The sequence below is a fragment of the Lathyrus oleraceus genome, chromosome 3 (assembly GCF_024323335.1).
Source record: "Lathyrus oleraceus cultivar Zhongwan6 chromosome 3, CAAS_Psat_ZW6_1.0, whole genome shotgun sequence".
Lineage (NCBI taxonomy): Eukaryota > Viridiplantae > Streptophyta > Magnoliopsida > Fabales > Fabaceae > Lathyrus > Lathyrus oleraceus.
In genome coordinates this window covers 335,879,584-335,951,672 of record NC_066581.1, presented here as the reverse complement: position 1 = coordinate 335,951,672, position 72,089 = coordinate 335,879,584, and positions in this window count along the sequence as shown.

The following is a 72,089-nucleotide window of genomic DNA, read 5'->3' as shown; positions in this document are numbered from 1 at the left end:
GTTCTGTATAATCTTCCATGCGAGTATGTTATCTATGTTATGACGGTAATGGATAATATGTCTCATGCGCTCTTTAGTCGAAGTCTTTCTTCTTCCCCAGTCAAGTAAGATTCATATTTCCTTATGGAATCGAATGCCCATCCTTTAAGTCGAGTTTTCTTTTTCAGCCCTCCTTTTGGATGATGAGTGTCTTGGATATGTTTCCCAATTCACGCCTGGTTGGTCACCTATTATATGCCCAGTAACCGGTATCCCTGGTGTTTCCTTCCTTCTGCTCCCTATTATGACTTTTATCCCCTGTGGAGTCAGAACTTCCTGAGTTGAGATGTGCCTTTTGGGTTCTCCTCAGATGTTTTGGATGATTGATATCTCTCACCCTTATATCGGTCTTAGATATTTTTTCTCCCTGAGCGTGTTGTTCTCTCACCCAGTAACTGGTGTTTTGATAACATGTCTCTCTTTGAGTTTATTACCCATTAACCGGTAATATCTCGTGGTTTCTTCCTCAACTGAGCCCTTTGTGGACCTCCCCGTCTGAGTCCGGATTTTTATCCGATGTATCCTTTGAGGATAGTTTCGTTATATTGGCATTTTCCCCAATACATGCATTTTTTGTGTCAGCTCGAGTCTTTCCATTGATTTATTTTCATGGAATCCCTTCGGGTCTCCCAGCAAGTTTTGAAGTCGTGACCTGCTCACGCATTTTTACCCTATTTTCCCCAGAGTCTATGTCTCCTTAGTGAGTGTGTTACTCCTACGGATTTTCACTTTCCCCTGATTTCTTTTCCTTCGTGGCAATTATTCACCATGAAGATTTTATTTTGCATGCATACATTTGCATCATGAGGTCTCTTAGGGACCAAAATTCGTCTCTTTGTTATTATTTAAGCCCACTCTACCTCGTCGAGACGAAGATTTTAATCTTCCTATCTCCGGCTAGAATTACCTTAAATAGGGGCATCTGTATGACCCTAATTTTGACCCTAATATCCCTCATGGCATCATATTATTTGCTCATTGCATTGCCTCAAGGATCATAGCATGTGTGGCTCCTTTACCCTAGGGGTTGGGACTTGTGTGAGTGGTTTGAGACCATCAAGCATGCTTGAATTGTATATTATTGCTTTTCGTATTTTTGTTTACTAACCAAAAGCACAAAAATATGTCACTGACTTTTTTGTTTTGAAGCTCAAGTGATCATGTGCTCCACAATGCTCCTAGGAGGCTCCTAAGCTCAATGAAGTGGCTAGATGAAGATGAGAAAAGGCATGACAATGGTCCACCAAGCTCCTAATCATCATATATGTTTCCCAAGTATCTCAATTTTCCAACTTGATCAAGATAACCCAAAGGGCTTGAGGATTGTTTCCCAAGGAAACCCTAATTCAGTTGTGCATTGACTGTGCCTTGCTCATGAAGCAACCTCAACCTATGATCAAATTCAATCAAGGTAATTTCTTTCATTCATCATTTTATGCATATATGAGCTTATTTGAGTATCCTCAATCATTCATTCATCAAGATTTGAAGTTTGTCTTTGAGAAGTTGACCAGTCAACTCATCTGACTAAATTGAGGATCACTGAGACACAACTTCTGATGTGTTTGTCAAATGAAGATGACCCCAAGAGAAAAAATGTTCTTACGAACCATATGAACAACTTTCATGTTCATCAAAAATACATTTTAAACTTTTAAGGTCATCATTCATTTCAAAACATTATAGGTCATTTTGACTGAAACCCTAATTTTGGGTCAACTTCCCAAGGACCTAACTTCCTTATTTTTTATGATTTTGAGGTGAGACCAAATGAATTGGAAAGCTTACAATGTCTACTTAAAATTTTATGTTGTACAAAATTTCATAATCTTAAAATAAACACATGTGATAATACAAGACATTATAGGTCACTTTGGACCAAAGCCATTGAATTTGAAAAATGTCCAACTTCAAGTGCCCATAACTTTCTCATTAAAAATCCAAATGATGAAAAATTTAAGTCTAAATTGATCATCTTAAAAATATATACAACTTTGATGTTGGAGGTTTTTCCATTTGAGGCTTGCATCATTGAAACAGAAGGGCTTGAAGTTGTTTGCTTTTGGCAAAAAAATTCAAAGGGAACCTAGACATGTTTTGTACCCTAAACTTCACAGCCAGTTTTCATAAATTTCCAAACTCCAAATGAATTGTTTCCCAACATGACTTTTGTTCCTTATTCCAATAGATTCCCAACCATTACTCCCATGACCATTTTTGGATTTTCCATGTGGGAGTTTCAAAGAGCTCATTGTTTAGGTTCAATTTTGCAATTCACCTCATAACTTCATGTGCAAGCCAATGCAGCTCCAATTACACGTCCAATTCACTTGCATTTGATCTCAGCATGCATTTCCATTCACTTTTGGGCCTCACATGCGCCTGTACAGGCCCATGCATGGAGGATCCAAAATTCATGCACACGAGGGAAAGCAAGCATTGCATCAAGTTCAGCTATAAATAGAAGTGCCTTGAGCTTCATTCCACAACCTGAAGGAGATCTGAAACGTTGCTGGATTGAAAACCAAACACTTACTCAAAGGAATTTCAGTTTTCATTTTCAATTTCAAGCTTGAATTTCAACATCATTAGTTGATCTTCAAGTACTAATTCCTTGACCTTGCATCATCATCACACCTCCAGATCAAAATTGGATCAAGAGCTTGGACAATACGTGATGTTTGAAGCTCCATTTCAGAGGTATCTCACCAAACTTTTTTGATTCAGATCTTGAAATACAATGTGAATTGCTTTGGTTTGAGTTGTTTTCTGAAGTCCTCAAGCAAGAGGCAGGCCAGTGGTGGTCTTAATTTCATGAATCGTGACATTTCAGATCAAACACCATGATATCCAAGCTCTTGTTTCTCTCTAAATAGGAACATTGAGAAGGATCCATGGTTACAGGGGTGATGTACATCACCTCAGCTTCATTTTGATACCTTGCTTTTTCATTTTCATTGAGGTTGAAATCCCTGCGCGTGGTGGCCGAAATCAGTTGGCTGGCCGGAGAAGATGGTGGTTTCCACCACCATCCCCACATGGGAGCCTCAGGACCCTTGGATCTATTTCAAATGTTATAATCCTGACCATTGCTCTTGTTGACTTGTTTTAAATTCTTATGTTGCGCGTTTGACCAAGGATCATGGTATGACCGCGCCTCCTAGCCCTAAGATCATGGCCACGTCATTCAATGAAATGATCCAAGCGCGCTGGTTTTTTCTCTTTTTCTGATTTTGTTTTAATTTCATTTAATTCCTTTTATTTTCAAAAATTCATAAATATTTTATTTGAATTCACAAAAATATGAGACCAACACCATAATTTTCTTGAAAAATCTAGTTTCATATTTTGATTTTTAATTATTTTTGTGACTTCATTTAATATTTTTTGTGAATTATTTAGTTTTTAATAGTTTTAATTCATTTTAAAATGCTTTTTGATATCTGAAAATTCCAAAAATATTCTCCTAACACATATGGATCATGATAAGTCAATGAAAAACAGTCTCATCAATTTCTTAATTAATATGAGATTTATTCGAGATTTTAGTTCATATTGTGTTATTTTTATTGTTTTTAATTGTTTTAAAATAGTTTCTGATTTCAAAAATTGTTGAGAAAATTTGTCAAACCTTGTTTGACCATGTTAGACCTATGAGAATTCAATTGGACTTGTTGAAGTTGATTTGAATTGAATTTGAGGTTTGACCATATTTTGTCCATTTTATTTTACATTTTTATTTTAATTCAAAAAATGCCAAAAAAATATGTTTGACTTGTTGACTTCTAATCTTCATTTCTCTTCTGTTTAGCATTGGTTGATGATGATTTAATTCACTTTTGACCAATTGTATTTGACATTTTGAATTCTCCTTTTATTCATTTCATCTTCATCTCACTTCTTTTTATTTTGGCCAATGAGTTAATGTCTTACGGTTGGTCTTGACATATGAGAGGTTTAACCTTCTTTAATCCAAATCATACTCAACTTGATCCAAGATCAAGTGAGTTGCTTTGTGTCCAAGATAGGTTGCTTCTTGGTCAAGCAAAAAACCTAAAGTCCATACAAGGCATTTCCTCTTTTCTTTTGGCATGGAAAGTTTTTGGAGCTTGGCTTACTAGTCATGATCTCTAACTTGTGTTTATTTGCCTATAGTTTTATTGACCGGTCTCAGATAGGTGTGACTACTACATTAGTCCACTTACGATTGCTTAACATAGCGCTAAATTGTCTTATGACAAACTAACATTACCCCTAATTACTAACTTTAATTTGAGCATTTAATTTCTTGCAATTTACTTTAATGCAATTTACTTTCTTGCTCATTTATTCATATTGCTTTTCCATTTGCTCACTTGAGCACATATTTTATGTTTATGTCATTTTCCTTTTGCTCATTTGAGCTCATTATTGTATATAAATATATTGTTGCTTTGTGTTTGTTTTGTCTTTGTTTGTGTGAACCCAATGCAAAAAGGAGAAAGGACTTAGAATTAGGACTTACCTATGCTTAAAGGAGTTCAAGAGCAACTAGGTCTCATGCCTTTAGAATGCTAAACTTGTTGAAGAGCAACTAGGCCTCATGCCTTTAGAATTCTAAATTTCAAAGTTGACTTCAAAGGACCCCTAATCTAAACTCATTCTTTGTCCATTCCTCTTATTGTGTTGTGAAATTTTTGATGCTTGCTCTTGTGTGATAGGGATTCCATCTTGAGATAGTAAGAAGGACCATTGTCATGAGTAGCCAAGTTAAGAGAGACAAGCCAAATGGAGATCCTAGGAGCTTGAATATATAACTTGTTTGATTGCTTGTTGCTTGCTAAGTCCAAAGGAAAGGAGCATCTCAAATCATCTCTATGATTTCAAGAAAAAGGAACTCCAAGGGTTTTATCTCTTTTCTTATCTTTGTATGCTTTAGGACTAGCCGTTCTCTTCTTCTCCTCGCTCTAACCCAAGCCAAACTCTTTTTGTGCAAACTTTGACATTGTTTTCAAACTAGAAACCTAGGCCTTATGCCTTTGACTTTTCAAAATCTTTTCATTAATACTCATTGTGAATAAATCTTAATCCAACTTTGACTTCATTTTGTAAATAAATCTAACTTGTAAATACAAGTCACTTCAAGTTGTTTTTGTGGTTCCAATGGCCACTTTCTTAAAATATTTTCAAAACATTAGCCATAGGTTTGAGTTATCATAGTGGTTGATGTAAACCTCACCTTATCCTTAGTGATTGGATTATAAGTCTTCCCTACTTATTATAGGGTTAACCCCTCACTAGTATGTTGAAGCCTTCCTCACATGGTGGATTGTTGGTTTAGGTTGAGTTTTCTCCCTTTGATAACAAAATACCTTAAGGCTTTTGATCAAATCAATTCACCAATCTTTGAGATTTTTACCCCGAACTACGAGGTTTTGATCCTACCTTTGTGATGGTACGTAGGCAATGGGTTCATCCATTCAAACAACAAAATTGTAAATATAATCTATTCTCTTCTCATCCCCCCAATCTTTTGCACATATTTTCACAAATACCAACCTACAACACACATTTGCAAAAAGAGGTTTCCTTAGAGTACTAAGGATGTTTTGGGTGCTTAAAACCTTCCCATTTCATAACCAACCCCCTTACCTAGATCTCTGACATTTTTATTAGTTTTTGATTTGATAAAACTTCTTACTTGGTTTTTGTTCGCTTTTTAGCCTTTCCTTTGGACAAATAAAAGTGCGTTGGTGACTCGAATTGTATGTTTACTTTTGGTTTAGTCAATAAACCATAAGGTAACGAATACCCCGCTACAGTGTCCAAGAAGCAGAACTCATTCAAGTCTAAAAAAATACAAAGGCGCAATCGGATGGGCAATTGAGGACTTGAAAGGTATAAGCCCGACCGTTTTCATGCACAATATCTTAATGGAAGATGATCATAAACCGGTGGTGCAACCACAACGAAGACTTAACAGAGCCATGAAAGAAGTGGTACGCAAAGAGGTTGTAAAATTGTTGGATGCAGGCTTAATTTATCGTATTTCCGACATTTCATGGGTAAGTCCAGTCCATGTGGTACCAAAAAAGGGGGCACTACGGTGATAAAAAATGAGAATAATGAGTTAATTCCAACCAAAACTGTTACAGGTTGGAGAGTATGCATAGACTATAGGAGACTAAACATGTAACAAGAAAGGACCATTTTCCGTTACCATTCATTGATAAAATGCTGGAATGGTTGGACGGACACGATTACTATTGTTTCCTAGATGGGTACTAGAGTACAACCAGATTGCGGTTGCCCCTGAAGATCAAGAGAAGACTGCATTCACATGCCCCTATGGTATTTTCGCTTATAGAAGAATGCCATTTGGGTTGTGTGTCGCATTACGCGAAAAACCGGCGGGAAAACGAAACAACAGAGCCGCCACCGTGCGTTATTTATCCCAAAGGAGGGAAAGGAAACGCTCGAAGTAAACCTGGAAAGGAATGGTCTCGCGACCAGAGATGCAAGGATCGGGAGTCGGTTATGTGAAGGGAAGGTATTAGCACCCCTACGCATAACCGACTCCCGATCCTTGCATCTCTGATCGCGAGACCATTCCTTTCCAGGTTTACTTCGAGCGTTTCCTTTCACTCCTTTGGGATAAATAACGCACGGTGGCGGCTCTGTTGTTTCGTTTTCCCGCCGGTTTTTCGCGTAATGCAACAACTGGCGACTCTGCTGGGGACCAAAGAGAAGTTGACCTCTTGCTGGTCCATCTTCCCTAAGCGAGTCAGTCCTAGCGCTCTGTAGGATAGTGTTGGTTGCTTTTACTGCTTTATTTATTGCATTTATGATTATGATGTGATTGTATATATGTGCATATATGTTTGCATGCATCAGTTATCATTGTGCTGGCTGTGTCTCTGTGTCTCTTTTGGGTGGGAGTTACAAGAGGTAAAAGGCCCAATACCCAGGCTATGAGTGAACTCTAGGACACCTAGGAATAGAGTGATTCATGGGAAGCGGGTGGTATTGCGCCACTTAGTGGAGCATGATATCACGAGCAGTTCAGACTCTGATGAGCTATTATCGGTGCATACATCGGGTGTGTACAGGATGATATTCTTGAAAGGGTTGTTTATCCTGCGTTTCTCTTGACCTTACCCTGGCCTAGATGATACCCGTGAGTGGGGAGGGAATGAATCATTACAGGTACCGTTGGTGACTCTTGATCTGATGGTGACTATGGTTCAGTTGGACTTATGGATATCTATCTCTGACGCCGGGGTTCTGTCCGTGATATCTATCAGCGGGTTCCGTTTATTTCGGATCCCTGGGTTGAATTTGAGGATACTTGTTCAGAGGATCTGGTTGTCATCCGTTCAGTGGATTTCCTCGATGATAGTGATATATTCCCTGGTTCCGTTTATTTCGGAACTCCCCAAGTTGGATTTATGGTTAATCGGGCCCTCAGATGATTGTAATCAGTTCAGAGACCGGTTCAGTACAGTTGATCCTCAGATGACTTGGAAGATGGCACAGTGACCTGCCTGCATGCATTTGCATCATTCCCATTTCGCATTCATCTGCATTTAACCCATGTCTATCCGTACTCAGGGTCCATTTTTTGATTAAGATTCTGGTCGAGAGACATCCGGATGTCAGAATGTTGTTGATGAAATATTATCCGTCTCAATGAAGCTAGAATCAAAGGACAGAATATTCCTAATACGGATAGACACTGCATGCGTGAGTCATATTAACCTGTTTTCTATTTTGTAGGTGTCAGTATCTAACCGGTGCGCATAGCTCTTCCGTTCAGACATCCTGCCAAACTCAACAAACTCAGACTGATGGATCCGCCTAACGCCGACATTCTCGAATTGAAAGAGAGGATGAGAGAGCTGTTCAAAGTCGTGCAGGGGCTCGCCTTGGGGCAGAAAGCAATGGCTGAGAGGTTGGAAAGGATTGAAAGCTGGATGATAAGGGAGAAAGTCCAGGGAAAGGTTCCGTCATCCGTAGTAAAGAAGCCCTCTAGCAATAGTCAGCTCGAGAAGGAGGTTGAATCAGGTGGTGTGCAGGCCAAAAAAGAACGCGGTAAGGATCGTTACCACCCTTATGCTGCCACTGTAACCACTCCTGTTGGTAATCCATCTGCACCACGGCAACAACCGCCACCTCAACAGAAGGCACCGAAAGCTAAGGGCCAAGGGAAGAAGGGGACGACGAATCGTCAGTTTGATAAGCCACCCGTGACTTATACCCTTTTGTTCAAGAGGTTGAGGGATCTTGGGTTAGTTCGGCCAAGGATATTGGTTCCTGTAGAACTGCATCGGAGGCCTGCAAACTACGATGAGAACGCTAGGTGCGAGTTCTATTCTGGAGCACTCGGACATAACATTGAGGGTTGTAGAGCTTTTAAGCATGCCGTCCAAGATATGGTGGATTCTAAGGCCATCAGTTTGGCACAGATACTGAATGATAATGTTAACCCCGTGACAGGTCCCGTGGGGGTGAAGGCGATCCAGAGAATGATGGAAGTAGAAATGGACGGTGAAAAATTTGAAACACCAAGTCAGGCAGTTGAAACCATCAAGGTAGAGGATGCCATTCTAGTTGAGAAAGAGAAGAAGCTGTCCATTTCTTCTTACAAACAGGCCATAGAAGTGGTGAAGAACGGAGAAGCCCTAGGCTGGGGAAAGATTATAGACATTGTGGTGAAAACAGATATGTTCGGGGTTGGCTATCAGCCAGATCAAGACTCGTCTAGACAAAACAGAGGACGTTGTCAACCGTTCACATTCGTCAGTGCCGGAATGCTGGATCCAGGTCACGCCTGTACAGTGGGTGAAGAGATTGACAGTGACTGCGAGCTTGACTCGTGGATAAAATCGTGCATACCAGGGAACTGGAAGGCCTCAAAGATCATCACTGTCACTCATCATGAAGAGTAGTATTTCTGTATTTCAATTCTGTTTGCATGAAAGCCATACGTTTTGCCCGAAGCGTAATGGTCCATTGTAAGGGCCATCTCATGTGTTTCATTTTGCAACATTTTGCATCAGTAATAAATGGATGTTTTTGTGATTAAAAGCGGTGTTCCCTGTTTTTCATTTATTTTTGCAGTTTAAAAAGTAATAAAAATGGCAATGTTTATTTTCATTTTTTCTTTCCTTTTGATTTGTCTTGTTTCGACCTCAAAAGTGACTATCCTCCTGATCTCATTGATAACAATTCGGTTACACCTCTGTATGACTTCGACAATCCGATCTATCAGGCCGAAGAAGAAGGCGAAGAAGATTGTGATCTGCTGGAAGATTAGCCAGGTCGTTGAAACAAGAGGAGGAGGTGATTCAACCGCATAAGGAGTGATTCAAGATTGTTATTCCAGGCACCGCCAAGGTCAGAAAGGAAGTGAAAGTTGGGGCCGCTTCAGGGGCTAATATAAAGAGCAGAATGGTAGCACTGTTAAAAGAGCATGTGGATACCTTCGTCTGGTTGTATCAGGATATGCTAGGGTCGGATACCGATGTCGTTGTGCACAAGCTACCATTGAGAGAAGACTGTCCTCTAGTGAAGCAGAACGTCGGTGCCGCGTATCAGAGTGACTTTGTTTCATGATATGATTCATCATGAAATCGAATGCTATGTTGATGACATGATAGCAAAGTCCCAAACAAAAAAAGGGCATCTGGTGGATCCGGTGCAAGTTGTTTGACCGGTTGAGACAGCTCAGACTGAGGTTGAGTCCGAATCAGTGCACTTGTGGAGTGCTGTCCGGTAAGTTGCCGAGGCTTATTGTGAACGAAAGAGGAATCGAGGTCGATCCTGCTAAAAAAACAACAAAAAACAAAAAAAAACAAAAAAAAAAAGAAGGAAAAAAAAAGAAAAGAAAAAGCAATGCAAGAAATGCCTGAACCGAAAACAAAAAGAGATCAAACGGTCAGGTGGATAATGATTGCCAAGGGGCATTGAAAGATAAAAGAATAAGTTGCAGGAACCTCTGATTCTGATGCCTCCTGTGGAAGGGACAACTGTTAATCTGGTACTTGACAGCCCTCAAGGGGTCTTTGAGGTGCGTATTGTGTCAGCATGACGAGTCTGGTCGAAAAGAGCATGCAATTTACCTTAGTAAAAAGTTTATCGACTGTGAAACAATACATTCACTGCTCGAGAAAACTTGTTGTACTTTGGAATAGGCTGCTCGCCGACTGAGACAGTGTATGCTGGTTCATACCACTTCGTGGATTTCCAAGATGGATCTGATCAAGTATATGTTTGGGAAGTCAGCATGGACCGGACGGGTGGCGAGAGGGCAAATGATGTTGACTGAATACGATATTCAGTACACCTCTCAGAAGGAAATCAAGGGGAGTGTATTGTCCGATTACCTCGCCCCGCAACCCATTGAGGATTATCAACCAAGGACGTTTGAGTTCCCTGATGAGGACATCTCGAGGTGCTCAAATCGAAAGATTGTGAGGAACCGATCCCGGAGGAGGGGCCTGACCCCGAATCCGAACGGATTCTGATGTCTGATGGGGTTAATGTGAATGAGTTAGTGTTGCTTTGGTTATGCCAAATGGATCCCACGTTCCCTTCGTTTCCCGGTTAGCATTGGAATGCACCAAAGACATGGTGGCTGAGTACGAAACTTATATCGTGGGTATCGAACCTCGGAGCGTGCATCTACTGGGGCAACACCTTCCTCGCAGGTATATGAGAAGGAATCGGTGCTACCATTTGAGGTCCTGATTGGAAAAGGCTTTGGCACGCTGAGCCTGATTGAGGAAAAGAGATTGGCAATTACTTATCATGGGGCAGTTGTACCCAGTGAACGAAACGAGCTTTTGACCGAAAAGTGCGACCTCGTGCGTACCATGTGGGAGAGCTGGTATTGAAAAGGATCCTTCCTCCTCAATGATCATAGGGGCAAGTGGACACACAATTATGAAGGTCCATTCGTGGTCAAAAAGGTTTTCTCTGACAGAGCCTTGTTGTCGACGACCACGGATGACGAAGATTTTCCATCCCTTGGGAATGCGGACGCAGTTAAAAGATACTTCGTAAAAAATTGACCCGCTGGACAAAAAGAATAAAAGAGTCCAGGCAAAAAAGGGCATCCCGGCGAACCAAGAAAAAAGGAAAAGGTTCGGGCAAAAGTTAGGGATAAAGAATGAAAAGAATTTGTACACCCGGCAAGTCGAAAACCCCACAAGGGCGGCTTGGGCAAAAAAGGGTATCCCGGTGGACTGAAAACCCGAAAGGGCGGTCCAGGCAAAAGAGGGAATGAAACGAACAACTGCGTCTAGCATGGTCATTTGTGCTTTGGATAAGACATCATGGATAATCCCCGACAGAGATCGATCGGAAGCGTCTTGTTCAGAAGACAGAAAGTGCGGAAAGTTTTGAGGACATAGGGGGTGTAACCGAGTTGAAACCCGATGAGATCACGGTTTCACATTGCCATTAGGATAGATTTTTCCTTTTGTGCGCAATCACCTCTTTCCAGGGATTGCTTCCTGTGTGTTGCTCGGTTTTGAGCCACCTTTTTTTTTCAGTCAATAAATGCATGTTCGGACAAATAATTTTGTTTTTGTCTTCATTACCGCTTTGATTGCGAAAACATCCGTTTATTTTTTATAAGAATATTTGCATTTTGAAACATAGAGGTTCCTTCCGATGCATGCTTATAAGATTGAAATCTGGAAATCTTATTCGGAAGTTTGAGTGGCCTAGGTGTTGAAATGTCGGCAAGCCTGGGGCACGCTTTTATCTAACGATCTCTTGTACAGGTGCTGTTAGATATCTTCATTCACTTGCAGTTGGTGATGGGTAACATTTTAACAGAAGATCCCTGCAGAGTCCAATCAGGGGCAAGGGATAGAAGAACGGTGAAGAGATGAAGGAATTGCGACGACGATCCTAGAGGGTAATCAAGAAGACTCTTCAAAGTTTGAAGATTAGAGAGTTAGCCTGGATATGAGGAGATCAATTGTCTCGAAGCAAAGAAAAGACGAGAATATTAGGTGATGGATCAGAAGAGACCAGATGAGTCTGGGAGCTCTCAAAAGTGGAAAGTGGACACTGTGGTTGGATGATGAATGCCATTGTTCGACGAATCGATGGGCGTTCCATGTCAAATAGGCCGTATCTCCCCAGTGGGTTTGAGGGTGTTATCTCCCTAGCAGATTCGAGATCGGTGTCTCCTCAGCGAGCCTGAAGGTTGTCATATCCCCAGTGGAAGTGTCGGTGAGTAGATTGTTCCTAAGGGTTGAGGATGTTTCCCCAGCAGGCTTGAGAGTGGCGGTTTCCCCAAGCAAGTCTGAAAGCTGTTAGAACTGTTATTCCCCAGCAGTCGGGTAGCAGGTCCAAAGGCTATTCTATCCCCAGCAGAGTCGCCAGCTGACGCACTACGCGAAAAACCGACGGGAAAACGAAACAACAGAGCCGCCACCGTGCGTTATTTATCCCAAAGGAGGGAAAGGAAACGCTCGAAGTAAACCTGGAAAAGACATGGTCTCGCGACCAGAGAAAGATGGGATCGGGAGTCGGTTATGCGAAGGGAAGGTATTAGCACCCCTACGCATCCGTCGTACTCGACGGGATCCACGCACAAAAGGATAGAAGAAAGGTTGCTAGAAACTGCTCAAACACTGCGCAAGGCTGGAAGGAAACACAGGAAGACAAAAGAAACGGAAGAAACGAGACTCGGCAGGATATCGCATCCTGGGCCTACGTAGTCTGTCAGACACAGACATCAGAGTCGACGTAGTTTGGGAATAGGGGAAACGTGCTCGCTAGGATGTCGCATCCTATGCATACGTATCTTCTCTAACCAGAGAAGAATCAGAGCACTCGTAGCTCGGCTAACGCACGCCAAACAAAACCAACACAGGAAACCGACTGCCAATCGCTGGACTTACGTCAGACTCCACACAAACAGGCAAACCTGGAAACCGAATGCCAATCGCTGGACTTACATCGGACTCCGAACCAACAAACACACACACAGGAAACCGACTGCCAATCGCTGGACTTACGTCAGACTCCAACAAGCAAACAAGACACAGGAAACCAACTGCCAATCGCTGGACTTATGTCAGACTCCAACACAACAAAAGGGGTTGAAAAAGAAAAGGGCGCCCGGAGAGATCAACTCATCTCCTGCCTACGTACCTCATCTGGTATGAGGATCAGGGCGACGTAGTTCCCCTACGCAGGGAAAGAACTTCTAACCTAACCAGAGACTGGGAAATGACAAACTAGAAGGGAGCCTGACTCGAGCCTAATAGTTATCATGTAAAACCACTATGGTCCTAGGTTAAGGTTTCTATCCTAACTTGCACAGGAAGCAAGCTAGCCTAAACAGCAACTGAGTAAACACAAGCACCAATAGCACACACTATATACAATCAATTGGCTCAATCAAGGTTAGGTTTTAGTCAAGGGGTCATGTCAACCTCGACAAATAAACCAACTGGAAAAGGGTGCTGTTAGCTCTTAACCCTAACATTGAGAGTTAGGGTGAAGCAGATGAAATGGGAAGTGAGGGTAAGACCTCACAGCTCTTATCCCTGGCCTGGGAGAGCTTGACTCAAAAGAAAGTGTGGGAGTTCAGAATGTAGGAACTCTTCTCCACAAGTGACTGACTCTACAAGATCTTGGGTTAATATTCAAAGTGCATCAACACAATGGTGTGAGCAGGATGAATGACACAACTGAATAGCAGGGGATGGATTGCACATCCCTTGTATCTGCCAATGCCTCTTCACTTAGGAGGTCTTTGAATGTACAGGGCACAATATTAAACAAACACAAGCATTGCCTCTTAAGGAGGACTTCAGACAGGTGCCTGCCCACATAACAGGACAGGTCTTCCAGACTACATGAAGTCAAAAGAATTATACCTCAGTGGTAAGCAAACCACAAGCTAGCAAAGCAAATTCAAATGAACTCAAAGCCACTTAGGTACCTGGGAAAAAATCTAAACCAATCAGTTCAACTGTATAGACAAACAAACAACAGTTAAGCACACAGACAGACAAAGCATCAGGCAACAATGAGCAAGGCACATGCACAAGTGAATTTGTCCTCAAAGCCTACAAAACAACACAATATTAGCCAACATCAACCAATAATCAGGCTTAAATGAATGAGTCACTCCAATCATGGCAATGTGCATCTGAACCTGAAATCACAACTCAAATGATAAGTCCAAACCACTAGGTCAAAGCCTAGGGTCAAAAGAGGGTCAAAAAGTCAAAACAGAACTTCAAACTTGACATGAAGCAACTTCAAACACATATTGACATATCCTAAAAAGGCTCACATCAAAATCATTAACCAAATGCATTTCATGATCAAGTGAAGTCAAAGGCAATTTCAAAGTTCATATGTGATCATCATGAATGAAAAATTCAAATCAAAACAGAAATGATTCAAAAAAATCTGGAAAAAATCATGCATATTCAAGACATCTAACATGATTAACATACAAAAAATCAGAATCATTGGACATCATTAGGCATGGCAATCACACTGTACAAGTCAAGCAATCAAAGGTGTGACACAAATTGTCACACCAAGTTAGCATGAGCATAAAACAGAATTGGAGCATGGGAAAAATGTCAAACCAAAGCCAAAATGTCCAGCAAAGTGTCTAGAAACTACACACAAAATTTCACATTCATTGGATAAGAAACAAGCATTTTACAATGAAATAAGCAAGGCAAGGTCACACAAGCATATGTACTCAAACATCCTAGCACAAATTATTTTCCAGCCAAGCACAACTTGCAAATTTATACTCATAAAAAACTAGACAACATGAAGAGCAAGATGCAAAAAATTGGAGATCAATTGGATTAATATTCATTGAGTTATGATTTTTTTAAGTTCATGAAAATAATTGAACTAAAAATTGAAATAATGAAAAAAAGAAATGGAGGGAAAAGGAAATTGTGAGCGAAATTTGAAATGTTGCCCTCGGCTGGAATCGAAGCCGGTTCAGAAATCCAAGGCATTATCCAAAACGCCTCGTTTTACTAAATGACATGGCGTCGAGTAAGCCATTCAACGCACAAGTGGAAGAGTCAAACAACCAGCAGCCAATGGGAACGCCAACGAAGCGCTTGCATGGCAAATACATGGGACCAAGCCCTAGCCATGTCACACTGAACCAGACGGTGGTCAGTACGGCTGAAACAACCGTCTCCTTCATGGAGACGGCGGAGCAACAGTGCTCTTCCTCAAAATTTTCCCAGATTTCCAAACTAAATACACCAATCGAAAGATCTTCATGCCTAGGTTCCAAATCCAATGTCAATTTGTTCTAATTCATCACCATAAATTCAAATCGAAGGAAAGAAAAAATGGCATCAAAACTTTAATCGCGCATAACTTCGTGTACAGTGCATCATTTCACTCAAAATTTACACCAGCATCATCACCAATGAAGGATCTACACAAATATCACAAAGATTTTGAGCATTAAAGAGGTCGAAACCTGACCTTCTTGATGAGCAGAACCTGGAATCGTGTGCTACAAGCTCAACCAAGCCTCAAATCTCCTCCACAATGCTTATTGAAGTGATTGATGATGAATTGGATGCTCTAACACAACTGAATCCAGCTCAATTTGCGATTTCCATGGAACCTTCAAGCTTTGCATATGATCCAATCTGGCACGATTGGCTTCGAATTCACGTACAAACCTACTCAAATATGCTTCATGAACATGAATTCATCAATAGAAAAGGTCCATGTGTGAAGAATTCGCAAAAAAAATTGAGAGAAAATTTTGGATGATTTTTTGAATCTAGATCTGAAATGAATGCTAATCATGAAAACAGTTCTGCTTAACCTTATATACCTCATGCTAATGATACTGAAAACTTGTTTTAACCAAAGCTAATCAAGATTAACAAGTTATGAAGTGTTTGCACTAATTGGTATTTTCACCCCCCATGCATGAGGAGCACGTGAACAGTACACAAACTTGATCCAAATACACTTAAAACAAGCCCATGCACACATTTGAATTGGTTTTGTATGCTCATGATCAACCAAAATGGTTTTATGAAATTTTCTTCACAAATCTTCATGAATAAGCACATGCCCATGCAAAGGAAATTTATGCCATGTAATGATATGCTTGGAAAGTACATGTTATGAGGATCAAAATGCAAAAAGAACCACTCATTTTGGAGCTTTGGTTCAAAAGTTATGCCCATTTAAATTTTCAAACACACTTTGCCATGATTGAATCATATCTCCTCATCCACACATCATAAATTCATGATCTTGGACTTTTTGGAAATGGGAGAGAAAGATCTTCAACTTTCATGTTGGGCAAAATTTCATTTGAAGCTTTCTTGATGATGTAATCTTGAGTTGAAGTTGGTCCAAAACCTTTCCATTTTTGGAAAGTTCAAATTATAGGTCACTTGCTATTTTTGGAAAGTCTTGACCTGACTTCAAATTCTTCAATGTTGATGTTTGAAATGCCAAATGAGACTTGTTTGATCATGAATGAAGCATCTCTAACCACTTCCCACCTCCAAATCTACAGTTGACTTTGTAGTTGACTTCTGTTGACTTTTGTGGGCCTCAGATGAATTGATCATGCACTGATGAGTTCTGAGCCTTCAACACTTGGCCAAATTGCTTCAAAGTGATCCTTGGGTCACATGAACTCATTGGAACAACCCTAGGGCTTTGATCTCATGTAAAATGCTCTTGTAACCTTGCACAGTTGAACCTCCTAACCAGTCTTGCCTGATGAGATGTAACATGCTATGCAATGCTAATGCAATCTTAGTAACCTAAAAAATGAAATGTATATACAAATGGGAGGTGCAAATTTGAGGTGCTACATTGTGCAACGCACCGACCACTTTTCAAAGGTGTATGACATCAATTTTTGCTGACATGCTCAAAAAGCATATGGAAGTATTTATGGATGACTTTTCAGTATTCGGTTCTTCATTTGATAAATGTTTAACTAGCCTGTCACTTGTGTTAGAAAGATGCCAGCAAACAAATTTGATCCTAAATTGGGAAAAGTGTCATTTCATGGTACGTGAAGGTATAGTGTTGGGACACAATATCTCCAACCGAGGTATCGAAGTGGACATAGAAAAAGTTGAGGTAATAGCTAATTTACCACCTCCGGTAAATGAAAAAGGCATCTGAAGCTTCTTGGGACATGCGGGGTTCTACCGCAGGTTCATAAGAGATTTCTCCAAGATCGCAAAACCATTAACTAGTCTATTGGTGAAGGATACACCATTCCTATTTGACAATGAGTGCAGACAAGCATTCGAGACCTTAAAGAAGGAACTTATGTCAGCCCCCATAGTTATTGCCCCTGATTGGTCTCTCCCTTTTGAGATAATGTGCGATGCTAGTGATAATGCAGTAGGGGCAGTATTAGGGCAACGAAAGGAGAAGGTTTTTCATGTGATCTATTATGCAAGCCACGTATTGAACCCTTCTCAAATGAACTATGCAACTACCGAAAAAGAGATCTTGGCGGTTGTGTATGCGTTTGATAAGTTCATATCTTATTTGTTGGGATCAAAGGTAATTTTGTATACTGACCATGCAGCTTTAAAATATCTTTTTGCTAAATAGGAATCAAAACCAAGGTTGCTGCGATGGATCTTACTACTACAAGAGTTCGACCTGGAAATCGGAGATAAAAAGAGGAGTGAAAACACGGTTGCTGATCACTTGTCTCGGATGACTCCGATTCAAGAAATAGAAGAAACACACCCCATCAGAGATGAGTTCACCAACGAACGTATCCTAGCCGTTACGCATATCCCATGGTCCGCAGATTACGGGAACTTTTTGGTAGGTGGACTAATACCTGTAAGACCCCAATTTTGACCCTAAGATCCCTCATGCAATCTCACCATATGCATTAGCATTGGGATTATACCTTGGCATCCTCCTTATCCCTCTTTTATTGGGTTTGTTTTGGGAGAGATTACCAAGCACCATGTGATTGTATCATAATTGTATATTATCATTTCACTAACCAAAACACCAAAAATGTATCTTTGTATTTGCCTAACTCTTTTGTAGGAAGGGCATGATCACCGTTGATCTATCAAGTTCACATATAGGGTTTAAGACCCTCGTGGCTAAGAGAAAAACCAAGGAATAATCTGAAATGTCTCTAAGCATCATATATGAGTCCTAATGATCTCTACATGTTATTTTGATCAAGCATTCTTCAAGAGTTTGGAGTTGGTTTGCCTTGGAAACCCTAGTTTGTTTGGGTATTTTGAGTAACTTCCCCAACAAGCTTCTTCACCAATTGATCAATTTTCTCAAGGGACACTTCAAAATTCATCATATTATGCATATATTATCTACCATGCGCCTAAAAAGTCAAGACAATTGCAAGTTAGAAAGTTGGTTAATGGTAGTTGGCCAGATGAATTCATCGGATCAAAACTGGGTCTCCCTAGACCCAATCTCCTACAATTTTCATCATATGAAAATTATTCCAAGATAAAAGTTACTCTAAATGACATTCCAAGCAACTTTCATGTTGAGGTCTAGAGCTAATTTTTCTTGGAAAGTCATTTTCCATGTTGAAACATTATAGGTCATTTTGTCTAAACCCTAATTTGAAAGTCAACTTCCCAAGGCCATAACTTGCTCAATTTTTATGAGATGAAAGATTTCCAAGTTGAAAAATCAAATTCAAGATGTGTACTTCAACTTTTATGTTTGGATGAAAGCTAAATCAACTTTTATGAGCATGTGATATGAGGATACATTATAGGTCATTTTTGACCTATACCATTGAACAAGTGATTTTCCTCAACTTCAAAAATGCATAACTCTATCATTATAAATCCAAATGACATAAAATTGGTGGCCATTTAGAAGGTATTTGAAAGAGAGACAACTTTAATGCAGACACTTTTCTTATTTGGAGCTCACATGAATAGCTAAGTAAGGTGGAACATTGAGGTATATGACTTGACACTTAGAAAAAATTTCAACATGTTGAAATTTCCAAAATTCCACCTTAAAATTCACCTTGATCCAAGTTCCAAATGGAAAAGTGTTCAGCATAAGAGTTGTTCCCCTTAATCCTATCTTTCCAAATAGTCCTATTTCATCCATTTTGGACAAGGTTTGCTAGGGCCACGCATGGTCTTAACAGGTCTGCATCAAGTGGAAAGATCAAATGTTCAAAACATCACATAGCATTGCCTTGCCATTCAAGCTTCATTTCAACTTAATTTCAGATGCATTTGGACCAAAATGGATTGCTTCATGGGCCTGTACATGCCCAGGCAAGCTTGTGCATGACCTTGCCAAATTTGGAAGCAAATTCAAGTGTGCAAATAACACTCCCAATTGCTATAAATACAAGCCCTTTGAGCTCATTTGAAAGGACTTGGGCGCGCTAGCTTTTCCCCCTCTCTTCAAACCCTCACAATTCAAAGGAAAACCTGAGAATTTTCATTTGAAAATTGAGTTTGAATCTCACTATTTGGATATTCGAAAACTCCTGGATCCAAAGCTTTAATCCATTCCCAAACCACTTCTGCAAGCTTCCTGAGTGTGATCAAGTAAGGATTGAAGCAAGCAAGATCAAGTTCTGCAGAGCATTGAAGGTATTTTCCAGAAATTTTCTTCTCTTCGATTCTCACTCAATTCACATCAATTCTCTTGGGTCTTTGGTTGTATGAAGTCCTACCAATGTAGGCAAGAAGACTGAGTTGCTTTGAGGTCAAATTGAAGCAACTCAGTTGACACACCTCAAAATTCAATTCCTCGTATCTTTCTATGTATGTAGAGTTAGTTAAAATTAAGGTCAAATTCGTGCTCTATGCCATTTTTCTTTCAGATCATGTCCTCCTTTTTCATTTATGTGATGGTGATAACTAAACCAGTCCGACGAGGTTCGCCTGAGAAGGTGACCGGAGGTTTAGCGATGGTGATGTGTTGAACAGGTTCTGAGCCACATGATCAATTCAAAATGTTTTAATCTCACGCATTTGTTTTGATTACCATCCATGTGGCGCATTGACTTAAGTCTATGGTGGAAAGCGCGTTGATTACCACTTGATCTGCCACCTCAATTAATGAGGGAGATCAAGTGGTCCACGTTTTTTTTTGTATTTTCTGATTTTCACTTTATTCCTTTGATTTTCATTAATTCATATTAATTTTAATATTGATAAAAAAATATGAGAGTTTCACAAAAAAAAATTAAATAAAATCCTCTTACATATTTTGAATTAAAATTATTTTTTGGATCATTATTAATATTTTTCATGATTTAATTGATTTTGTGAATATTTTTAATTGTTTAAAAACACTTTTAAGTCTCTAAGGTCCTTTGACCTTGTTTGACCTATGATATATCTCATGGCCATTTCTTTGGTGTTTTGAGGAGATTTTAGGAATTTGACAAACCATATTTAATTTAATGCATTATTTTTAGTATTTTTAAATTGAATAAATGCCAAATAATTGTGTTGAGCCATTTTGATTGTTTCTATGAGTTTGACTTGTGTTGTTGGGCCTTAGTCAAGGTTGATTTGACTTTGCTAGGTTAAGATCATTGGATTTAGGGGATTGATGGAATGTACATTCCATCTCCCAAAATGAATGAATGATCTTAATTTGGTAAAAGTCCTCCTTTGTACAATTTGAGTTTTGATCTATTCCCCTCCCTCTTCATCTTATTCCCCTTCTTTCTGCATTCATGTCATGGTCCCATGACATCTCAATGTCTTAAGGATAGTTGATTGAAAATTAACATAAGTATTGATGAGATTAGGCCACCTCTTTTGCGTATTATTTTTGTGTGTGGTATGTTTCATGAGCATAGTCCATTATACTATGTATCTAACATGCATTAGCACCAAAATTCTATTGCCCGGCCTTAAATAGTTGTGACTTCTACATAAGTCCAATTACGATTGCTTAACATAACGCTAAATTTTTGACACAAAAGGCATAGCATTCTAGTTAGTGAGATTGTAAGTCTTCCCTCTTTCATGGTATTGTGTGGAAACTTGGCCTTTTTTCCTTCCTTTGGAAGATGTCTTGGTTCAAGGATCCATGCTTGTGATAAGTGGGTTGAGTATTCTCCAAAGAATGACTTAAAACAACAAAAAGCAAAAGCAATACTAACTTCTAACTCATTAACAACTAACATTTACTTTCAAGTTATTTACTTTAATGCACTTTATTTTTAAGCTTTATTCATTTACCATTACTCATATCATTCTAATTGTTTATGTTAATGTCATTTTCACTTTGTCCATTTGGACCATATTTTGTGATATATTTTGCTTGTGTATATTGTGTTTGTTTGTGTGGTCTTTGACCATTAATGTACATAATAAAAACCAAAACCACAAAAAGCATCTTGTGTGGACTGTTGGTTTGATCTGAGACAATTGGACTTAGAATTTAGGCAACACTCCCTATGCAAATGACTTGGCCAATGCCAACTTTCATGTAACCAAGTGCTTGTAATCTGAAACTTCATCTAATACATCATTAAAGATCCATTTGAGTTCATCTACAACATGATCATTGTGAAGCTGTTATTTTGAACCCGTGACTTGTAGCATTGTGGAATTCATCTACTACATGGGCAAATATGAAGAAGATCATGGAATGGCTAAACTTGGATGTGGCTATCTTTATTTGATGGCTTGCTCTTCAAGTTGATATTGTGTGCAAAATTTTTTGCTTGATTCTAATGTCCAAGGGAATTTGAGTTTCTATATGACATTCTTCTCTATTAGATTGCAGCCCATTGGTAAGATCTTTTCAACTTTTAACCTTTAAATTTATGCTTAGGATTAGTCTCTTCATCTCCTCCCCATCTCTTTAATTTCAAAATCTCTCCCTCCTTTTAAAAACTTCTTTGTTTGTACTTGTTCTTTTTTAAACTTAGACCATTTGCAAATTAGAAACTTTGGCCTTATGCCATTGCATTTTCAAACATGTTTTCTTAAATCAAACTTGTAAATAAACTTAACTACACTTGACTTAAAATTTTCAAAAGCCAAAAAGAACTGACTCATTTAAACCATTTTCTAGGCCTTTGTGCCTTTCAAACTTAATTTTGTTAAAAGCAAAGCATCCACTTTGAAATTTGTATCACAAACTACGAGGTTTTGATCCCTCATTTTTATGCTGGTACGTAGGTACAAGTCCGAAGGTTTTGTCAAACACCAAAATATAATTAATGGATTCTTTTCTCATCCCCCAATTATATTTGTTTGTAAACATCATTTTGTACAAAATACATATGCACACAAGAAAGGGCTCCCTAGGAGTACCCAGGACACTTTGGGTGCTAACACCTTCCCTCTGTGTAACCAACCCCCTTACCTGTAATCTCTGGCATTTTATTAGTTTTGATTTGAAAACTTCTTATTTTGGGGTTTTGTTTGTACTTTTCCCTTTTCCCTTGGAAACAATAAAAGTGCGGTGGCGACTCTTGTTATTTGATGTCTTGCTTATCCATAGCTTGATGATCATGAATTTACCGCTACAATACCTGATTACTTTGACTCTAACAGAAGAAAAAAGTTTTTCCATGATTGTAGGTTTTATGTGTGGGAAGATCCGTTCCTGTACAAAAAGGGAATAGATGGCCTGGTGAGGAGATGTGTTCCGGAGGAAGAGCAAAGGGACATACTCAAAGCTTGTCACAACTTAGAATATGGAGGATATTTTAGCGGGGATAGAACCGCAAAAAAAGTCCTCCAGTTTGGATTGTACTGGCCTACACTATTCAGAGATGCACAAGAGATAGTAAAAGAGTGCGACAGATGTCAGAGAACAGGAAACATATCAAAGAGAAATCAGATGCCTTAGAATGCCAAGTTAGAGGTAGAAGTGTTCGATGTGTGGGGAATAGATTTTATGGGACGCTTCCCACCGTCCTTTGGAAAGCAATACATTCTGGTCGCAGTTGACTATGTGTCAAAATGGGTGGAAGTAGTAGCACTACCCACGAATGATGCGAAAGTGGTGATCAATTTCCTAAAGAATTGTATCTTCGCGCCGTTTGGGCGTACCAAGAGCACTAATTAGTGACGAAGGTACCCACTTTCTGAACAAGCTGATGGAGAACCTGCTAAGGAAATACAATGTAAAGCATCAAATCGCCACACTGTACCATCCCCAAACTAGTGGATATTTTGAGGTGTCAAATCGGAAAATCAAGCAGATTCTGGAAAAGACAGTTTGTGCATCACGTAAAGGTTGGTCGATCAAGCTAGAGGATGCACTCTGGGCATACCGAACAGCGCTCAAAACCCCAATAGGTATTTCCCCGTACCAACTGGTCTATGGTAAAGCTTGTCATTTGCCGCTAAAACTAGAGCACATGGCATTTTGGGCGACCAAATTTCTCAACTATGATCTGTCCAAAGCGGGGAAATCTCAGATTCTCCAATTACAAGAGCTGGAAGAATTTAGAAATCGAGCATATGAGAATGCCAAGATATACAAAGAACAAACCAAAACATGGCACGACGGGCGTATTCAGAAGAAAGAACTTCAGGAAGGACAACTGGTCTTGTTATTTAATTCAAGGTTGAAGTTATTCCTTGGGAAACTAAAGTCGAGATGGTCGGGGCCCTTTATGATACAAAAATTATTTCCGCATGGAGTTGTTGAACTAAGAAATTTCGCAAACGGAGACACATTTAAGATGAATGGGCAGAGAGTCAAACTGTACCTACAAGACCAGGAGGGTGGTCTGATAGACAAAATCCGTATCACCTGAAAGGACGGAGAACCGTCGAGCCATGCGACGTTAAACGCAGCGGTTCGTGGGAGGCAACCCACGCAATTTTAATTCTAATCAGTTAAGTATGTTTGTAGGTTTACACAGGAGCTCTACAAGGAGGGGAACATCACTTCAATAAATGTCTAAGTCATGACAAACAGATAAATAACGTGACCAGAGGTTGAACGGGAGAAAAATCCAAAAAAAAAGGCCAAAAGGGAAGCCTGACACGGCCACCAGTGTTAGCTGACACGGGTCGGGTCAGAAGGGTGGAGAACCATGTCAACAGATGAGATAACAGTGGCCTGACACGGGCCGTGTCAAGAACACTGAAGGTTGAGTAAAATTGTGATGTAATAGTGGCCTGACACGACCACCCGTGTCAGGAACACTGAAGGAAAAATGGAAAATTGGTGATGGACAGTGGCCTGACACGGGCGGCCGTGTCAGGCAGACAGGATTTTTGAAAAAAATTTAAAATTTAAAATTTTCTGTGGACCCCACCTATTTATTCCATCTTAACCACACTTTAACCACCATTTACCTTATCATTATCAGATTTTCCTTTCAACTCTCCACATTCTCTCCCATCAACCTCATCATTATCACTCTGTCTCTCTCTAAACCCTCACAAACTCCATTAAAACACACACCTCAAAGTTTCCATAACCACCACTTCCACTACCCTATTGCCAAACACCCTTCACGAATAATACTCCACTCGTCATCCCCGTCCTAACCACGGTTTCGAAATTTTCTAACTCCCTAGTTCAAAAAAAATCTATTTTTACAGGTCCAAAATGCCCCCGAGAAGAATTTTCACCAGAAAGTAACAACTTACTGAGATGTCAAGGTCATGGAAGCAACCGAGTCGGAACCCAAATCCGCACAACATCCTATTTGACAATCCAGAACAAGAAAAGAGGTATCAAGTCCACCAGAAACGGAAGCTCGCACCTACCAGGTACATGTGCGAGCCTACTCTGAACGCTTTAGGGCTCAAAATTGAGGTGTACTGGATGTTCCACGTCTTAGGAATGTAGGAGTTTATGAGCCTAGAAGCACCGACATATGAACGCATCACACTCGAATTCCTCAGCACGCTGGAATTCCAACTCAAAAATAGATGGATTGACACTACCAGGTGTAGCGGTAAATTCATGATCATCAAGCTATGGATAAGCAAGACATCAAATAACAAGAGTCGCCACCGCGCTTTTATTGTTTCCAAGGGAAAAAGGGAAAAGTAAAAACAAAACCCAAAAAAATAAGAAGTTTTTAAATCAAAACTAATAAAATGCCAGAGATTACAGGTAAGGGGGTTGGTTACACAGAGGGAAGGTGTTAGCACCCAAAGTGTCCTAGGTATTCCTAGGGAGCCCTTTCTTGTGTGCATATGTATTTTGTACAAAATGATGTTTACTAGAAAATAGAATGGGGGGATGAGAAAAGAATCCATTCATTATATTTTTGTGTTTGACAAGACCTTCGGACTTGTGCCTACGTACCAACATAAAAATGAGGGATCAAAACCTCGTAGTCCATGATACAAATTTCAAAGTGGATGTATTGCTTTTAACAAAAATTAGGTTTGAAAGGCACAAAGGCCTAGAAAATGGTTTGAATGACTTAGTTCTTTTTGGCTTTTGAAAATTTTAAATCAAGTATAGTTAAGTGTATTTACAAGTTTGATTTAAGAAAAGAAGTTTTAAAATGCAATGGCATAAGGCCGAAGTTTCTAATGTGCAAAAGTGGTCAAAGTTTCAAAATCTACAAACACAAGCAAAGAATATTTTTGAAAGGAGAGAGAGATTTTGAAAGGAGAGAGATATTTTGAAATTAAAGAAGTGGGGAGGAGATGAAGAGACTAATCCTAAGCATAAATTTAAAAGTTAAGAGTTGAAAAGATCTGACCAATGGGTTACAATCCAATAGACAAGAATGTCATATAGAAACCCAAATTCCCTTGGATATTAGAATCAAGCAACAAACAAGGCATACAATATTAACTTGAAGAGCAAGGCATCAAATAAAGATAGTCACATCCAAGCTTAGCCATTCTATGATCTTCTTCAAATTTGCCCATGTAGCAGATGAATTCAATGATGCCATAAGTCACAGGTTCAAAATAACAGCTTCATAATGATCATGTTGTAGATGAACTCAAATGGATCTTTCAAGGATGTATCGGATGAAGTTTCAGATTACAAGTACTTGGTTACATGAAAGTTGGCATTGGCCAAGTCCTTTGCATAGGGAGTGTTGCCTAATATCTAAGTCCAATTGTCTGAGATCAAACCAACAGTCCACACAAGATTTTTTTTTTTTGGGTTTTTGTTCTTATTATGTACATTAATGGCCAAAGACCACACAAACACACACAATACACAAGCAAAATATATCACAAAATATGGTCCAAATGGACAAAGTGAAAATGACATTAAAATAAACAATTAGAATGGTATGAGTAATGGCAAATGAATAGGGCTTAAAAAATAAAGTGCATTAAAGTAAATAACTTGAAAGTAAATGTTAGTTGTTAATGAGTTAGAAGTTAGTATTGCTTTAGCTTTAGGTTTTAAGTCATTCTTTGGAGAACACTCAACCCACTTATCACAAGCATGGATGCTTAAACCAAGACATCGTCCAAAGGAAGGAAAAAAGGCTAAGTTTCCATACAATACCATGAAAAAGGGGAGACTTACAATCTCACTAACTAGAATGATATGCCTTTTGTGTCAAAAAATTAGCGGTATGTTAAGCAATCGTAATTGGACTTATGTAGAAGTTGCAACTATTTAAGGTCGGGCAATAGAATTTTGGTGCTAATGCATGTTAGAGACATAGTATAATGGACTATGCTCATGAAACATACCACACAAAAAAAAGAATATGCAAAAGAGGTTGCCTAATCTCATTCATACTTATGTTGATTTTCATGCAAAAGAGGGGGGAATAGATCAAAACTCAAATTGGACAAAGGATGACTTTTACCAAATTAAGATCATTCATTCATTTTGGGAGATGGAATGTACATTCCATCAATCCCCTAAATCCAATGATCTTAACCTAGCAAAGTCAAATCAACCTTGACCAAGGCCCAACAACACAAGTCAAACTCATAGAAACAATCAAAATGGCTCAACACAATTATTTGGCATTTATTCAATTTAAAAATACTAAAAATAATGCATTAAATTAAATATGGTTTGTCAAATTCCTAAAATCTCCTCAAAACACTAAAGGAATGGCCATGACATTTATCATAGGTCAAACAAGGTCAAAGGACATTAGAGAAAAAAATTCAGAAGTTTTAGAGACTTAAAAGTATTTTTATACAATTAAAAATATTCATAAAATCAATTAAATCATGAAAAATATTAATAATGATCAAAAAAATAATTTTAATTCAAAATATGAAAAAGGATCTTATTTAAAAAAAATGGTGAAACTCTCATATTTTTTGGATCAATATTAAAATTAATATGAATTAATGAAAATCAAAGGAATAAAATGAAAATCAGAAAATACAAAAAAACGTGGACCACTTGATCTCCCTCATTAATTGAGGTTGCATATCAAGTGGTCATCAACGTGCTTTCCACCATGGACTTAAGTCAATGCGCCACAGGGATGGTAATCAAAACCAACGCGTGAGATTAAAACATTTTGAATTGATCATGTGGCTCAGAACCTGTCCAACGCATCATCGGTGCTAAACCTTCGGTCACCTTCTTAAGAGAACCTCACCGAACTGGTTCAGTCATCACCATCACATTAATGAAAAAGGAGGACATGATCTGAAAGAAAAATGGTGTAGAGCACGAATCTGACCTCAATTTTAACTAACTCCACATATATAAAAAGATATGAGGAGTTGAATTTTGAGGTGTGTCAACTGAGTTGCTTCGATTTGACCTCAATCTTCTTGCCTACATTGGTAGGACTTCAGACAACCAAAGATCCAAGAGAATTGATGAGAATTGAGTAAGAATCAAAGAGAAGAAAATTTCTGGAAAATACCTTCAATGTTGTGCAGAACTTGATCTTGCTTGATCATAATCAGGGAGCTTGCAGAAGTGGTTTGGAAATGGAACAAAGCTTTGGATCCTGGAGTTTTTGAATCTCCAAACAGTGAAATTCAAACTCAATTTTCAAAATGAAAATTCTCAGGTTTTACTTTGAATTATGAGGCTTTGAAGAGAGGGGGAAAAGTTGGCGCGCAAGGATCCTTTCAAATGAGCTCAGAGGGATTGTATTTATAGCAATTGGGAATGTTATTTGCACACTTCAAGTTTCTTCCAAATTTGGCAATGTCATGCACATGCTTGCATGGGCATGTACAGGCCCATGAAGAAATCTAATTAGGTCCAAATGCATCTGAAATGAGATTGAAATGAAGCTTGAATGGAAAGGCAATGTGAAATGGTCATTTGCACTTTTGATTTTTCCACTTGATGCAGACCTGTTAAAACCATGTGCAGCCCTAACAATCCTTGTCTAAAATGGATGAAATAGGACTCTATGGAAATATTAGATTAAGAGGAACAACTCTTATGTTGAACACTTTTCCTTTTGGAACTTGGATCAAGGTGAATTTTGAAGTGGAAGTTTGGAAATTTCAACATGTTGAAAAATTTTCTAAGTGTCAAGCCATATACCTCAATGTTCCACCTTACTAAACTTTTTATGTGAGCTCCGAATGAGAACAGTGTCTTCATAAAAGTTGTATCTATTTAAAATAACTTCAAAATGGTCACCAATTTGACATCATAAGGATTTAGAATGAGAGATTTATGCATTTTTGAAGTTGAGGAAAATCACTTGTTCAATGGTATTGGTCCAAAATGACCTATAATGTATCCACATATCACATGCTCATAAAAGTTGATTTAGCTCTCACTCCAAACATAAAAGTTAAATTAGACATCTTAAATTGGATTATTCAACTTGAAAATCTTTCATCTCATAAAAATTGGGCGAGTTATGGCCTTGGGAAGTTGACTTTCAAATTAGGGTTTAGACAAAATAACCTATAATGTTTCAACATGGAAAATGAATTTCCTAGCAAAATTAGCTCTAGACTTATACATGAAATTTGTTTGGAATGGAATTTAGAGTAACTTTGATTTTGGAATAATTTTCATATGGTGAAAATTGTAGGAGATAGGGTCTAGGGGGACCTAGTTTTGATCAGATGAATTCATCTGGCCAACCACCATCAACCAACTTGCTAGCTTGCAATTCTCTTGACTTTTTAGGCTCATGGTAGATCATATATGCATAAGATGATGAATTTTGAAGTGTCCCTTGAGAAATTTGATCAATTGGTGAAGAAGTTACTCAAGATACCCAGACAAACTAGGGTTTCCAAGGCAAACCAACTCCAAACTCTTGAAGAATGCTTGATCAAAATAACATGTAGAGATCATTGGGACTCATATATGATTCTTAGAGCCATTATGGATCATTCCTTAGTTGTGCTCTTAGCCATGAGGGTCTTAAACCCTAGATGTGAACTTGATAGATCAATGGTGATCATGCCCTACCTACAAAAAGGGTTAGGCCAATACAAAGACATATTTTTGGTATTTTGGTTAGTAAAATAATAAATATACAAGTATGATACAATCACATGGATCTTGGTGATCTCTCCCAAAACAAACCCAATGAAAGAGGGGTAAGGAGGATGCTAGGATATGATCCCAATGCTAATGCATATGATAAGATTGCATGAGGGATATTAGGGTCAAAATTGGGGTCTTACACCAGGTATTATTTTGGGACCTCGCGTTTCCGCCTGTTCAATAACTATCATGAATTGTCTATAGAGGAATTGACAGGGATACTCCGACTCCCATTGTACGGACCAGGAGCGGTCCCAAATGGGTTCTCGCCAAAGGATTTTTGGATTGCCATCACAGGGAGGATGTATTACACCTCCAAGGGTGCTAAGGCCTCCGGCATCCAGAATCCATGTTTCCGTTATGCTCAGAAGGGTTTAGCCTACACCCTGTTTGGAAGAGGTGATAGCACAGGGGTAGCCACTCAGAGGGAATTATTTTTTATGTACTCTATGGCCCAAAACAAAGCCATGAATGTAGTTGCCTTTGCAGCTGACTATCTGGGCAGAGTTGGCCGAGCAGACTCCGGAGGCATCTCCATAGGCGGCATGATCACCCAAATTGCTGAACATTTCGGGTATCAGGGTGTGTTACTCGAAGACATGCCAATTGCATGTAAAACTAAAATTGACATGTCAGCTCTAATTCAACAAGGTATGATTGTTGTGGCTCCCACTTACTATTATGTGCTTATCCATAAACGATTTATTATAGCTCTACCGGATCCGGACAGAGTTGGTATTACTGACTATGCAAACCGGTTGTATGTAAGTGTTGACCCTGACGCGGAGGAAGGCCACGACACTGAGCATTTTGCTGCATGTGAGCAGTTTGTAGATGACCAGGTGGATGCCACAGAGGCAGAGGAAGAGGAACCTCAGGAAGAGTTTGTACCCCCACATCAGGAGCCTACCCAGCAGGAGACAGGATCCTCTTTCTGGTCCACTAACCAATGGACCTGGGTATAAATTGAATTGGGTGACTTAAGGACAAAGCAACAACGGCAAGGCATCGAGAAAGCCCGACAGGGGGCAATGTTGGATGAGATGAGCAGCCTGATGCGACAATTGATGCTGCATTTTCCACATCCACCTCCTTAGTAGGATACTGTGAGTGTCCTCCTTCACTCTTGTTCACACACATTGAGGCCAATGTTTAGTTCAAGTGTGGGGGAGATTTTATGTTTTTATTGTTATTTTCAGTATGGTTATTTTCAGTATTTTGTTATTTTACTTTATTGCATTCTAGATTTGGTTTTTCTGTTTGAAGGTACATTATGTTGCGAGTGTTTTCAAGTCTGTGGTGATACCGTAGAGTTAGAAATGATCATGGTTGGGAGTGGATGAAAGGATCACTTCACTTACCATTGCTTGTTGTGAAGGATCTCTCCAGGAAGTCGACACTGCTGAAAAAGAAAGATCGGACGCAACGTATACAGCTTAACCAACATAAGTGTCCTGTACATTCCGAAGTAAGGAAAAAGTCGCACCAGGCTAAAAAGTACCGTGGGTACTGTCAAAGCTTAACCTAACAGGTTGTGTCATAGAAAGCCAAACACATTGATCATCATGAGCGATATTCAGGTATGTCTTTATCACTCTAAATTTGCGTAGATTCTCTGGGACTGTCACTGCATGATTACAAACACTGAGGCACATTGTTTGAAATTAACCTCGAGCCTTTCTAGCCGTCCCAAATAATTTTATCCCTTGTAAACCCTATTTGAGCATGTATCCATTTGTTTGTTTAAACCCCGTAAATGTACCCATTGGCCAAAACACTTCCTTACCTTGTTCAGAGTCATGTTAATATTACTAAACTGTGTTGAAAAGCTAAGTTTGGGGTAAAAACCCCAAGAGTTCCAAAAGCCCAGGTACGTGCGAAAACAAAGAAAAAAAGTAGAAAATCATCGAGAGAAAAAGAAAAAAAATATATAAATAAACTCGAAGGTTCAAAATAAGCACGGGCCAAAGAATGGCACTGGGTTGAAAAATAGAAAGAAAAAAAGAGAAACCGAGCGAAAAACAAAAGAAAAACAAACCAACACAGTAAACATGATGGTAACATAGACTCTGAACCAAGAACCACTTGTTTCCCAATTTTTTGAATATCCACACCTTAACCCAAGCCCCGTTACAACCCGAAAGACCTCAAAAGTGTGCGTGTTGTGTGTAGGTGATATGAAAAGAGAGACTATTCAAAATTGCAAGTTGATATTGCATATTATGAATTATGAGTGAAAACACTTAACCCCGAGAGAATTGGTGAGAATGTGATATAAGCTGACAGGTGAAATGGTGCTTTGAAGTGGAAGTGCGATTGAAAACTCACAAGGAAAATCAGGACTTATAGAAGGAAGAGGGAAGACGTTAACGAATGATCTCAGTAGTGTTAGGAAGCATAAAGAATATTGGGGAATGACACGCAGTGTCATCTGAAACATTACTAGAGGACAAGCGATGAGCTAAGTTTGGGGTTGTGATCAATCACCATTTGTATTAAGTTTTCGTTAATGATCCGATAAGAAACCGAGGATTTTGAGACATTGTGCAAGCATTTTTAGTACTTTTCAAGGAAATTTTACTTCCTGTATAACAATTAAGCATTTCCATTCATTGTTACACTTTATTTATATTTTTGTGATTTTATGCGTGTGATATCTATGTTTTTGTCCGACAGGTCCAGGTAGAAGAACCAAGGAATTCAGAGCAAGACAATGCGAGATTCCGGTAAGCAAATGAGTGTAAAACACCGATACAGAAGGCCTGACACGGCCACCCGTGTCACCTGACATGGGCCGTGTTAGGCAGAGGGAGCGTGCCAAGGAAAATAGTAGCCTGACACGGCCACCCGTGTCAGCTGACACGGGCCGTGTCAGGCAACATCCCCAACCGTGTCAAGGGAGCCATGGGTGTGTCACAAGAACAGTATGCTGACACGGCCACCCGTGTCAGGTGAAACGGCCACCCGTGTCAGGTGAAACGGCCACCCGTGTCAGGTGACACGGGCCGTGTTAGCCAAAGACCAAAAATTTCCCTTTTCGTCGGGCTTTTGAGTATCGGGATTTCAGAGAGATTTTTGGACATGCCCACCTGTTGCTTGGAATTTTCATTATAAAATAGGACCTTCTACCTAAGAAAAGATCATCTTGGAACAAGGCAAAACATAAAATTATCAAGCAATCAAGTATTACAGAGAGTGAAGAGTTCGGAGAGCTGAACGTTTTCATGAGCGGAAGCGATTGAAGATCGAAGTCATCCAAATACTTGTAATGTGTAATTTTTATCTTGCATTTATTTTGAACAATATGAGGAGCTAAACCCCCCAATGCTAGGGGGTGTCCCTGATTTAGAATTGTAACGAATTTGAGTTTACATTTGCATTTATAATATTATTTTTACGGTAACCTTTTGATGTGTTTAATGCTTTCTCTTTTGGACCAATCGAGATTGTTTTGTGGTTATCAATTAGGCTGGACCGCCATTGATAAGGTTTTCATAAGGTTACTCTATAGTAGATATCACCTAGGACTAAGGATACCCTGTATGAACCAGAGTATTCTTGATATAATAAAGCTTAACTTCACCTTAATTGCCTATGGACATAGAAATTAGGGTAGATTGATTAAAGGTTTTCTCACCAAGGACTTGGGAGAAAATACCCTTGAGAACTGGTAGTAATTGATATTTGTTGATGCAATAGTGACTCAGAGTTGTTACAGGGATAAATTATACACCTTCCCTGGCATTGTTCCTTTTACCCCGCAAACCCTTATTTTCATTCTTATTTGCCTTTTCCTTTATCCTTATATTTTTACATCTAAAAACCAAATTAATACTTTTTGTTTAATTGAATGATAATTTGAACTCGATATTGACGTGCAGTCCTTGAGATCGACATTCGGGGAATTTCCCCATTATTACTATAAAAGGAAAAATAGTACACTTGCTATTTCCCTGATCACCATGGAACACACGTAATGGCCAAGATGCGCTCATTAACAAATACATCCTTAATAGGGTGTGTCTCTTATGTTTCCTCAATAGGGGACATAGGGGACAGGTGATCCACCACAGTGTTCTCACACCCCTTTTTATTCTGGATTTCAAGATCAAACTCTTGAAGAAGTAGTGTCCATCTTAAGAGTCTTGGCTTCGATTCCTGCTTAGCAAACAAAGTTTTTAAAGCAACATGGTTAGTATAGATGATGACTTTTGACCTTAATAAATAAGACCTGAATTTTTCCAAAGCATAAACAACTTCTAACAACTCCTTTTCGGTAGTTGCATAATTCATATGTGCATGATTAAGAACATGACTAGCATAATATATCACATGTAACAAGTTTTCTCATCTTTGACGTACACAGCCCCCACCGCAGTGTCACTAGCATCACACATGATCTCAAAAGGTAGAGACCAATCGGGGGAGACTACTATTAGTGCAGAAACTAAATTGCTCTTCAAAGTTTCAAATGCCACCTTACACTCTTTATCAAAAGTAAAAGGCTGGTCTTTTACAAGCAAATTAGTCAGTGGCTTGGCAATATTTGAAAAATATCTTATAAACGTGCGATAAAAACCTGCATATCCCAAGAAACTCCTCATCCCCTTTTCATTCACAGGGGGGGAGGTTTGCAATAACCTCCATTTTTTCCATGTCAACTTATATTCCTTGGTGTGGAATTTGATGACCCACCACTATACCTTCTTATACCATAAAATGGCATTTTTCCCAATTCAGTATCAAGTTAGCTTGATGGCGCCTTTCTAAAACAAGAGACAGGTTAATCAAACAGTTATCAAAAGAAGAACCAAAAACAGAAAAATCATCCATAAACACTTCCATGTGCTTTTCATGCATGTCAATGAATATGGATGTCATACATCTCTGAAAAGTAGCAAGTGCATTGCACAACCAAATGGCATTCTTCTGTATGCAAAAATCCCATAAGGGCAGGTGAATGTTGTCTTTTCTTGATCCTTGGGGGCAACAACAATCTGATTGTAGCCTGAGTATCCATCCAGGAAACAATAGTATTCATAACCGGCGAGTCTCTCTAACATATGATCAATAAAAAGGAGAGGAGAATGATATTTCCTTGTTGTGGTGTTGAGTCTCTTGTAATGAATACACACTCTCCAGCCAATTAATGTGTAAGTGGAGATTAATTCATTTTTCTCATTTAGAATCATTGTTGTTCCTCCTTTTTTTGGAACCACATGTACAGGACTTACCCATGAGCTGCCAAATATTGGATAAATCAAATTTGTATCTAACAGTTTCACCACTTACTTTCTCATTACCTCTTTCATTGTTGGATTTAGTCTTCTTTGGGGTTGTACCACTAGTGTGTGATCATCCTCCATCAGTATCTTATGCATGCATACTATGGGGCTAATCCCTTTCAAGTCTTCAATGTTCCATTCCATATTACTTTTGTATTTCTTCAGTACCTATACCAATTTCTTTTCTTATGGTTCCTTTATCCCGGAGCTTATTATTGCCGGACAATTTTTCTCAGAATCTAGATAGACATACTTCAGATTACCAGGTAATTACTTCAATTTTGCACATGCCTTAGATTCCTTTTTGTTCTCAACTTCGAATGGAACTCTTAACTCCTCCCACCAGTGTGGTTTTGATCTCATCCATTGAGGTTGTGATTCTAACATGGTTAACACTTCTTTCTCTTTTTAATCCTTATTTTCCTCTATTTCTTGTGCTGATAAACTGAGAACTCTTTCCAAAGGTAATTTGAGAATTTGGCTCTTAACTAATTGGGCTACAACTGTGTCTAGCATCTCAACTAACATACTTCTTCCCTCATCATATTTGTACTTCATAGCATTGCTAACATCAATTTTTAGCTTTTCGTCATAAACCTTAAGGGTCATGGTTCCCTCCTTAATGGCTATCATCCATCTCCCTATTTCTAAGAAATGTCTTCCTAAAATCAGAGGTATTTCTTCGTCTTCAAGCATCTCAAGAATAACAAAGTCAACAGAAAACGTAAACTTATCTATATTTACCAGAACATCTTTTATTATACCTTAAGGTATTTTTACCGAGTGATCAACAAACTGGAGTGTCATTCTGGTATCATGAACTGAACCTATTAATTAATGCCTTCTTGAATTTTCTATCACCAATTGTGCATGGAATATTGACCAAACGCATATCTTTCTTTTTTTTGCAATCTTCATACCTTGCAAAATAGCACTACAAGTTTCAGTCAAAAGTATACGTTCAGTGTCAATGGTGCGTTTCTTGGAGATGATGTCTTTAATAAATTTGGCATATATTGGCATCTGCTCAAGTGCCTCAGAGAATGGGATATTTATTTCAAGCTTCTTAAAAAACTCTAAGTACTTCTCAAAATTCTTTTCATGTTGATCCTTTTTCTTATTTTTGTTAGGATAAGGGAGTGTGATGGTTGGCTTTGGCTCTTTTGGCTTTTCTTTATCTACCACCTGTTGTGTGACTTCTGCTTCCGGAACTTTTTGGTTTTCTTTAATTTATAGGTCCACTTCCAGAAGATGGTCTTCTTCCCTTTATTTTTCTTTAGGGTTTTCAGTTGACATACCACTCCTAAGCGTCACAACACTCACATTATTATGTTCTCTTGGATTAGTCACTGTTACACTAGGGAGAGTCCTTTGTGCCTGAGTACCTGTTATTTGTTGTGTTATGTGATCCATTTAAACTTCCATATTTTTAATAGATGCTATAATGTTCTTTTGATTATTTCTTGTCTCTTTTTGAAATTGGGAGTTTTTAGCTGCCATTTTTCCAATGGCTAATTCCAAATCTGCCTTCTTAGGAGATTCTTGTTGATATTGTTGTTGGAACTTACTCTAATAGTTTTACTAAGGTTAGTACTATTGTTGATTATGATACTGAATAGAACCCTTCTTTTTAACATTCCTTTGTTGGTCTTTCCAAGCGAAATTTGGATGATTCTTCCAACCTGGATTATAAGTATTAGAGTATGGGTTTTTCTGTTTCATAAAATTAACCTCTTCAATTTGTTGCACAGTTGCAACACTATGCATGGCATAATAAGGTCCACCACAAATTTCAAAACTAACAACTTGAACAGGTTGAACTTGAGCTACATGATGATTACCTATATTCATTGCCTTGAGTCTTTTTTTAACTTTTGCCGCAACCTGGTCTTCTATCTTTATACTCTGAGGAACTAGTTTCAAATCAACTTTTCCCTCTAGTTTTCTCACACTCCTATCATACAACTCTAAGTGTTCATTTGCAGCAATGGCTTCTATAATCTTCTTGATACTATTGGCTATTGTAAAATTAGATGAGCCATCTGTAGCTGTATCAATAAGTTGTTTAGTCTTCAGCCTGAGGCCAGTAACAAACATTTGCACCTGTTCAGTCTGATCCAAGTTGTGAGTGGGAAAAGCAACCAAAAATCTCTTGAATCTCTTGTATGCATCACCTAACGATTCTCCCTCCTTCTGTTTAAAATTTATAATATCATATCTTTTTCTCAGAAAAACAGAACCATGAAAATACTCATTAAGAAAAGTTGTTTCCATTTCTTCCTAACTAGTGGTACTTCCAGTCGGAAGTGAATAAAACCATTCTTCTGCATCTTCAACTAAAGTGAACGGAAAAATTCTCAACTTTTTGGCTTCTTCAGAATGCCCCTCTATCTTCAAAGTAGTACTCATTGTAATAAATATTTTTAAATTTTTATTTTCATCTTCGTTTATTTTTCCTGTGAAAGGTCTCTTTTCAAGCTATCGGATAGTTGTTGGGTGTAACTGAAAATTTTCCACTTTATCGGTTGGTTCATTATAGTTAGACCACCACCTGGGGAATTTGCTCTAGCATAATCCTCAAAAAGTTTTTCTTAAGAAACTTCAGCCATAACCTCTTCTTCTACTTCTCTATCTGAATTTGTATCTTATTCAACCAAGTCATCTACCTCTTTATCAACCAGTCTTGCATGCCTTGCTTGTCTAAGTTGAGCGTGCAATGATCTCTCTAGTTCTGTGTCAAAAGGAAAATCAATTGAGGGCTTTCCTCGCATACAAACATTAAACATATATTATAAATAACCCAATAACAATAAAAATAAAATAAAATACAGTAATAATAAAAATGGAAATAAAATTTTAGTTGTGGAGCAACAAAATTTTAACTAAAAATAAAACTATAAACTCTATTATCTTTGGCAGTCCCCGACAACGGCGCCAAAAACTTGATCTGTAAATTAGAAAGTGTATTAATCTTCCAATGAAGTAATAAGGGAAAAATTCCCAAGTATCGATCTCAAGGACTGTCTGGCGATGCAAAGTTCTTGTTTCAATTTATTTAAACAAAAGACTTTTGGGGGTTTTGGATTGTTGGTTTTAAAAGTATAAAATAGAGTGCAAAAGAAAGTAAACACTACAGTTGAACATATTAAAAGATATTATGAGTAAACATGTTAGGGAAGGTGTATGATATGATTCATCAACAACAGTAAATTAACCTTGCAACAACTTGATTCAATGACCTTGACTACTAGTTCTTAAGGGTGTTTACTTCTAAGTACTTAGTGAGAAAACTTTTAATCATTCAAATTAATCCCTATTTCTATAGTAAATTACAAATAAAATTAATCATTAATTTAATAAAGAATATTCCGGTTTCCACGGGGTATCCCTAGGCCTAGGTGATATCTATTATTAATTATTCACAATTAAGCATTAACAATGGCGGTCAAGCCTAAATATTAACCAGAAATCAGACTTAATTTTTCTAAAACAGAAAACATTAAGCATAAATTGTAAATGAGTTATATATCATAAAATCAAAGTTATTACACGGTAAAAATCTAAAATTGTATCATATATCCGAATCAGGGATATCCACTAGTATTGGGGGATTTAGCTACTCATAGTAAAAAACGAAAAACATCAAAAAAGGTGTAGACATTACAAATAAGTGGAAGAAAAGAGGTCTTCAATCACAAAAGTTCATGAAAATCTTGATCCACCACGAATTCTCCAATGCTTCAGCCTTCGAAATATGTTCTTTATACTCCAAAGTTGTTCAACCCTTGGAAATTCACGTTTTTCGGCTAAATAGACAAATTTGGGATTTTTTTTCAGATTTGGGCCACTCATACGCGTATGGCCTCCTCGCATACGCGCATGGCTTCATTTCACACTTACTCATATGTGTATCACCTAGGGTAGGGCATATGGCCTAGCTGGAGCCATAGACGTAAGGCTTCTGCTACACAAGGGGACTTGACTTGGGTGGTCTCATACACGTATGCGGCTTCCCATACGCGTATTGAAAGAGACTTGTTTATTTACCCCTTCCTTCTAGTACGCGTATACTGGGGGTTAGGCTAAAGGGTCATATGCGCATGAGAGGCCTCATACGCATATGGGCATGAAACATGCTTTTTCTTCATTTTTTCTCCTGCTCATGCATTATCGTCCAGTTTCTTCTCTGATTCAACTCCTCTTGATCTTTTGGCCATGTAAACATATCAAACATTAACTCAAGCATATAAAATAACTCAAAATTATCGAAACACTAGTGAATCAAACTTGAAATTCTGGTATCAGATATGAGATGTCGAAGGTAATGTCACGACACTAATATCTGAATAATGCAAACAGGATAAAGATAAAGAATAGTAATGCAAGAGACACAAGCAATTGTTAACCCAGTTCGGTGCAACTCACCTACGTCTGGGGGCTACCAAGCCAGGAAGGAAATCCACTCAATAGAATTAGTTCAAAGACTCTCAGTACCCTCCACAAGTTACAGTCTTTTTCACCTAATCTTTACCCGTATGATTTCAACCTAAGAACTCTTAGACATGAGATCCCACTCACTCCCCCTCAATCACACCTGTGATATTAAACAATAATTCCTTATGAAAAGAAGACACTCTTCAAAGACACACACTTGATCTTACTTAGCAGCTTCAATCAAGTAGACACACACTTGATCTTACTTAACAGCTTCAATCAAGTAGACACACACTCATGCTTAAAAGCTTTGAGTGACAAATTACAACTCACAAATCAGACCAATTCAATCATCTATGGATGAATTGAATGGCTTACAATTCACACGACCACACAAGACTTAAACCCTTATTCTCACTCAATATTTCGTTCGTTATTTCTTGTGTATCAAATCAGGTTTTCCATGTCCTTTTTATAGAAGCATTCAGCTGGGCTTGGACATCATAAAACCCTAAAAATATTTTCCATTCAAATCTTCTCATGACAACTGATTAGATCTCTTTGGAAAATAAGTAAATCTGGTTGTAATTAATGATTGAATGCGTTTGTAAATCAGATCTTCAATCATACATAGATTGCCATTAAAAGCGCAATCACATAACACATAACATTCACCCTGAATGTTCTGTGTACAGATGTCATGACATCGGGTCTGACATCCTGAAACAATCCTGCATAATTCCATTTTAAATATCCAGCATGTACATTGTATCAGATGTCATGACATTGTGTATGACATCCTGAAACAATCCTACATAATTATATTTTTAAACTCCAGCAGGTACAAGGATATCTTATGTTAAGACATCACATGCAACATCTTGTGAACACTCTTTGTTTTACCAAAATTGCTGCCAACACTTAGAACCAACAAAACTTTTGTAAAAATCTACAAAAATAACTAAAACTATTGCCCAAACTCTTAATGATTCACCTGCTTTTGGAAGTCAAATGACATCAAAACTAACATAAATGGTGACTAATAAAAAATCCTGAGTCGTCTTCTCCAAGTATTCCTGAGGAATTCCTTGTACTTTTCCCCAAGCCTTGATATTAGGAGTTAAATCATCAACTAGAATGTCTAAGACTTCCGCGAGTTCCTTGGGTTTTGGGAATTAACCCAAACCCCTATAAGGTCCTTTATTCTTATTAGGAATATACAATACTTTCCCAAATTCTTCCAATGTTGGGTCCAGCTGGATGTTTCGGAAAAGGAAGCGTATAGGTGGTGGATCATAGAATTGGGCTAGTGTGGTGATAACATCCTTTTTCACAGGCACATACAATAAGCTTAGAATCTTCATGTACTTGAGCGTGAATGCCTCTCGACTAATAGTAGTCAACCTATCTTTAAATGCATTGAAATCTTTCACATATGGTCCTTAGCTTTAATTTGGAATTTTTTTCTATTTCCTGGATCCATCTACTCCTGAATTCTTAATAACTGTAAAATTTGAAATTACCTGAAAATAAAATTGTGTCAATGATTTTGTTATGCAAATGGTAAATGCAATATGATGTTATGCAATGACAGGGATCCATGTTTCACACAAGTCAAATGGTACATCTTATACAAAGGTTTTATGTTCTCTACCCAACATACAAAGGATGGCTCTAAGGTTGCATTTTCAAGGAAAGAACCTAGAGTCACAGATCATGTTTAGAATTTTTTCGCAATAATGGGCTAGCCACGTCATGATAAAAGTTCTAAATCGACATACTCTTAGTGGGATCTTCGTATTGTTTGAACAGGGTATAAACCCCTCAGTTAAATACTACACAATCGTCAATCATGAAAATGGACTTTGGTTCTAGACAAGGTTCCTAAACTCACGGATCATGTTCAAAATTTCATCGCAATAGTGGTCTAGCCACATCATGATGAAATTTATGAATTGATCTAGTCTAAGTGGGATCTTTGAATTGTTCGAACATGGTGTAGACCCCTCGGTCCAATACTACACAATCTCCAACCATGAAAACAGACTTTGGTTCTAGACAAGGTTCCTAGAGTCACGGACCATGTTCAAAACTTCACCCCAATAGTGGGCTAGCCACATCGTGATGAAAGTTCTGAATTGATCTACTCTAAGTGGGATCTTCGTATTGTTCAAACAAGATGTAGACTCCTCAGTTCAATACTACACAATCACTGACCCTAGTAATTGGTTTCGGGTTAAGGCGAGGTTCCTAGAGTCACGAACCATGTTCAAAGCTTCCTCGCAATAGTGGGCTAGCCACATTGTGATGGAAATTCCAAACATATTTACTCTAGGTGAAGTCTATGTATTGTTCGAACGAGGTGTAGACCCATCGATTCAATACTACATAACATTCTAAGTTTTTCTCAAAGCTTGGGTATGAAGCTTATCTCATAGCATGTACCCAACACATAGATCACCCATCACAATATCGGAGAACAAAATGGCAGATAACATAAATAATACAATAGGATAAAAAGAAACAAAATGGAATAAAGAAACAACATTTTTAACATTCATCACAAATTTAACTAAATTAGGTGACTCTCTCTAGCTTGGAGCATTTCCCTACAGAAACGCTAGCTGCTGCATCTTTATTATGGTCCTTGACAAGATTGTGGGTCTCGCTCCTACATATCCTCGGGTACAATGAGGAACTCAAAGCTTCATAGTTCGGGGGAAGGCTACAGTCTTTTGTTTGTGTTTTTTAATGAGCAAGTGTTTAGATGGCGTTCTAAGGGTTAAACATTTGCTTGTTCGCTTGCGGTGGAGATTTAAGCGCTAGTTTCTATATGCATTAGAAATTACTAAATAATGTTCCTTTGTAAAAAGAGTTTAGTTGTTGATCGCACGGGGACGAGAAATTAAGTTTAACGTTTGTATGTTTTTTATGGAGGGCGAAGAAATTTCACCAATTCCTTTTTTGTCCAATTTGATATTTGAAAATTGTTTGCGGAAGTTGAATATTTGTGGAAGTGGGCGAACGCCTCCCACTTGCTAATTCGAGGAACAATGAGGTGATATCCACCTATTCCTTTATCCAAGTTTATTTAAAGTGTTTTAATCGAAAGACGGAAATTCGAGCAATATGGTGAGTACCAATTGTTCAATCATTCTAGGGATAGTGAGGCAAACACCTCCCATTCCCCTTTAAATATTAATTTTTTAAAGAAGGTTCTTAGAAGTATATTAACTTGAGAAATGATTTCAATTTGCACCAATACGGAATTAATCAGGTTTGAAAATGGAACTTGGCATTGGACCAAGAGTTTTGTTCTTATTTAACAAAGAAGTTACTTATCGATTTATTGTCATGTTTATTATCATTATCATTTATTTTTTTATTATTAATAACATTTATTTAATCAATTTTAGAAAACTAAGTGCCGTCCCCCGAATTTTGACCATCTTTTTCTTTCTATTTTTAGCTAACACTAACATTTATTTAATTAACCAAATTTTGACTTTTCTAAAACCTTGACCCTAATTTTTAGTCGACTAATACTAATAGGTTAGTATTGTCCTTTTTTGGGTTTGTACTAAGGTTAGTTGATTACTTAACTTGTTGTTTAGGGCTAGTAATAGGATTAATTGGTAACTTCATTTTTTAGGATTAGTAATAGGGTTAATTAAATTGGGATTAATATTAGTATAATTATTTGAATTTTATTAATAAGACATGAAGGTTATTAGGATGATTATTTTTATTATTAGATTAATTTGATGTTGATTAATTATTTCAATTTGTTTATGTTTACTATCTATTGAAATTATTGGACTATATTAAGCTAATATGGTTAGTTAGGTTCTTAAGTAGGTAATTAGCATATTTTTGGATTATTTTTCTTTTTAATTAATTTTATTTTTCGGTTTTTTTGTTATTGGATTATTGTTTAAAGTTGGAAGTGAGCCTAGCCCAGTCCGATCCCCATTTCCATTGAGTCATTTGGATGACCCAAATTCCAACTGGGTCAGGTAAGACCCAGGACCCATCCCCCAAATCGGGTCAATCTCTTGATTCGTATTCATCCCCTAACCTCCCTAGCAACCCCAATTCGAAAACCCTAATCCACGCAATCAAAAAACAAAAATGAATAAAATATTTCTATTTTCATCCCAATACATTCAAAATTACATTTTTACAAATGAATTAGGACCAAGTACATCACCATAATCTGTTACATTTCAAACCCTAATTCTAAATCTAGATGAAATCAAAGTTACAATCAATCTGGAACAAATCAAATTAAAAACTTCCTAAAACTACAAATCTAATTGAATACCTTAACCTAAAATTAATCTATATAAACCTAAAGATTAAACATAATTAAAAAAAGGAAAACCCTTAGATAAATACTTCACCTGCTGCAAATTTAAATTCCTGACCAAATCTCGAATTAGACTGAGATTATGGTTTCACACTAAAACCCTAATTCCTCTGAGCTTAGCCTCCATTAATTACCAGAAGTACCTTACATCCATCAAGAAAAATAAAAACGAATTATAATAGGAAAGAAGTGAAAGATTCAAAGCAGAAGGAGTAGATTGAGACTCACCTTTTGAACCAGAATACTCCTTGATTCCGTATGTTGGTAGAACCTCTTCCATTATTTTGTCATTTGCCCATGTTCATGTTGTTGTTTTGGTATTTATATCTTGATAAGGGGTATACTTTGGGGTTAACATGGGTTAAGGATCGGATTAGAAGGATCTAGAGTTTATGTTTTGTTTGATCTATTTGTGTGGGGTTCGGTTAAGAGGTTGGGGAGTTTGGCTTGGGGATTGGATGTGTGTTTGGATTTTTTTAGAATTTTTAGGGTTAGGTTGCTTATATGATAGGGTTAGTGTTCACGTGATGAACCCTAGCCCTATCTAGATGAACCCTAGGGTTCATCTGGATATGGATAGGGTTCATCTAAAAATGGGTTAGGGTTATGGGTTTCTGGGTTGATGTTCATCACCCTGATGAATATCATTTGAAGATCCCGATTGAGCTTCGATAGGGATTTGGGGTTCACGGCAGTTTCAGGGAGGTGGACGGTTGGGAGCCAATTTTTGGGTTGGGTGTTCTTCAGGTTCATGGTGAACATGAAGATCTCGGTTGAAGGTGGTGGTCCGGGAGGTAGTTCAGGGTGGGAGATAAGGTGGTCAGAGGGAAAGATGGAGAGAAGTCATAGAATTAGAGAGAGAAAGATAAGAGAGAAATGAGAAATCTCTAAGGGAAGCTCATTTATATACTCCCTTCGTGTTTCCTCGGATGTGCTCCAAGTGGCGCTCCGAGCGAGGCCATATATGTCGACTATTTCAATCAATAAATGATCTTGTGTACGCATGCATACCGTGGTCTCTACTTTGACTACCAATCTTACCCTCACATTATGTATACTCAGGATAATAAGCCAATATAATACCCTTCATGTGATCAAGTTGACTGCCTTATCAACCAATTTAACGTCCAAAGAAGAGTCAACCTCTAACTCTCCCTTACGTGGACTCTGACCAGCACCCTAGGCCTCTAGACTCAACAACCTAGTTTTTTTGTTCTCCACGCCTCCTATTTTGTGGCCCATTGCTCCTATAATTCAAAATACACCCCCTTATTTTTATTACGTAACTAACTATTAATTAGGACTTATTTATTTAATATTTAGGATTAATTCAATTAAACTAATAATTAGGGTTTTCTAAATATTAATTATTCATGATTTAACTTATGTCATAGTTTAAATTAGTTATTTGTGGGTTGGTTATTTGAAATGGGATTATTTCGATTGATTATTTATAATATTCATACTTATCGAAAGTAGAGAGTTATATTAAAATTTGGGATTAATTAAGTCAAGAATCATGGAATAAAATTAGGGAAATTTCTAAGGTTGTAAGGGATAAAAATTAGGGATAAAATTGGGTTAAGGGATATATCTTATTAAGTGTTATTTTATTTTCTTAATCAAATTAAATTATATTTTTGCAATCAAATGGGATAAGAGATAGGGATAATTCAAGGGATAAAATTATAGGGATTTCCAAAGGATAAAATCAGGGATAAGGGTTATGTCTAATATTCAAGTATAATCACCAATTTATTTTGTAAAATAAATTAAATATTATATTTTTGCAAAATGATAAAGGAATGAAAATCAGGGATAAACATAAATCAGGGTATGGGATATATCATTTAAGGGTTATATTATTATTTATTTTCTTAAATAAAATAAATGTTATATTTTTTGAATTAAACAATTGGGATAAAATTGATCTAAACTCACCTCAATTTGTAAGTCCCCTGCTCTGGTGCATTGAGGCATTTTTCAAAAATCAATTACTTCTCCGTCCCCGAAGAGTGAGAATTTTCAAGGGATAAAAACAACAAAATTAACAATTATTTTCTACAAGAACTATAATACTTTGATCCCTCGCCTAATGTGAAGCTTCGTAGGCATAAAGTTGTAAACTCTAGCGAGTACGACAAGAAAATTTTTTTTGGTCTCTTGTCCATTTCAATAAAAATATTTTCTCTGTAAATATGATAAATAATTAATAATTAATCGACAATCAAGCAAACATCGGTAAACTCACACTAACCCTAGAATTGGTGGAGGATCCCATTAAGTACAATGGAGGTAAAGGGGTGCCTAGTACCTTCCCATTACTTAACTGACTCCCGAACCTAGTATTTCACCCTTAGTCTATAGGTTTTATCATTATTTTCCTGTTCCTTAGGAACGAATAAAGGATGGTGGCGACTCTGTCATTTTTTCAACCCTGACACTAAGAAGATAAATAATAATAATAATAATAATAATAAAGAAATAAATAAGATAAAATGTGGGAGGTGCAAGAGTGATGAAAGGATTATGGACAGTAAGCAAAATAATCATATGGTCCAAGGCCCATATAAATTTCACAAAGATAAAATGAAAACTAAAAAATTGCTGCAAGAATAATAAAATGAGGGTGCTTTTAGGAACTGCATAAAAAGCCTCAAGGGCTCAATGCCCATAATATTTCAAACCCTAGGCATGGCAAAAAGAAAACAAATTTGTGAGAAAGGAATGCTAGAATCATCGTCCCTTTACATTCCATGCCTCATTTATTTGAATCCTTTTTTTTAAAGAAAGAAATAACTAAATTATTTAATGGCTTTGAATGCATAATAAAAAAATTCACACGCTGATACCCAAAAAGAAGTTTGACCGATTCAACTTTCAAATACTTTTCTCATTCTCTTATCACACGTGTCCCTAAATGGTTTTACCAACAAATGAAAGGATAATGGACTACCACGTTATGCTACAACCATACCCCTACCAAAAGAACAAAATAAAATTGTATCCTTCTCTCTCATTTTCATTCATGGAGATGGACGAATCAAAAGCTCATTGTAGCGGTAAATTCATGATCATCAAGCTATTGACAAGCTAGAGATCAATTAACAAGAGTCGCCACTGCGCTTTGATTGTTTCCAAGGGAAAAGGGAAAAAGTACGAACAAACCCCAAATAGTAAGAAGTTTTCAAATAAAAACTAATAAAAGTCAGAGATCACAGGTAAGGGGGTTGGTTACACACAGGGAAGGTGTTAGCACCCAAAGTTTCCTAGGTACTCCTAGGGAGCCCTTTTTGTGTGCATATGTATTTTGTACAAAGTGATGTTTACAAACAAATGGAGTGGGGGGGGGGGGGGTGAGAAAAGAATTCATTAATTACATTTTTGTGTTTGACAAGACCTTCGGTCTTGTGCCTACGTACCAACATAAAAATGGGGGATCAAAACCTCGTAATTTGTGCTATAAATTTCAAAATAAGTGTGTTGGTTTTAACAAAATTTAAGATTGAAAGGCACAAAGGTCCAAAGTAGCTTGAATGAGTTAGTTCTTTTTGGATTTTTGAAAGTTTAAGTCAAGTATAGTTAAATTTATTTACAAGTTTGATTTAAGAAGATAAGTTTGAGAAAAAGCAATGGCATAAGGCCAAAGTTTCTACCTTTTTGCAAAAATGGTCTAAGTTTAGAACAAAAGATAGTTCACACAAAGAAGGTTTTTAAAATGGAGGGAGAGATTTTGAAATTAAATAAATGGGGAGAAGATGAAGAGACTATCCTATTGTACAAAATTTAAAAGTTTAAAGTTGAAAAGATCTGACCAAGTGGGTAGCAATCCAATAGACAAGTATGTCAATAGAAACCTAGAATTCCCTTGGACTTTTGAGAATCAAGCTACACACAAATGCACAATTATATCAATCTTGAAGAGCAAAGGCATCAAATAAAGATGGTCTCATCCAAGCTTATCCACTTCAATGATCTTCTTCAAAATAGCCCATGCAACAGATGAATTCCACAAGTCATAGGTTCAACATAACAACTTCACAATGATCAATGTTGCAGATGAATCTGGAGAGATCTAGAATGATGTATCAGATGAATTCAAATTGCAAGCACTCGATTCTTCACAAATTGGCATTGGCCAAGTCCATTAGCAAAGGAATGTTGCCTAAATACTAAGTCCAATTGGGCAAGATCAAACCAATAGTCCACTCAAAAGACTTTTAGGGTTTTTGTTGTTATTATGTACATTAGTGGTCAAAGACCACACAAACAAGCAAAATAGCACAAAACAAAGTATATCACACAATATGGTCCAAATGGACAAAATGAAAATTACATTAACATAAACAATTAGAATGATATGTATAATGGCAAATGAAATAGAGTACTAAAAGTAAATTGCATCAAAGTAAAGACTTGAAGTTAAAAGTTAATAGTTAGTAAGTTAGTAATTAGTTTTGTTTTGCTTTTCATTTCAAGACATTCTTTGGAGAACACTCAACCCACTTGCCACAAGCATGGATCCTTGAACCAAAACATCTTCCAAAGGAAGGAAAGAAGGCCAAGTTTCCACACAATACCATGGAAGAGGGGAGACTTACAATCTCACTAACTAGAATGCTTATGCCTTTTGTGTCACAAATTTAGCGCTATGTTAAGCAATCGTAATTGGACTTATGTAGAAGTCACAACTATTTGAGGTCGGGCAATGGACTTTTGGTGTTAATGCATGTTGGAGACATAGTATTAAGAACTATGCTCATTAAACATACCACACACAAAAATATGCAAAAGGTGTGACCTAATCTCATTCATATTCATGTTAATCTTTCAATCAACTAGCATTAGGACTTTGAGATGTCATTGGCCAAGTGGAAATAAAAGAATGAAGAAGGGGAAATAGATGGAGAGGGAAATGGTGAATGAGATCACAAATTGGTCAAGGGAGGACTTTTACCATATTAATATCATTCATTCATTTTGGGAGATGGAATGTACATTCCATCCATCCCCTAAATCCAATGATATTAACTTGACAAAGTCAAATCAACCTTGACCAAGGCCCAACAACAAATAAGAAACTCAATTAAGTCAATACAAATGGTCAACACAATTAAAATGTAATTTATTCAATTAAAAATAGTAAAATAATGCATTAAATTCAAATATGTTTTGTCCAAATCCTAAAATCTCATCAAAACACCAAATAAATGGCCATGAGATTTATTATAGGTCAAACAAGGTCAAAGGACCTTGGAGAAAAAATTTCAGAATTTTTGAACACTTAAAAATATTTTTTAACAATTAAAAATAAATGAAAAATCAATTAATTCATGAAAAATATTAATATTGATCCAAAAAATAATTTTAATTCAGAATAGGAAATAGAATTTTTTTTGAAATTTTATGGTGAAAGTCCCATATTTTTTGGATCAATATTGAATTTAATATGAATTATTGAAGAAAATGGAATTAAATTGAAATTCAGAAAATCCAAAAATATGTGGACCATCAGATCTCCCTCATTAATTGAGGTGGCAGATCTGATGATCCAAAACACGCGTTCCATGTGTTCCTTAGTCAACTGCGTGGCACCGTTGGTAATTACAAAGGACGGTTAAGATTAAAACGTGAAACATGAATCAAGTGGCTCAGACTCAAGACACATCATCACCGGAGCCAGAGCTCCGGTTGTCTTCTTCGATGAGCTTCACCGGACTGGTCAAAATGAACCATCACCAAAATAACAAACAGGGACATGATCTTAAAGAAAAAACATCACTGAGCACGAATATGACCTCCAATTCCTCCAATTCCAAATATATTGAGAGATATGTGGAATTGAAAAATGAGTTTCATGATTTGAGTTGCTTCGATTTGGCCTTAAAGAAACTCAATCTTCTTGCCTACATTGGTAGGACTTCAGACAACTCAAGAATCAATAGAATTGAGCAACAATTTAAGAGAATCGAAGAGTTTAAAATTTCTGCAAATTACCTTCAATGGAGGTATGAACTTGCTAGATCTTGATCTGAATTGTGTTTGGCTTCACTTCAATTGCTTGCAGGAGAGGAATGGAAAGGTTTAGAAGCAATGGATTCCTGGAGAATTGAATTCCAAAACAATGGAGATTCAAGCTCAAATTCAAATGAATTTATCAGGGTTATCCTATGAGAGTGAAGGGTTTTCAATGGAGATTCAAAGTTGGCGCAATGTGTGTGTGATTTCTGAGCAAATGCAACTGTATTTATAGCCAAATCCATGTGATATTTGCACACTCTTTTCAACCTTCCAAATTTGGCAAATGATGATAGCATGGTGCATGGGCGCGCATAGGCCCATGAAATGATAGCTTGAAGTCCAAAATGAATTATCAGATGTGTTGAAGCAAGCTTGGAATGCAAGGCAATTGAACATTGATGCTTGAAGTTGGATCCATGCCAAATGATATCAGCCTGTTTAAGCCATGCGCAACCTATGCATTTCTCATCTAAAATGAATGAACTTGAGCTCTTTGGAAAGGTGAGATCAAGAGGAACAAGTTTGATGTTGAACACTTTTTCATTTGGAGTTTGTAACTTGGAGATATTTGAGGTGGAAGTTTGGAAAAATTTGACATATCAAAAACTTTTCTAAGTGTCAAGCCATATGTCTAAGTATTCAACCTTGCTTAACTTTTTATAGGAGATTCAAATGAGAAACGTGTCTTCATCAAAGTTGTAGCTCTCTCAAATTCCTTCAAAATGGTCACCAATTTAATGTCATTTGAATTTTAAATGATAGAGTTATGTATTTTTGAAGTTTAGAAAAATCATTTAATCAATGGTATAGGTCAAAAGTGACCTATAATGTAGCCTCATATCACATGTTCAAAGAAGTTGAATTAGCTCCCACTACAAACATCAAAGTCGAAGTAGACACATTGAATTTGATTGTACAACTTGGAAATCTTTCATCTCATAAAAATTCAGCATGTTATGGCCTTCGGAAGTTGACTTTCAAATTAGGGTTTAGACAAAATGACCTATAATGTTTCAACATAGAAGATAATTTTCCAAGAAAAACTAGATCTTGGCCTCAACATGAAAGTTGTTTATAATGTCATTTAGAGTAATTTTTCTCTTGGAATCATTTTCATATGATGAAAATTGTAGGAGATAGGGTCTAGGGAGAACTAGTTTTGATCAGATGAATTCATCTGGCCAACCACCATCAACCAACTTGCTAACCTTCAATTCTATTGACTTTATATGCTCATGGTAGATCATATATGCATAAGATGATGAATTTTGAAGTGTCCCTTGAGAAATTTGATCAATTGGTGAGATAGCTTGTTGGAGAAGTTACTCAAGATACCCAGTCAAACTAGGGTTTCCAAGGCAAATCACTCTCAAACTCTTGAAGAAAACTTGATCAACATAACATGTAGAGAACAATGGGACTCATATATGATGCTCATAACCATTCTTGGATCAATTCTTGGTTGTGCTCTTTGTCATGAGGGTCTTAAACCCTAGATGTGATCAATGAATCAATGAGATCATGCCCTACCTACAAAAGAGTTAGACAAATGCAAAGACATATTTTTGGTATTTTGGTTAGTAAAATGATATAATACAAGTATGATATCATCACAAAATGCTTGGTGATCTCTCCCAAAACAAACCCAATGAAAGAGGGGTAAGGAGGATGCCAAGGTATGATCCCAATGCTAACGCTTATGATGAAATTGCCTGAGGGATCTTAGGGTCTTACAGCTGCCCCTATTTAAGGACATTCTAACCGAGGAGGTGAAGGTTAAAATCTTCATGTCGACTCAGTAGAATGGGCTTAAATAACAACATATAGAAACAAATTTTGGTTCCTAAGAGACCTCATGATGCATATGGTGTGAATGTAAAAGTTAATGCTCTGTGGGGAAATATTGCCATAAAAGGAAAAGAAATTAGAGAGACCGAAAGTCTGCAGGAGTATAATGCATTCCGTAGGGAAAACTTGCTGGGGAGACAGAGACTCTGGGAGATAAAAAGGAGTTATGTGTAGGCCAGGCTACGACTTAAAACTATTGGGAGACTAGAGGGAATCCATATAACAATGGAAAGACTCAGTCGGGGGAACAAAACATCACCTGCAAGGGAAGGTGATTTCACTAAGGAAAAATGCACTCAACTCAACTGGGGAGAAATAAACTTCAGCACAGGAGGAGCAGCAATCTATTATCTACTACCTGTCACTGGGTAAGGAGATAATAAAGATCTGACAGAGAGACCATCCGTCATCGGTTAGGATGAACATATCAAGGATGACTCGCTGGGAACCGCCAGGAGGAAGTATTCACTACCGGTTACTGGATAAGAATAACCTTGCTGGGGAAAACTGCAGAAAGTAGGATTTACAACTACCAGTTACTGGGTAGAAGACCAAGGGGTGAGAGTATCCGTCATAGGTTAAGATAAACATATCAAGGATAAACTCGACAGGGAAGAAAGTCTGTCACCGGTTAGAGTGAACATATCAAGGATAGACTTTCCTAGGGATGTTAAGGAGGATACCCGTCATCGGTTAGGATGAACATATCAAGGATAAACCAGCTGAACAAAAAGGGAATTACATCTATCAAAAATTGGATAGAAAACCGTCGGAGAGAGAATCCGTCACCGGTTAGGATGAACATATCAAGGATTAACTCTGCGAGGGGACAAAGTAGGATTTACAACTACCGGTTACTGGGTAGAAGACCAACAAAGAGAAGAAAATCCGTCATTGATTAAGATGAACATATCAAGGATTAACTCTCCAAGGAACAAAAATAGGGATTACAACTACCTTTTTACTGGGTAGAATACCGAAGGCGAGAATATCTGTCACCAGTTAAAGTGAACATATCAAGGATAGACTCCATAGGGGAAGAAAATATATCCGTCACCGATTAGGATGAACATATCAAGGATATACTTTCCGGGGAATAGATCCACTAGGGATACTGCTGAGGAGAGGAAGAGTACTTTTTTCGGGTATTGGGCAAAAAGTAACACACTGCAAGCTAAGAACAATATTACCAGTTACTGGGTAATAAACTCTTAGGGGACCAAAATATCTATCTAGGTAAGCACTAGAAAGAAAACGGTCAATCAAGACTCCACCCAATGAGGACATAACTCAAGGGGAGTAATTCCATCCAGAAAATTTGCTGGAGAGGAAACAAAAATAACAATCATCCACGAGGAAACAAACTCAGTGGGGAAACAAAGAAAGGATAAAGTCTTTCTGCTTAAGGGGCTGACGTTGTACAATTGGAGGAGGACAGAAACCCGATTTAGTATGGGGATAGAGTACCACCATAACAGAGAATGAGAATTTCAAACAAATCAAATATCAAGATGCGAGATATGCAAATTATGAAATTATATGAATGTATATGTATATGTATATATGATGATTATGCTGACAAAACGATCACAGAGGATACAGAGGTTTCGCAAAGAAATTGAACCACCGGTACAAACCTCGGTCAATCCACAAACTATGGAGACAAACTGCTGGAGAATAAAGTGATCAACATCTCAAGGGCTCAACTCTGGCTGAGGAACGAGGAGATCTGCTGAGAATAGAACAACATCAACTCTGTGGGGAATTTTAGGTCAACACCATAAAATAGGAGACAACCCTATAGAGGAAATATCAACAAATGCTGCTCAGAAACCAAGAGGAAACTCAGACTGGGAGAAAAGATACATGACAATTGGTGGGGACACCAAAGCTATCTATTGGGGAAATATCAAAACATCTCTGGTGAAGATCCACTTGCTGAGGGAATACGAACTCCGCTGGGGAAGGCCGAAACTCTGATGGGGATGGAGAAAGAAACTCCACTGGGATGTACAAACATCCTGGCGACTTCACTGGGGAAAGCAATGCGCCACAAAGTGTCTGAATCAATCAACTCAGTTGGGAAAGAAGAAAGAAGCTCCATCGGGGATCACACACTCCACTGGGGAACTGAATTCGTTAGCTGAGGAATGACAACAATCCATTGGGGAAATGAATCAAAACTAAATGTCTAGGGATACCCGAAGAGTTACTGCTTGGGGAACCTCCGATGCTTCACACTCAAAAACTTGCTTTTCACTAAAATGCTGTTAATATTACTGTTACTTGCTTCAGAAAAGTTCTTGCTTTTATATTTTAAAGGAAACTTGATTCTTGATTTAAAAGTTTAATTTTAAAATGATCATAATAAAATTTAAAACTATTGGCTGAAGTAAATAAGAGTATAAACAATTGGATAAAAGCTCAACTTTATTTAATAGGATGGTAGTCTGTAAATGATAAGACTCCATAGATTTTACCAAGTTGAAAATGGTAATTTACATGGAAAAGGGTTACATTGAATACAAATGATCCTTAATCCTTCTACCCAATCTTGATATCCACTGCGTTCTTGACCGCTGCTGGAGATGAACCAATGTCAACCCTTGTGCTCAAACAAGCCTTCAAAACACTGAAGATCAGCAGAATGCAGTTGTAAGACCCCAATTTTGTCCCTAAGATCCCTCATAAGCATCATAACATTGCATTACATAGCCTCAAGGATCATTGAGAATCTTGGTCCCTTGCCTTTGGGTGGAACTCCTTGTGAGTGGTTTGAGATCACCAAGCATACTTGAATTGTATATCATTGCTTTTCCCATTTTATTTACTAACCAAAAGCACAAAAATATGTCACTAACATCTTTTGTTTGTAGCTTGAGCAATCACAAGGTCAAAAGCTTCTAGGAGATCCTTTGTGCAATGATATGGCCAAGAGAAGATGAAAGCAAGCATGGTAATGGTTCCCAAAGCTCTCATCCATCAAATATGCCTCCCTAGTACCTCAATGTATCATTTTGATCAATCAAGTCAAAGGGTTTGAGATCTTGTTCTTCAGAGAAACCCTAATTCATCTGTGCATCACAATGCCTTGCTCATGAAGCAACCTCAGCCCATTGTAAAATACAATCAAGGGAAGTTCTTTAATTCATCATTTCATGCACATTTGAACTTATTTGAGTGTCCTCAATCATCACTTCATCAAGATATGAGTTGTAGACTTGAGAAGTTGATCAGTCATTTCATCTAACTATTTTGAAATACACTGAGACCTAACGTTTTATGTGTTGGTCAAATGGAGATGGTTCCAAAAGAAAAAATGTTCTTAAGAACCATATGAACAACTTTAATGTTCATCAAAATTTGATTTGAAGCTTGGAAAACCATCTGCCATTCCAATACATTATAGGTCACTTTGACTGAAACCCTAATTTTGAGTCAACTTCCCAAGGACATAACTCATTCATTTTTTATGATTTTGAGGTGGGATCAAATGCATTGGAATGCTTAAGATGTATAATTCAAATGTTATGTTGAACAAAATTTCAAAATCTCAAAGAAAATACATGTGATAATGCAAGACATTATAGGTCCTTTTTGACCAAATGCATTAAAAGTCAAAAAAGTCCAACTTCAAGTGCCCATAACGTCTTCATAAAAAATCCAAATGATGCAAATTTTAAGTCCATTTTGATTGTACTGAAAAGATCTAAAACTTTGATGTTGGAGGTTTTTCCATTTGAGGCTTGCATCATCAAAACATAAGGGCTTGAAAGTTGGCCAATTTTAGAAACCTTGCCTTGACATGTTTTGCACATCACACTTTAAACTCAAATTTCATAAAATTCCACATTCCAAACGGATTTTTGACCAACATAACATTTGTTCCTCATACAAATACCTTTCCAACCATTACCCATATGCCTATGCTTGGATGTTCTAAATGGTATTTTCGAAGAGGTGAATGATTAGGTTCAATTGTGGAATTCATGTTGAAATCATGTTGCACAAGCCAATTCAGAGCAAATTACACGTCCAAACCCTTGGCATTTGAACTCAGCTTGCATTTGGCATTGCTTTTGGGCCTTGTGCATGATCATGCAAGCCCATGCAAGTGGTATCCAAATTCATGCACACGGATCATTCCACACTTTCCTTGCCATTTTCTCTATAAATAGAGACCTCATTCCCTCCATTTCAGACCCCAATTTCAACCTGAAATGCTACTGAAATCGTTCCCTAACCATCACTAAAGAAGCAAGTTTCATTTCTCTTAAAATTTTCAGATCTAGAATTCAGCTTCATCTGGTTGTATTCTTAGATCTAGTGCTTCTAGACCTCCACCATACACTTCATTGAACTTCTGTTTTGATAAAACAAGCAAGGCAACAAGCTCAAGCTACCAAAATTCAAGCACACACTCCAACTGGTATTTTCTTCGATTCTCCTAATCCTTTGACCTATTGGCTCAGATTTTGTGTTGGCTGAAGTCCTCTCAATGGAGGCATCATGTTTATGCTTTTAATTTTGGCAATTCATTGAGTTCATGATGAACACCATATTTTTCAACTTCTGATTTCTTAAATCCTAGAGATATGGAATGAAAATGGATGGTACAGGGATGATGTACATCATCCCAGCTTTCTAATGATGTATAGATCGCACGTTTTGGTTGCCTTTTGAATTTCTGCATTTTGGCCGGAATCTAGAAGCTCACCGGAGAAGACGGTGGCTCCGGTGGCTTCATCATCTCCAGTTTAAATCTGGACCGTTTGATCCATTTTCCAGATTCAATCAGGATCATTCATTGTTATGACTTTTATTTGTTTCACATGCTCACGCATTGACCCTGGACTTTGGTGGATGCGCGCTTAAGGAACGTTTGATGTGCCAGCTCAATTAATGAGCTTGATCCAACGCGTCACGTTTTTCCTTATTTTTAAATTCTGATTTAAATTTCCATTCTATTTTTTAATTCCATTTCATTTTCTAAAATTCATATCTCTTTCATTTTTTATCCAAAAATTATGGGACCAATTGCATTATTTCCCAAATAAATTCTAGTTTCTATTTCTGATTTTTAATATTTTTTATTTCATCATTTGATATTTTTTTGTGAATTTTCTCTTTTCTGGTTATTTTTAATTCATTTTAAATAGTTTTTGATATTCAAAAAATACAAAAATATTTTCCTAACCTATTTGGATGATGATGGATCTATGAAAAATATTCTCATCAATTTTTGAATTGATTTGAGATTTATTTGAGATTTTGGTTCAATTAGGTTATTTTTATTCATTTTTAATTGATTAAAAATAGTTTCTGACTTTTAAAAATGCTGAAATTTTTTGTCAAACTTTGTTTGACCTTGTTGAACTTAGGATAAATCACTTGGACCTTTCAGGGTTGATTTGAAGTGATTTTGAAGTTTGACCTTTCTTTAATATTTTAATTCAAGTTTATTTTTAATATTAAAAAATGTCAAAAATATTTTATTCATTTCTTGACTTCCAATCTTCATCTCACTTCTGTTTTTGATTGTTTGACCTTGACTTTCAATGTTATTAGTCAACATATGAGGATTGGTACATGAGGTTTCATTTAATGCACTTTAATTTTGCCATTTCCATTCTCCATTATTCATCTCCTTCTTCTTCTTCTTCTTCTTTTTTCTTTTTTGATCAATGAGTTAAAGGTTGATAAGTTAGCATTGATTAGAGGGATTTAACCTTCATTGATTCAAATCTAATTCATCTTGATCAATTGATCAAGTGAATGGCTTTGCATTAAGGATAGGCTGTCTTTTAAATCATGCAAAAGGCTTAAACCAATACAAGATCAATTATCTTCTACTTTTTGGCATGGCAAGTTGTTGGGACTTGGTTCACTAATCAAGACTCCTAACTTGTGTTTGTTGCCTACATTATTATTGACCGGCCTCAGATAGTTGTGACTTCTACATAAGTCCAATTACGATTGCTTAACATAGCGCTAAATTTGCCTTATGGCACACTAACTACTAACACTAACTATTGACAATTAACATTTACTTTATGCAATTTACTTTAATGCAATTTACTATTCTTGCACATATTATCCATTTGCTTTTCTCTTTGCTCACTTGAGCACATGTTTATGTTAATGCCATTTGCCTTTTTCTCACTTGAGCACATAATTGTGTATATATTATTTTTGCTTGTGTTTTGTTTTGATTGTGGTGAACCAAATGCCAAGAAATGGACTTAGTTTCTAGGACTTTCCCTATGCAAAGAAATGGAGAATTGGACTTAGTTTATAAGACCTTCCTTATGAAAAATTGGAGTAAAAGGATCATAATGATGAAGATGGATTGAAAGAACCAAATCTCTAAACTCACTCTTGTCCATTCTTGATTTACTTCATGGAGCTTTTGATGTGTTTGCTTTTGTGCTAGGGAATTCTATGAGAGCTCAAATTGGAATACCATTGCCATGCTCATCCAAAGTGAAAGACACAAGATACATTGAGGATTACTTAAGAGACTTGTTTGATTGCTTATTGCTTTGTGGTTGCTTTATTCCAAAGGATGGGAGCTACTTGGATCATCAATATGATCTCAAGAGAGGAACTCCTAGTGTGGTTTCATTTCTTATCCCTTACCTTTTTTTGCTTTACTTAGGACTTAGCCATTCTTCTTCTTCTCTCCACTCTAACCCAAGCCAAAACTTTTGTGCAAACATTTAACATTTGTTTTCAAACATTAGAAACCTAAGCCTTATGCTTTTGATTTTTAAACTTTCTTTTTTACACCACTTATTTTGAATTGAATCCTTAAGTCAACTTTGACCATTTCTGTACATACTTCTAATTGGTAAATATAACCCATTCAAATGTGCTTTTGTGGTTCCAATGGCCACCTTCTTAATCTAGTTTTCCATAACCTTTAGCTATTAGGTTTGAGTTATCTCAGTGGTAGATGTAATACTCACCTATATCCTTAGTGATGGACAATGAGTCTTCCATGCTTATTATAGGGTTAACCCCTCACTAGCATGTTGAAGCTATCCTCACATGGTGGATTTGTGGTTTGGTTGAGTTTTCTCCCTTCGATAACAAAAGATCTCAAGGCTTTTAGATCAATTAATTCACCAATTGTTTTGAGATTTTTACCCCGAACTACGAGGTTTTGATCCTAATCTTTTTATAAGATGGTACGTAGGCAATGGGTTTATCCATCCAAACAAAATGTAAATAAACTTGTATATTCTCTTCTCATCTCTTCAATCATGTTTGCACAAACAAATTTTCACAAAAAACAACAACCTTACCAAGTATGAAAAGGGATCCCTAGGAGTACCTAGGATGTTTTGGGTGTCTAACACCTTCCCATTGTATAACCAACCCCCTTACCCAGATCTCTGTTCCTTTTACTAGTTTTTGTTAAAACTTTTAGGTTTTTGTTCGCTAACTAACCATTCCTTTGGATAAATAGAAGTGCGGTGGTGACTCGACTTGTATGATTTACCTTGGATTTAGTCAATATCTCTAATGGTAACGAATACCCCGCTACAGCAGTTACTTGCCTTAATCCCTAATTTTTGCATAAGTTTCCCCAAGGTGGGGCACTCAACTTATCGGGAAATTCTTTCTGTTTTATGTCTCTAATTTTTTCCTGGATCGCCCTTTCGGGTTTTCAATCCACCGAGATGCTCATTTTTGCCTAAGTCGCCTTTTCGGGTTTTCAACTTAGCGAGTTGTTCTTTTCTTTTTAGGCGAAGTATTTCTTGACTGCATCTGCGTTCACGGGACGAGTGAACTCTTCACCATCCATAGTTGTTAGAATCAATGCACTGCCTAAAAAGGCTCTCTTAACAACATATGGGCCTTCTTAATTGGGAGTCCATTTTCCTCTGGAATCTGGCTTGAACGTCAAAATCTTCTTGAGCACAAGGTCTCCTTCTCTAAACACTCGAGGTTTGACCTTCTTATCGAAAGATTTCTTCATCCTTTGCTGATACAACTGGCCATGACACATGGTAGTTAATCTCTTCTCTTCTATCAAATTCAGCTGGTCAAACCTGGTCTGACACCATTCAGCTTTAGTCAACTTGGCTTCCATGAGCACACGCAATGAAGGAATCTTAACCTCTATGGGGAGCACTGTTTCCATACCATAAACAAGAGAGAAAGGGGTTGCCCCTGTTGAAGTGCGGATGGATGTACGATACCCATGTAAAGCAAATGGGAGCATCTCATGCCAATCCGTGTACGTGACAACCATCTTCTGGATAATCTTCTTGATGTTCTTATTCGTAGCTTCAACAACTCCATTCATCTTAGGTTTGTAGGAAGAAGAATTATGACGTGCAATCTTGAAGTCTTTACAAAGAGCTTCCACTATATTGTTATTCAAGTTTGATCCATTATCAGTAATGATCTTACTTGGCACACCATAACGGCATATGATCTGATTCTTGATAAACCTCACAACAACTTGCTTGGTTACATTTGCATACGATGCCGCTTCAACCCATTTTGTGAAGTAATCAATTGCCACTAAAATGAAACGATGTCCATTCGAAGCTTTGGGCTCAATCATCCCAATCATATTAATTCCCCACATGGAGAAGGGCCATGGGGAAGAGATAATATTCAATAGTGTCGGAGGAACATGAGTCTTATCAGCATAAATTTGACACTTGTGGCATTTCTTCACAAACTTGCAACAGTCAAATTCCATTATCAGCCAATAGTAACCTGCTCGCAACATTTTCTTCGCCATTACATGTCCATTGGAATGAGTACCAAAGGATCCTTCATGCACTTCGGTCATCAACAAGTCTTCTTCGTGTCTATCCATGCATCTGAGCAAAACCATGTCCAAGTTTCTCTTGTATAGTACATCACCATTCAAGTAGAAATTACCGGCTAATCTTCTCAAAGTCTTCTTATCTTTCAAAGATGCCCTAGGCGGGTAAATATGACTTTGTAGGAAACATTTGATGTCGTAATACCACGTCTTCTCGTCTTTACTTTCTTCAACAGCAAACACATGAGCTGGCCTATCAAGACGCATTACAGATAAATTGGGAACTTCATTCCAATATTTTACTATGATCATTGATGTCAATGTTACAAGAGCATCTGCCATCCGGTTCTCATCTCGGGGAATATGGTGAAATTCAACCTTTGTAAAGAAAGTTGAAATTCTCCTCGCATAATCTCTATACGGTATAAAACCGGGTTGATTTGTCTCCCATTATCCTTTGATCTGATTCACAACCAAAGCTGAATCACCAAAGACATCCAAAAACTTAATTCTGAGATTCATGGCCTCTTCAAGCCCCATAATGCAAGCTTCATACCCTGCCATGTTGTTTGTACACTTGAAAGTCAATCTGGCTATAAATGGTAGATGCGTGCCTTGAGGAGTAATAATCACTGCCCCAATTTCATTTCCATATTGATTAATAGCTTCGTCAAATACCATGCCCCAACGGGAACCAAGTTCTGTCCCTTCTTCAAGCAATGGTTCATCCCAATCTTTCATTTTCAAGTAAAAAATCTCTTCATTAGGAAAATCATACTGCACTGACTGATAATCTTCAATTGGTTGGTGAGCTAGATGATCAGCCAAGATACCACCTTTGATTGCTTTCTGAGATCGGTATTCAATATCATACTTGTAAGACCCTAATTTTGACCCTAAGATCCCTCATGGCATCATGTTATTGCACAAATGCATTGCCTCAAGGATCATAGCATGTTTGGCTCCTTAACCCTAGGGTTGGGACTTGTTTGAGTATTTTGAGATCACTAAGCATGCTTTTATTATATGTTATTTCTTTTCTTATTTGATTACTAACCAAAAGCACAAAAATATGTCACTAACTCTTTTTGTTTTGAAGCTCAAGTGATCATGTGCTCCACAATGCTCCTAGGAGGCTCCTAAGCCCAATGCAATGGCTAGATGAAGATGAGAAAAATCATGACAATGGTCCACAAAGTTCGTAATCATCATATATGTCTCCCAAGTATCTCAATTTGCTAATTTGATCAGGATAACCCAAAGGGCTTGAAGATTGTTTCCCAAGGAAACCCTAATATAACTATGCCTTGATTGTGCCTTGCCCATGAAGCAATCTTAATCTCTGGTCAAATTTAATCAAGCAAAGTTCTTCCATTTATCATTTTATGCATATATGAGCCTTTTTGAGGCCCCTCAATCATTTATTCATCAAGATTGGAAGTTTGGCCTTGAAACGTTGACCAGTCAAGTCATCTAACTAAGCTGAGATTCAATGAGATATAACTTTTGATATGTTTGTCAAATGAAGATGACCCCAAAAGAAAGCATGTTCCTAGGAACCATATGAACAACGTTCATGTTCATCAAAAATCCATTTGAAGCTTGGAAGGTCATCATTCATTTCAAAACATTATAGGTCATTTTGACTAAAACCCTAATTTTGGGTCAACTTGCCAAGGGAATAACTTCCTTAATTTTTATGATTTTGAGGTGAGACCAAAGGAATTGGAAAGCTTGAGATATCTACTTAAAATGTTATGTTGGACAAAACTTCATAATCCTAAAAGAAATACATGTGATATTGCAAAACATTATAGGTCATCTTGGACCTAATTCATTGACATTGAAAAAGTACCCAACTTAAAATGCCCATGTATTTGTCATAGAAAACCCAAATGATGCAAACTTTGAGTCTAAATTGACTAACTTGAAAAGATCTACAACTTTTATGTTGGAGACTTTTTGAGTTGAAGCTTGTATCATGAGAGGACAGAGGGGTTTGATTGAGCTTACTTTTGGTTAACTTTTTCAAAGTGATTTGAATATGTTTTACACTTGAACTTTCCAAGCCAGTTTTGATCAATTTGCACATGCCAAATGATTTTTTGCTCAACATTATTTTTGTTCCTTATTTTAAGATCTTTCCAACCATTACTCACAATAGTCCTTGGGGTCTACCATTTTTGATTTCGAATTTCTTTTCATTTATGTGCATTCTTGATATTTTATGTTGAAACTTGAAATGCAAGTCCTTTCCATCCAATGTACACGACCACATGCCTTCTATGTGAACTCATCATGCTTCTTCAGCCATCCATGGGCCTCTCACACGTCCACAAAGGCCCATGCACTCAAAAATTCAAATCCCATGCACATGAGCAAAGTGTGAACTCAATTGCATTCACCTATAAATAAAGGCCTCATGAGCTTCATTTCAGAACCTTTTGGAGATCCCATATGTTGTTGCACTGAAACCATAACCCTCACCAAAGGAATCACTCATAATTTTTTCAGATTTTTGAGCTTGAAATTCAGTAACATTAGCTAAGGTTCAAAGCTAGATTCCTTAGCCAATCATCTTCCATACATTCAGAGATCAAAGAGGAGCAAAGAGCTTGAAGAATTCGTGGCCAGAAACTCATCAATTTGAAGGTATCAACTCAAACTGTTTGGATATGAAACTCTTAATTCAATGTACTTTCCTTGTGTTTTGATGGTTCTCTGAAGTCCTCATACTTGAGGCAAGCTTTTGATGCATTCAATTTGCCATTCCATGAACAATCTGTGTGGACACCATGATTTTCTCCTTCATCTTTCTCTCAATATAGGAAGCATGAAAGAAATCCAATGGTACAATGATGATCTACATCACAAGAGCTTTATTTCCATGTCATTGTTTTTCGTTTTTGATAAGATTCATTTCTCTACAAATTTGGCCGGAATCTGTTGCTTGGCCGGAGAAGACGGTGGTTTCCACCACCACCACCATGTGTTCTGATCCCTGGCCCTTGGATCTCCTTCTCAGGATCTATATGTCTGCGTCCGTTTAAATTCCTTCTCTCAATTCTTTGTGCTTCACTGTTGACTTGAGTCCACCGTGCATCATCAGATCCAAGCCGTGCAGTGTGCCACGTCAATTAATGAATTTAGATTTGGTGGCTCATGCTTTTTCGCTTATTTCATTTTTCTTTTTATTTTCTTTAATTCATTCCATTTTCAAAAATTCATTAAAAAATCATATGAAGTCAGAAAAATATGAGACCAACTTTGAAATTTTTCTTGAAAAATCTAGTTTCATATTATGATTTTTAATTATTTTTGTGACTTCATTTGATATTTTTCACTAATTATTTGGTTTTTAATGATTTTAATTCATTTTAAAAAAATTTCTGACTTTTAAAAAATACAAAAATATTTCCATAGCATCTATGGATTATGATAAGTCAATGAAAAATAGTCTCAAAAATTTCTTGTTTGTTTTGAGATTATTTGAGATTTTAATTCATATTATGTTATTTTTGGTTGTTTTTAATTGGTTTTAATTACTTTCTGGTTTTAAAAATTTGTGAGGAAATTAGTCAAAGTATGTTTGACTATGTTGAACCTATGAGAATTTAATTGGACTCATTGAAGTTGTTTTGAATTGAATTTGAGGTTCAACTTTGTTTGTTTATTTTTTATTTGTATTTTCTTTTAATTCAAAAAATGCCAAAAAAATATCATTGACTCCTTGACTTGTTATATTCATTTCTCTTTTGTTTGGTGTTGATTGAGGTTGAATTGATTCAACTTTGATCAAATTCATTGGATCTTGTGGTTTGAGAATCCTTAAGGATCATCACTTAGAAAGATGAATGAATTTGATCAAGGATGAGTTATCCCTTGATCAATTGGGATTAGTTGTCGACTTCTTACCCCTCCCTTTCATCTTCATCCTTTTCTTTCCCTCAATGGCCAATGAGTTAAAGTCTTGAGGTGGGTCTTGACAAATAAGGAGTTTAATCTTCTTTGACCCAAACCAAACTCAACTTGATCCATGATCAAGTGAGTTATTTTGTGTCAAAGATAGGTTACTTCTTGGTCAAGCAAATAACCAAAAGTCAATAAAAGGCCATTCCCCTTTTGTTTGGCATGGCAAGTTTATGGAGCTTGGCGTACTAGTCATGACCTCTAACTTGTGTTCTTTGCCTATATTCTTATTGACCGGCCTCAGATAGGTGTGACTACTACATTAGTCCACTTATGATTGCTTAACATAGCGCTACATTGTCTCCTGACAAGCTAACATAACTCTACTAACTACTAACTTTAATTTGAGCTTTTAACTTCTTGTCATTTACTTTTAATGTCATTTATTTCTTGCTCACTATTTGTCTTGATTTTCATCTTTGCTCACTTGAGCACATATTTTATGTTTATGTCATTTTTCTTTTGCTCATTTGAGCCCATTATTGTACATAAATATATTGCTATTTTGTGTTGTTTTGTGTTTGTTTTGATGTGAACAAAAATGCAAAAGGAGAAAGGACTTAGAATTAGGATTTACCCATACTTAAAGGAGTTCAAGAGAAACTAGGCCTCATGCCTTTAGAATGCAAAATTTGTTGAAGAGCAACTAGGCCTCATGCCTTTAGAATGCTAAAACTAAAAGTTGACCTCAAAGGACTTCTCCTCAAACTTATTCTTTGTCCATTCCCTTTACTATGCTGTGAGCTTTTTGATGTGTGCTTTTGTGTGACAGGAACCTCATCTTAAGATTGTGAAAAGAGGACCATTGTCATGAGTAGCCAAGTTAAGAGCAAAGCTAGATGGAGATCCTAGGAGCTTGAATTAAAATTATTGATTGCTTGTTTTGTATGCTAAATCCAAAGGAAAGGAGCATCTTGAGTCATCTCTATGACTCCAAGAAAAGGAACTCCAAGGGTTACCTCTCCTCTCTTAACTTTGTATGCTTTAGGAATAGCCCTTCTCTCTTCTCCCCACTCTAACCAAGCAAAAAATCATTTTCAAAACTTTGACTTTATTTCAAATTAGAAACCTAGGCATTAAGCCTTTGACTTTTCAAAACCATTTTCATAAATAATCATTGTAAATAAACTTTAATCCAACTTTGACCTCATTTTGTAAATAAATCTAACTTGTAAATATAACCCATTTCAAGTTGTTTTTGTGGTTCCAATGGCCACTTGTTAAAACCTTTTTTTAAAACCTTAGTCATAGGTTTGAGTTATCATAGTGGTTGATGTAAATCTCACCTCATCCTTAGTGTTAGATTATAAGCCTTCCATGTTTATAATAGGGTTAACCCCTCACTAGCATGTTGAAGCCTTCCTCACATGGTGGATTGTTGGTTTAGGTTGAGTTTTCTCCCTTTGATAACAAAAGACCTTAAGGCTTTTGATTAAGATCAATTCACCAATCTTTGAGATTTTTACCACAAACTACGAGGTTTTGATCCTCCTTTGTGATGGTACGTAGGCAATGGGTTCATCCATTCAAACAACAAAATTTTGTAAATATAATTTATTCTTTTCTCAGCCCTCCAATCTTTTGCACAAATCTTTTCACAAATACCAACCTACAACACATATTTGCAAAAAGAGGTTCCCCTAGAGTACTAAGGATGTTTTGGGTGCGTAAAACCTTCCCATTTCATAACCAACCCCCTTACCTAGATCTCTGACATTTTTATTAGCTTTTGATTCGAAAAACTTCTTACTTGGCTTTTGTTTGCTTTTTAGCCTTTCCTTTGGACAAATAAAAGTGCGGTGGCGACTCGAATTGTATGTTGACTTTTGGTTTAGTCAGTAAACCTAAAAGTAACGAAAACCCCGCTACAGAAAAGTGGTGACTCTGATGGGGACGTGCAAGCCCCGTGGGTTTAGCCTACTTTTTTGCTTGTATGTGTTGTATGTTTATATTTATTTGTGGCATATTTTTGTGCAAATTTGGGATGAATGTATTGTATGTAATGTATGAATTGCTTGACATATTAATTGCTTGTATGCTTGGTGGTTTCATGTGAGATGAGTTCTATACCCGAACTCGAGTGCACTTATGATAGGAGAATGGCATATTCTTGTTGACTTGTGTGGAGTTATTCCTTAACAAGTTAACTTGCAAGTCCATTCACTTGGTGGAGGTTTTTATTGGGATCACTAATGTCACACGAGTAGTCGTGGTTAGGCATTACTCTTTCCAATAGGAACCCTAGAAACCAAGGACCTTAGATACCTAGCCCATCTTGGCCTATTTTAAGATGTAGTGCGAAGGTAGTTCAAGTGTAAGACTTGATGCGATTGTTACGTGATACTACACTCATAAGAGTCCCTCTCGAGAATATTTTTGGAGGACGAGTATTCGTTTTATCCGATAATATCCGAATAATGGGATGATGACTATGGGAACCTTTTAGAACATGATTGTCAGGTTTAACCATAGTACACTCCCGTTGGGTGGTTCTTAACCGAGACTCCATGCTCGTGACTTACAACACACCCGTGATTCGCGGTCGATCCGTTCTCGTATATCCTCAAAATCGATGGAACTTGGATGTTGATAAGGTGTAAACCATAATCCACCAAAATGGATGATTGATATTGAAGATGACTTGAGCCATCCCGTGACCTTTGTATGGTGTGACTTGCTTGATCCTTGAGTGTGTTTGTTGCATCCATGCATTCATGCATTCATCCACATTCATGTCATCGACAATAAGATTTTACAAGGAACTTAAAGGGTCTATTTGCAAATTTTTAGACATGGATAAGCAAAGAAGGAATACGAAGAAGTACAGTTTCAGACAACCTGACTTTAGAGAGTTAAGGTGTCTGACATCTTATGTATTAGAGCCCTTGGAGTTTAAAGCTTGCCATGGGAAGCTTCTAGCTATTCTATCTACCAAGGTGGATGAGGGTTTGATGAGTGTGTTGGTGCAGTTAACGATCCTCTGTGTCGGTGCCTCACTTTTCCGGATTTCCAGCTTTTGCCTACCCTAGAGGAGTACGCTTATCATGTGGGTATACCTATTCTTGACCAATTGTCGTTCAGTGGTTTGGAGAAGATTTCGTCTTCTCAAGAGATTGTTGACATGCTTCACGTGGAGGTATCTGACGTTGTTGCCAATATGACTACCAAGGGTGGAATTCAAGGTCTCCCGTCTGATTTTCTGATTGCCAAAGCTACCTTGTTTGGGAAGGCCATGAGTAAGTAATATTTTGAAGCCATATTTGTACTCCTCATTAATGGGCTAGTGTTATTTCCCAACATCGACGACTTCGTGGATGTGAACGCTATTAGGATTTTCTCTTCTCTTAATCCCGTTCTGACTCTGTTGGGTGACACTTATTTCTCTTTGCATATGAGGAATGCAAAGGGTGGTGGTTCTATTGTATGTTGTCTACCTTTATTGTACAAGTGGTTTATTTCGCACTTGCCTCAGACGCTTGCCTTCAAGGAGAACAAGGGATGTCTACGGTGGTCCACGAGACTTATGTCTTTCACTAATGATGATATCTTTTGGTATAATCGTGTTTATGATGGCGTTAAGATTATTGATTCTTGTGGTGAGTTCTCCAATGTACCTCTTCTTGGTACATGTGGTGGAATTAACTACAACCCTGCTTTGGCTCGCCGTCAGCTTGGGTTCCCCTTAAAGGATAAACCTAACAACATTTCGTTGGAAGGCTTATTCTTTCAAGAGGGTAAAGATCCCCAAAACTTGAAGGATAGGATGGTCCGCGCCTGGCGCAAGGTTCATAGGAAAGGGAGGAATGAGCTTGGTCTGAAGAATTGTGTTGCTTTGGAGCCTTACACCTCTTAAGTAAGGAAGAGATCCCTCGAGTACCGCATGTCGTATGAGTATCCGAGACCTACCCCTATGGTTATGATTGGGCCTTCAACTCTCCCTAATCAAGGAGTAGAGGAGTTAAGAGACGAAGACCGCTCGCGTGCTTGGGTTCGCGAGCGTGAGGAGCTTCTTCAGCAGCTCAAGGATAAGGATGCAATTTATCGAGTTTCTAGAGCATCAGGTTATTGATGAACCCGATGATATGGTTACTTCTCTCCTACCTCACTCGTCTAGGTTTTGGAAGAAGAGATATGATCAGCTCACCAAGGAGAAGGCCGACAGGGAAGCAGCTTATGAGAGAGAGGTGAAGAGGCTTCGTGCGACGTACCTTCCGATCTCGAAGGCTTTAGGCGATTGCTTCTAGGGCTCCATAGGATGTTTATTCTCTTTTTCTCTTGTATTGTATTTGGTTACCGAAACTGTACTACTTCTTTGGTGTAAAAAGTTTCCAAATATTATATTGCTATGAGTATTCCACATATGTCTCAAAAAGTTCGGTATTTTCAAAACATTTGCAAATAGATCTTTATAAAGTTCCTCCGATAAAAAAAACAAATCATATGCACGAGCATTGCATGCATCATATTGTAGCAGGGTATTCGTTACCTTTAGATTTATTGACTAAATCAAAAGTAAATCATACAATTCGAGTCACCACCGCACTTCTATTTATCCAAAGGAAAGGTTAGAAAGCGAACAAAAACCGAGAAGTTTTATCAAATCAAAAACTAATAAAAATGTCAGAGATCTGGGTAAGGGGGTTGGTTATGCAATGGGAAGGTTTTAAGCACCCAAAACATCCTTAGTACTCTAAGGGAGCCCTTTTTACCAATGTTGTAAGGTAGGTTGGTATTTGTGAAAATATTTGTGCAAACATGATTGGGGAGATGAGAAAAGAATATACAAGTTATTTACACATTTGTGTTTGAATGGATAAACCCATTACCTACGCACCGTCTTAAAAAGGTAGGATCAAAACCTCGTAGTTCGGGGTAAAAATCTCAAAAGAAATTGGTGAATTGATTGGCCAAAAGCCTTAAGGTCTTTTGTTATCAAAGGGAGAAAACTCAACCTAAAACCACAAATCCACCATGTGAGGAGAGCTTCAATATGCTAGTGAGGGGTTAACCCTATAATAAGCATGGAAGACTTATTGTCCATCACTAAGGATACAGGTGAGCATTATATCAACCTCTAGGATAACTCAAACCTAATAGCTAATGTTTATGAAAAGCTTTAACACAAATGGTCATTGGAACCATAAAAACAATTGAGTGAGTTGTATTTACAAATGAAAAGTATTCACAAAGTAAGGTCAAAATTGACTTAAGATTCAATTCAAAATAAGTGTTATGAAAAGAGTTTGAAAAATCAAAGGCATAGTGCCTAGGTTTCTAATTTTGAAAACAATGTTAATGTTTGCACAAAAGGTTTGGCTTGGGTTAGAGTGGAGAGAAGAAGAGAAGGGCTAGGTCCTAAACATGCAAAGATGAGGGAAGAGAAATAAAACCACTTGGAGTTCCCTTCTTGAGATCATAAAGATGATCCAAGTTGCTCCATTCCTTTGGACTTAGCAAGCAATAAGCAAATAACTCAAGCAATCAAGCAAACAATCAAGCAAGCTCCTAGGAATCTTCCAATTGACTTTTGTATCTCTTATCTTGGATGTTCATGACAATGGTTCTTCTAATTGGCTCAAGTTTAGGATCCCTATCACACAAGAACACACAAATCAAAAAGTTCCACAATGCAATAAAAAGAATGGACAAGAGTGAGTTTAGAATTAGGATCCTTTCAATTCATCTTCAAGATTAAGCATTCTAAAGGCATGAGGCCTAGTTGCTCTTCAACATATTTAGAATTCTAAAGGCATGAGGCCTAGTTGCTCTTGAAACTCCATTAGCATAGGTAAGGTCCTAAATCTAAGTCCTTTCTCCATTTTTGCATTGGGTTCACACAAACAAAACAAAACAAGCACAAGGCAATAGTATATACACAATAATGTGCTCAAGTGAGCAAAAGGAAAATGGCATAAGCATAAACATGAGCTCAAGTGAGCAAACGACAAAGACAAATGAATTTATGAGCAAGAAATTAAATTCCATTAAAGTAAAATGCAAGAATTAAATGCTTGAATTTAAAGTTAGTAATTAGTAGTTAGTGTTAGTGTGCCATAAGGCGATTTAACGCTATGTTAAGCAATCGTAAGTGGACTAATGTAGTAGTCACACCTATCTGACGCCGGTCAATAAAATTATAAGCAAATAAACACAAGTTAGAGACCATGACTAGTAAGCCAAGCTCCTACAACTTGCCATGCCAAAAGAAAAGAAGAATGACCTTGTATGGATTTAGGTTGTTTGCTTGACCAAGAAGCAACCTATCTTCAATGCAAAGCAATTCACTTGATCTTTGATCAAGATGAATTTGATTTGGATCAAAGAATGTTAAGCCCCTCACATGTCAAGGCTAACCACCAATCATTAACTCATTGGTCAAAAAGAAAAAGAAGAAGAAGAAGAAGATGGAAATGGAATGTACAAAATTAAAAGTCAAACAACATAACCAACACAAATTGACCAAATATGAATAAAATCAATAGCAATCAGTGGTAAACAGAAGTGAGATGAAGCTTAGAAGTCAGGAAACAATAAAAATATTTTTGTATTTTTTGGAATTAAAATAATACTTGGATTAAAATAAACAAATAAAGGTCAAACTTCAAATCCAATTCAAATCAACCTGGAAAAGTCCAATTGGATCATAAGTCCAACATGGTCAAACAAGGTTTGACAAAAAAATTCATCATTTTTTGAAAACAGAAACTAATTTTAAACAATTAAAAAAAAGAATAAAAATAATATAATTGAACTAAAATCTCAAATAAATCTCAAATCAATTAAGAAATTGATGAGAATATTTTTCATAGATTCATCATCATTCAAAGATGTTAAGAAAATATTTTTGGCATTTTTGAATATTGAAAAGTATTTTAAACGATTCACGCCTCAAATGACAAAACCTTAAACATAAAAGTTGTATATCTTTTCAAGACAATCAATTTGGACTTAAATTTTGCATCATTTGGAGTTTTGATGAGAAAGTTATGGGCACTTGAAGTTGAACTTTTTCACATTTCAATGACTTTGGTCCAAAGTGACCTATAATGTTTTGTATTATCACATGTGTTTCTTTTAGGATTATGAAAATCTCTCCAACATAACAATTTAAGTAGAAATATTAAAATTTCCAATGCACTTGGTACCACCTCAAAATCATAAAAAAAGAAGGAGTTAGGTCCTTGGGAAGTTGACCCAAAATTAGGGTTTCAGTCAAAATGACCTATAATGTTTTGAAATGAATGATGCTCTTCCAAGTTTAAAATGGATTTTTGATGAACATGAAAGTTGTTCATATGGTTCTTAAGAACATAGTTTCTCTTGGGGTAATCTTCATTTTACAAACACATCAAAAGTTAGGTCTCAGTGGATTTCAAAATAGTCAGGTGAATTGACTGATCAACTTCTCAAGTCCAAACTTCAAATCTTAATGAATGAATTATTGAGGGTACTCACATGGGCTCATATATGCATAAAAGAATGAATGAAATAACTTCCCTTGATTTTATTTGATCATGGGTTGAGGTTGCTTCATGAGCAAGGCACATTCAATGCACAGGTGAATTAGGGTTTCCTTGGAAAACAATCCTCAAGCCCCTTTGGTTTATCTTGATCAAATTGACAAATTGAGATACTTGGGAGGCATATGTGATGATTGAGAGCTTGGTGAACCATTTTCATGCTTGCTTTCAACTTCACCTGGCCACTTCAATGGGCATGGGGGCCTCCTAGGAGCTTTGGATCACATGACTGCTCAAGCTTCAAAATAAAACAAGTTAGTGACATATTTTTGTGCTTTTGGTTAGTAAACAAAGTAAGAAAAGCAATAATATACAATTCAAGCATGCTTGGTGGTCTCGAACCAACTCACACAAGTCCTAACCCAAGGGTAAAGGAGCCAAGATGCTATGATCCTTGAGGCAAATGCAATGAGTCATGA